The following is a 71699-nucleotide window of genomic DNA, read 5'->3' as shown; positions in this document are numbered from 1 at the left end:
ACTAAGAGAGGATTCAGGGTCACCTGGTCCAGCCCTAACTATATGCTTTAGCAAAAAGGAAAGTTTGAAGCCTAATCTTGAAAGTAGAGATAGTGTCTGTCTCCTGAATCCAAACTGGAAGCTGGTTCCACAGAAGAGGGGCCTGAAAACTGAAGGCTCTGCCTCCCATTCTACTTTTAAATACTCTAGGAACAACAAGTAGGCCTGCAGAGCGAGAGCGAAGTGCTCTAATAGGGTGATATGGTACTACAAGGTCATCAAGATAAGATGGGGCCTGATTATTTAAGACCTTGTATGTGAGGAGCAGGATTTTGAATTCAATTGTGGATTTAACAGGAAGCCAAAACAGGAGAAATCTGCTCTCTTTCTAGTCCCTGTCAGGACTCTTGCTGCAGCATTTTGGATCAGCTGAAGGCTTTTCAGGGAGTTTTTAGGACATCCTGATAATAATGAATTACAGTCGTCCAGCCTGGAAGTAATAAATGCATGAACTAGTTTTTCAGCGTCACTCTGAGACAGGATATTTCTAACTTTAGAGATGTTGCGCAAATGGAAGAAAGCAGTCTGACATATTTGTTTAATATGTGCGTTGAAGGACATGTCCTGGTCAAAAATGACTCCAAGGTTCCTCACAGCGTTACTGGAGGCCAAGGTAATGCCATCCAGAGTAAGAATCTGGTTAGAGACCATATTTCTAAGATTTTCAGGGCTCAGAAAATATTCTGTTTTGTCAGAATTTAGCAGCAGTAGGTAGAGTGTTCGCCCCATGATCAGAGGGTCGGGGTTCAAATCCACCAAACGGCTACCCCTGAGCAAGGTACCATCTCTACACACTGCTCCCCGGGCGCTGGACTGGTGGCTGCCCACTGCTCTACTCAGTGAATGTTTTAAATGCAGAGGAGTAATTTCCTACGGGATAATAAAGTATACAAAGTATACATTATTAAAAGGAGGAACAGAAAAAATAATATGAAGATTAAATTAAAAAATAAATATTTCTCCCTCCAGTTATTTTATTGTTCAACCTTGCCTGTCGTGTCTTTCTACTAGACAAAAACTTGGCCCCACTAGTAGCAAATGTAAAAAGTGCTTGTGGCCAGAGGGCCCCCACAGGGCCCCCAAATACTTCATCTTTTTTTCCATAAGAAGGAGAGAATATTGTAAAGTTTCTTTCCATTAGCTTCTTTTAAATGGATTGTATGGTTTGAAGAGATCCCTTTGAGATATTCAGAGGAATTTCCTTAAAGGCTCTGAAGCATTCACACTTATCTGCAGTGATGTGACACAAATAAAAGTGTAGACTTTGACCTGCTTACATTATGAAGCACACTGACCAATCGCCAACAAAGAAGGAAGCTGCGTTGATAATGGTTTTCTGTGAACTATAGCACATTAGAATGGGCTTAAATGTGTTGCTGTTAAAGTGGGTGGTCAGTAAAACAATATCCTCCAAAAAGTGCTTCATGTTATTCACTTTGTGAAAATAGATCATTAACTCTTCAAAATATTTAAACGCATTTCTAACCAATTTCATTTCCCTGCTGTTCTTTACCAGAGGGCAGAGGGGTGCTTGGTACTCGATGTTCAAGTCATGTCTGAATCCTTGGAACAGGCAACTTGCCATCTGTACAATCAGGTATAATCTAAGGCCTGTAGGAAAAAAACTGAGGTGAAAATCATGTTTGGAAACGGATCTCTACATTCCCTCCACATTTGGATATCTAGGTCTGGTTTAAAATTCGCTCTTAATTTAAAAAAGGGCACGAGTGAGAAAGTCTTCAGCCTACGTTGGACCACCGTTTGTGACTATCGGTCTAACTATTGATGTTTTGAGAAAAACCTGCTTGTGACGGCACTACTGAGTTTTTTGCTATTATTTAACAGGTCTTGCAGTTTCATGAACAGTCAAATAAATAAATAAATAAACTGATATGTCATTACCAATTCTAAGAGTTGATACGAAGCACTATAGAAATATCAGGCGAAAATGGAGGCAGCGAGTTCCAGTAATAGTGCAACAGACATCTGGAAATTTGCCAGCGAGCTATTAAAATAAATACGGTATTTATCTCTGCCTTTGTTTTGATTTGTTCTTAATGTAAGTGTGACGGAAAGCGATGAGCGCATACAAACAGTTTAAACTCAGCATGGCACAGACCAGTGTCCCGGTTTACTTGACACAATGTGTTCCGCGACAAAGACGGCTTTATATAGGCTGAGCGTGTTGGGCAGCAGCGTGCTCACCTCTGCAGACACCGCCAGCGCCAGTAACAGACAACACGGGACAAATCCGGACACAGCTTTCCTCTGCTCCATCGTGCTGAGGAAACCATATTCTCTACACTGCCAGCGCACACATTCACCAAGTCTTCACGGCCTCTGACAATCCTTCCTCGATACGAAACACACAGGATACTGTCCGCTTTTAACCGAGGTACCGACGTCCAAGTCGCTCCAGAGCTAAAAATGACGCGCTGTTGGAGAGGAAAGGGCACACCAATATCGCTACCCACCCTCTCTCTCTCTCACTGACTCATTCACGCACTCTCTCTCTCTCTCACCTTCACCTTAAAATCGTATGACGCGTTTTTGTCTATGGTCCGCCTCCCTATTCACGGAATTACACCCTCAATATGTGACATCAGAACTTTCGTAAATAATTGACGCTTCTTAAGGGGAAATATTTATCATTTGACAAAGATTATATGACAGGGCGTGTCAGTACAGTGAAACTGTTGTTGTGAATTGATCACTGACGGTGGTTTTAAGAAGCGTCCCTAGTCATTAAGAACAACTACTGCAGCACATGTAGACTCGCCAGAGAGAGAGAAAGGGTTCTCTGCTAGGGAAGTTTAAACGAAGCCTCCTCAAACTCAGCAGCTGAGCTTTTAACTGATCCTTTAACTTTGCCCAACATGTTTCTGGACCAACCCATATAAAAGGCCATACCTTGGACCTTGTCTTTTCTTTGGGCCTCGATATCGAGGCTGTACATTTGAGTGATGATAACGGTGTCTTTTTTTAGCTCAATTCTAGTTCTAAACAAACACTCATAGATCATAACAGCTGAGAGGTTCTCTGTCATGACTGACAGTTCTCTACTTTCTCATGAAATAAAGAACCTGATTAAAACAGGTTCTATCTCACAGGAAAAGGCATGCCCTTGGATCAATCAGTCCATTTTAAATTTGAGGAGAATATGCTGCAAAGCTGAACGACTATGGAAGAAAACTGAACTTGGCTCTATCTCAGAGATCTCGTGTTCTCTTGAAATGAAATCAGAATATTTTTCTAGACTCATATCAAAAAACGAGAAATCCCGAGATTCTGTTTGACAAAATCAGATCTATCGTGTCCCCAGATGTGGTACCTGTGCACTCTCAAGCAGACAGTAACAAACTTCTTTGATGTTTTGTTGAGTAGATCAAGTCCTGACTCCTGGTCAACTTTTACAACTGTGACATATGATGTAATAGCAGCCCCGGTGGACAAAATGAAGCCGTCTTCAGGTCCCTCAGATTTTCTCCCCCACTAAACTTTTTTAATGTTTCATGTTTTCTAATCGTTTCCCAGCTTTTTTTAAACGTGCCATTGTAAACCCCAGCCTGGATTCAACACTACATCAACATGATAGACCTACTTTCAAACTCCCTTTATGTCAAAACTTTCTGAGAAGGCAGTTACTGTCCACCTTATAGCGCACTTGGATAAACAGTTAATCCTACCATCCCGATAAACACACTGAGAGATCTGGTTGGGTTGTCTGGCTCTGTCCTTGAGTGGTTTTCATCCGACATATCTGACAGGAGTCTAAGGCTGCGTTCACACTGCAGGCAAAAGCGCATCAAATCCGATTTTTTTGACCCTCTGCGACCCATCTATCCGATCATGGTGTGACAGTGTGAACGGCACAAATCCGATATTTTCAAATCCGATCTGGGTCACTTTCGTATGTGGTACTGAATCTGATACATATCTGATGTTTCAGAAAGCGACTGCTGTTTGATGGTCATGTTGCATTAAATCCGTCTTTTACGTCACTGACACAAGACAGACGCCAACTATCAGCGCCGGAGAAGACATCGTGAACGCTTCCTGGCCATCCGGTGAAACTGCTGGGAAGACAACGTTGGAGAAACGTGAACATTTTATATGTTCTGTATAATCTGCAGATTCTGACAGAAATCTGCAGCTATCCTTGGAAGCACAGCTCCTCTAAAACAGCAACAAGGATCATTATTAGGTTATCTACATTATTATGTAAATAACAAAATAACTTAAAGCAAAAACTGGGAAACATGAAGTCCGAAGTCTTTATATTAAGGCCATCAGTCAAACATACTGTTGCTCTGGGTCTAAACAGAGCGCGTTGTGTGTGACGTCTTCTTTTGCACATGCGAGCGCTTTGAGCGTTCACACTAGAGCGCGTTTGCTGTCGCATTTTATTTGTAGTGTGAACAAGCAGACAAAAAAATCAGATTTGATCAAAAAATCGGAATTGAGCATCAAGACCTGCAGAGTGAACGTAGCCTCAGTCTGTCTGCAAACCAGATTATGTCTGAATCTACAGAGTTATGTGGAGTTCCTCAGGGCTCCGTGCTGAGACCTACTCTGTTTTTAAAATACATTCTTCCTTTAGGCCAGATAATATCTGCTGATGCTGTCTACCTATCACCTTCCTTACCACTTGCATTACACTTCCTCACAGGGACCAGCTCCCAGTTTGGATTCAGGAGACAGACCCCCTCTGTACTTTTAAGTTTAGGCTTAAAACGTTCCTTTTTGGGAAACATATAGGTAGGACTGGATCAGATGACCCTCAGACCTCCCTTGGTCACGTTGCAATAGGTCTGTTGAGGGCTTCTCATGATGCATCCATGAACACATGAACACATGCGTGTTTAGTCTCTGGCTCTGTTCTACAGCATGTATTTGTCCTGTCTTCTTCCCTCACCCCCAAGGTGGCCACCCCTCCCTGACCCTGGTTCTGCTGGATGTTTCTTCCTGTTTAAAGGGAGTTTTTCCTTCCCACTCTTTTCAAAGCACTTGCTCATATGGGGTCCAATAATTGGTCAGGTGTTTCCCTATAATTGTAGCATCTTTATGTTACAATATAAACAACTCTGAGATGAATGTTGTTGTGATTCAGGACTATATAAATGACTGAATTTAAAAAAAAAATCAGCAGGTCAACAAGTACTGAGTGGTACATCGCTACTATTAAACTTGTTTTGTAAATAGTGTTTCCTAAATTTGTACAGTAAGTGTGTCGTGGAGAACCCTACAGTATACTGGGGAATATGGAAGAAACTGTTCCTTTTGTGAAGGTCTATGTACAGGCAGGAGTCGAATGCAGGACTCAGCAGTTAAAGAACAACACATTTATTCACAATTTCCAAAAGACCAAAGACTTGTGACGGTTCGAGGCAAGGAGCTGGGCAGCACTGACTGTTAGCAGACAGCAGTCCAGCAAAGACTGAAGCCACTACTTATGAAACGGCTCCAGCTAAGTCATCAACAGCAGGTCTGTGATCAGGCTGAACCAGTCACATCAGGCCATTTTATTGTACTTTTAAATTACACAGACAAGCAGGAGCAGGAGCAGGCAGGTCTTCTACACCCACATTTCCTACACTCTACCCGGTGATAGGTGACCTGTTGACTGCCTCCCTGGATCATTGCTGGCTCAGTGTGGTACTAGGCCTGAGTCTGGGGCTTGCTGGGCCTTGGTCCCTCTGGGAGATTGTTATTAAGGTTGGGGATTCCCCTTACTGCCGCTCCCCCCTTGTCGCTTCCTAGGTGTTGTGTATCATTTGAGTATGCTTTGCTACAGATGCAGCGGTTGGAGACCCAGCCTGTGTGTTTGCTTTATCCTCAACATCTCCCCTCCCTCCCTCAGACCATTATTCTGCTTGCTACAACTTCTGAACAGGACTGGATCAGACAGATAAGCAGAGCCCGATAAGCTGCGTTTTACTTGGCACTGATTGTGAAAGTTTGCCAGAAAAAACAAAACAAAACGAGGATGATTACGACCCTGATCTTAATCATCTCCGTCTTTGGGCTGAGGCTTCAGATGCCTCTAACACCGCGTGTTCCTGTGTCGCGCATCTGACAATGAAAAGGTAAAAAGAAATACCTCCAAGTGTAACCGGTGTGATTCTGCGTTGTGTCTGATAAAAAAAGGTAAAAGAAAGAAAGACCTCCAAGTAAATAATTTGCCCACTCCAGCTCCTACGACCAAATACAGACAGTGGGGAAGAGGATTAGCTCAACCCACCACAGCTCCCAAGCTAGCAAGGAATACATATTCATGCTATCATTTATGGCGCCTAAAACACATTTATAACACACACATACTACACACTTATAACATCTTACAAAAACAGGCTCAATAATGACAATAACTGAATTAAAATCGCAATCATAAACATCAGGGTGGTTAAATATGAATTATGTGTGCTTTAAGGTGCTGGAAAGAAATGACACCCACCTCTCCCACAGGGGAATTGTAGAAAAAGGGGAGAGGCAAAAGGGGTACACTGTATTTATAGTATTGCACCAAAGAAGAAGAAAAGAATGAGGAGGGGCTCTAACTGATAATGAACACAACTACAGGCTTGGAGGTCCTAAAAGTCAGGTATAAAAGGAGAAGTTTGGGGGTTTAGAACACATTTTGTGTAATTATAACAATGTTATTTATGACTCTGTTACACAAGTAAACAATTTGCCCACTCCAGCTCCCACAGGGGATTTGTGGAAAAGGGGAGTGTATTTATTTTTCTTTAAACCCACTACAACTTCCAAGCTAGCAGTACTTGTCTGTTAATGCTAGCATTACCAGCTCCTACACACATACACAACACACACGTACCACATATTCATAGCAGTAGAGACAGGCCTAATGATTACAATAATAAACTGGATCACCAGAAATATCAGGATTGATAAAGATGTAAGTAGTGTTGGGGACAAAATGAGCCCACAGGGGAACTAAAGGGAGAATGGCCAAAGCAGTACCGCAAATTTATTGCAGTGCACCACAGAAGAATGTGCAGGAGCTCTAACTGATAATGAAGGCAACTACAGGCGTGGAGGTGCTAAGAAACGGTATATCAGCAACAGTTTGGGGGTTTGGAACAGATTGTGTAACTAAAACAATACGTAGAGATAGGTGACAAAGATAAGAAGCAACAGATTCGGAGATCCCACAGAAACACCCTAAAAAGACTCTGAGAAGCGAACATCCTCAGGACCACTCAGTGCTAACAGCCATCGACGTGGGCTGAACCACAAAACCACGCCGAGGCTCCTTTGTTTGTTTGTTTTTTCCAAAAGCAGTCACTGAATAGATATACTTGGAACGTTTGTCACAAACTTATTCTGAGCAACATTAGTGCAATACCAGTGAACAGCAGCTAAGAGTAATGTTGACTCAGTAACTCGTAGCTCCCGTGTTTTTTAATACGATAAGCCTCACATTTAAAAGTGTTGGACACAACAGGGAATATACTAAAACTGGCTGTACTTGGGGTTTGTGTATATTTAATCTATAATTCAGTTATTTTTTAGATAATTAGGTAAATAAATAATATATGTGGTGTAATTGAATGTGTAAGAAGCCCTAAGGTGTGTATGAAACAGTAATTACTGTGGACTGTAAGAAAGTTCCTGTTGAGTGTGGATATTTGGGAGGAAGTGATAAGCAGGGAGGAAATGGTTTGTACAATGATGTGCAGATAAACAGGGATGCAACAGAAAAATGTTCTCACAGCGGCGGGTGCAAATGCTTCCTGTGCCTTAGACAAAACATGAAACAAATCCACACTTTCAACATGGTTTGCTAAATGTCAATAGAAACAAAGCGTCATATTAACCATGTTTTAAAAATCAATCTAGCTTAAAATAGTGTTGTCAGTGAAGTAAAAGCAGTGACAGAATTTTAAATCTAATGCATAACTGTAAAGCTTTATTATTCAGTTTTAGTTCTGATTGTGTTTGTCATGACAAATCATTTACAATAACTTATCCAGTAAATAAGATCAAAGTAACGAATTTATATAGATTTGTTTAGACTTACTAAATGCCCACAAGCCACCAACTACAGTAACTGAATAAATAAGGTAATACAAAAAAATTAAAGGTGTTACATGAAGAGGATGTGGGACCTATGGAATCTCTGATACCCAACATCTAGTATCTCAGTGTACAACACAAATACTACACAGTGGGACGTGAGGATGTCAGGGGGGAGCAATCATGATCTCCACCTGAGACTGGGCACCGAGCCCCACGTACAGCTGTTGCATTGAAGGTGTTTCAGTGCGAAAGCAGCTCATGGCTAAGCTGGGAACCTGGACCCTCCATGGCTGAAGTCCAGCCCCAGAGATTGTTGTAAAATTCCAATAGATCAGCAGATACTGAAATATACAAATATTATCACAATAATAATATTTTGTAATGAGTTACAATATATTGCTAGTTCAAATCTTTTAACACAAAGCCAGTGTTACAAAACGGATTCCAAAGCAATACTCTGATGTGAAGAGTGCATGAAATGCAGCCTTCACATAAACACTCTTCAAAAAGTTACATTTGAACACACACTTAAGTGTTTGATAAAATATCAGTTTCAGACTGTGGCGCAGTGCAAGGGCGTCGATGGAAGCGAGATACGCACACCCAACCAACATAACCGAGCTTTACGAGGAGGAGGAGGAGGAGGAATGTGTGAACTGGTAGTAACTTGTCCACTAATGGTAGAACCCAGCTAATAGAGCCTGTAAGGTTGAAGCAGCAGTAGTCACACTCACGTGATCAGCTTCGTTAGGTTTACACTGTTGTTAAAATACTGTAAGTACAGGTTAAGCCACAGACAGGGTCAGAGACAGTTACTTGTGAATGTTTGTTTTAAGTGTTCAAATCCAATCAGATATCTGCATCAAACACACTAACCTTGTTTACTGGTACTTAATGCAAGTCTCTCTGGCTGATTGAATTTTGACATTGCTGACCACCAATATCAGCTTCCACAGGAACGATGGGTTCAGTGTTCAGCGATAGCAGTAACCTTCCGGCCAGAGCCGTGCAACCCAAGAAGAATAATTCCATCACATCCACTTAGGATCTTTGCACTGAATAAAACCACTTTGCAAATTAGATTAAGAAAAAACAGACATCTAGCCACACAAGAGACACTATGAAAGTGGCATTAAATCTACCAAAATATTGGCGTGGAAATTGAAAAAAAAAGACAGCGGAAAATACAATTTATAAAATTAGGGACCCAAGTACAAAAGTGATAAAAAATAAATTAAATGAAATACAGGAAGCCTTTGAAAGATTCTATAAAACCCTATACTCTGAAGCCCCTGGCGGGACTGAAGCTCAGATTGATAGCTTCCTGAACCCTCTAGACTTACCCACTTTAGATGAAGAACAAAATCAAGCAATGATAATGAACATAACTGAAGAAGAATTAAAAGCTGCAATTAATAGGCTTAAATTAAGTAAATCACCAGGACCAGATGGTTACACGGCAGAGTGGTATAAAGAATTTAAAAAGGAACTGATACCTGTTTTACTGCCTACATTGAATTGGGTCTTGAAAAAGGCACAAATGCCCCCCAGTTGGAAGGAGGCAATTATCTCAGTTATACCAAAAGAAGGCAAAGATAAAATGGAATGTGGATCTTTCAGGCCAATCTCCGTTCTTAACGTGGACTATAAACTTTTCACATCTATCATGGCCAAACGGCTAGAAGAGTTCCTACCAACACTGATATGTAACGACCAAACGGGTTTCATACATCAACGCCAAACACAGGACAATATACGAAAGACACTACATATTATGGACCATATACAAAAACATAAAATCAAAGCAATTGTGATGAGTGTAGACGCTGAAAAAGCCTTTGATTCCGTCAACTGGAAGTTCCTTTACAGGGTATTATATAAATTTGGCTTTCATGATACGATTATTAAAACTATACAAGCTCTATACGACAATCCTACAGCCAGGATTAAAATTAATGGATGCCTATCCAACAGTTTTACCCTAAAAAGGGGCACTAGACAGGGCTGTGCATGGTCACCGTTACTTTTCGCACTGACGTCACATCTTATGAAGACTCTAGAGCGGCTCTTCCTCAACCTCCTCCGACCACAGGTACAACATGCCCAGGACCCACTACAGTTTGCATACAAGGCGGGTGTCGGAGTGGAGGATGCCATCCTGTACCTCCTACACAGAGCCCACTCACACCTGGATGGGGGAAAAGGCACGGTCAGGATCCTGTTTCTTGACTTTTCCAGTGCCTTTAATACCATCCGGCCCTGTATGCTTCAGGAAAAACTGAACAGGATGGAGGTGGACCCCTGCCTGGTGGCTTGGATCTCCGACTACCTCACCGACAGACCACAGTACGTCAGGCTGAAGGACATCACGTCTGACACTGTGGTCAGCAGCACAGGAGCACCACAGGGAACTGTGCTGTCCCCTCTTCTCTTCACCCTGTACACCTCTGACTTCTGCTACAACTCTGAATTATGCCACATTCAGAAGTTTGCAGATGACACGGCCATCATGGGGTGTATCTGGGATGATCAGGAAGAGGAGTACAGAAGTCTGGTGAGGAACTTTGTCGCATGGAGTCACACAAACCACCTGCAACTCAACACCTCAAAGACTAAGGAACTGGTTGTGGACTTCGGGAGGTCTAGAGCAGGTCCACTGCCGGTTCAGATAGAGGGGGAGGAGGTGGAGGTGGTCAACAAGTACAAGTACCTCGGGCTGTGGGTGGACAATAAACTGGACTGGTCATGCAACACAGAGCACCTGTATAAAAAAGCCCAAAGCCGACTGTACTTCCTCAGGAGGCTGAGGTCTTTTAACATCTGCAGGAAGCTCCTGAGGATGTTTTACCAGTCGGTGGTTGCTGGAGTACTTTTCTATGCTGTGGTGTGCTGGGGGAGCAGCACAGCAAAGAGGGACTCATCCAGGCTGGAGAAACTGATCAGGAAGGCTAGTTCTGTGGTCGGCATGAAGCTGGACACTCTGGTGACAGTGGCAGAGAAAAGGACATTAAAGAAACTGATGGACATTATGGACAATGCTGGGCATCCTCTGCACACGGCCATTAACAACCAGAAGAGTCTGTTCAGTGACAGGTTGCTTCTCCCCAAGACAAGAACTAACAGACTTAAAAACTCCTTTGTCCCACACGCCATCAAACTGTTTAACTCCTCTCTGGAGGGGAGAGGGAGGGGAAACAGGAGGACAAAGGAGGGGGGAACAACTAAGCTGTAGTGCCTCTGCACCTCACTGTGCAATACCTTGTGCAATACTTTTTGTAAATAGTCAACAGTGCAATAGACTCAATACTTGAAATGTGCAATTCACTTGTATTTTTATTTTTTATTCCTATTTATTCTATTTATCCCCTTCGTATATTTTATTTATATTGTCTCTGTATTTATATATATATATATATATATATGTGTGTGTGTGTATTATATATATATATATAATATTCTGTAACTCTGTAACTTCTGTCGGTGCTGTGCTTTTTTGGAAATCGAATTTCCCAGAGGAACCCACCCGAGGGATTAATAAAGTTCTATCTAATCTCTAATCTAATCTAATCATTATACTTGGAACCACTAGCTCAATTCATTAGGCAAAACGAAGAGATTAAGGGAATTTCTATCAAAGGGACGCAATATAAACTGGCTTGTTATGCGGATGACATTTTGGTCTACCTTGGACACCCAACATATTCTTTACCCAAACTGATGCAATCATTTGAACAATACGGCCAATTATCAGGCTATAAAATTAATATAGGTAAAACCCAGCTACTCTCATATAATTATAGCCCACCAGAAGAAATAAAATGTAGTTATCCCCTGGTATGGCAAACGGAGTGTTTTAAATATTTAGGCATAAATTTACCGAAAGATCTTACAAAACTATTTGAACAGAACTACCTACCTTTATACAAAAAAATAAAGGAAGATATAGTAAGATGGAACTTAATTCCTTTCTTTAGCTTTAATTCAAGAATTGATTCTATTAAAATGAATGTATTGCCAAGATTTTTGTATCTATTTCAAACCCTACCAATAGAGATTAACCAAAGTCAATTTAATGAGTGGGACAAAATGTTATCTAGATATATATGGCAAGGTAAAAGACCAAGGGTTCGCCTTAAAACACTACAGCTGGCTAAGCAAAAGGGAGGATGGGGCCTCCCTGACCTCAGATACTACTACTTTGCAGCGCAGATGAGAGCAATAATATGCTGGTGTAACCCATCATACACTGCCCAATGGAAAACCACTGAGGAACAGATGCTGTCTATTCCTATTCAGGCAACTCTAGCTGACAATAATCTACAAAACCTATATAAAAAACATTGATGACCTGTGGGTGAAAAGAACCCTTAAAACATGGAGAACTATTATAAAGGAATATAAACTCGAGACCAATATTACAGTTCTTAAATGGTGTGCTTACGACTCAGAGTTCAAGCCTAATGAATTGGATTCTAGATTCAAGGACTGGACAGGTAAGGGCATAACAGCCCTGTGCAGTATAATGAAGGATGGAAAATTGTTCAGCTTTGACACGCTTAGAAAGACATTTTCATTAGAAAAACAAGACTTCTATCGATATCTGCAGTTAAGGCACTATGCTGACACGAAGATGAGAAACGTAACAATGATAAACACACGCTTGATGGAACTGTTTATAAAAAGCTATAACTTTATATATAACATGTCTCTATAAGGGTCTAATGGATTTGAAACCACATTCGACTTCATATATTAGAACAAAATGGGAGAAGGAAGGAGGGATAAAAATATTAGAGGAAGAATGGACGGCAATATGGAGGTATCAGTGGATGTGTACCAGCTCACGAAAGTGGAGGGAATTCGGCTGGAAGTGCCTAATTAGATACTTTATAACACCTTCTCAGAAGTCTCATTATGATGATAATTCCCCTGCTTGTTGGAGGAACTGTGGAAATCAAAGTGCAAATCACTACCACATTTTCTGGGACTGCTCTATCTTGAGGGATTATTGGAGAGAAATACATAATGCCTTACAGGATATCTTTAAATGTGAAATACCCCTCGAGAGTAAGACTATGTTCTTTGGATATATACCTCAGGAATGGCCTAAATATGATAAACATTTAGTAAATATTCCACTGGTGGCCTGTAAAAAGAGTATCACCAGAAAATGGTTATCCCCGGAGAGCCCAAACATACAGTGGGGCAAAAAAGTATTTAGTCAGCCACCGATTGTGCAAGTTCCCCCACCTAAAATGATGACAGAGGTCAGTAATTTGCACCAGAGGTACACTTCAACTGTGAGAGACAGAATGTGAAAAAAAAATCCATGAATCCACATGGTCGACGCTTCGACGCCGCAGCAATTAAAACAACAAACGGCTGCGCGCGCTCGGAGTGCACCAGTGAAGAAAATGCATTCGTCATCACAGAGCATGCCGTGAGGAACACCTTCAGGAGGGTGAACACCAGGAAGGCAGCAGGACCAGATGCAATCCCTGGCCGGGTCCTTAGAGCCTGCGCTGATCAACTAGCACCGGTGTTCACGGAGATCTTCAACCTCTCCCTGGCCCAAGCTGTGGTTCCCACGTGCTTCAAACGGTCCATTATTGTCCCTGTTCCAAAGAAACAACAGCCCGCTTGCCACAATGACTACCGTCCAGTAGCACTGACTTCAATTGTGATGAAGTGTTTTGAAAGACTGATGAGAGATCACATCACTTCTTCACTTCCTCCCACCATTGACTCACTTCAGTTTGCTTACCGGACTAATCGTTCCACAGACGATGCCATATCTCACCTGCTCCACACATCCCTGAGTCACCTGGACACTGGCAGAGGGAATTATGTTAGGATGCTGTTCGTGGACTACAGTTCAGCATTCAACACAATAATCCCCTCTAAGCTTTTCACCAAGTTGACGGATCTAGGACTCAGCTCATCACTGTGTCAGTGGATCCTCAACTTCCTCACAGACAGACCCCAATCAGTGAGGGTAGGAAAACAAGTCTCCCCCTCCATCTCACTCAGCACTGGAGTGCCTCAGGGCTGTGTTTTAAGCCCCCTGCTGTACTCACTGTACACTTATGACTGTGTAGCCACATCCGACACCACCTCCATTGTCAAGTTTGCTGACGACACTGCTGTTGTGGGCCTACCTGGAGGAGATTAGGAACCTGGAGACCTGGTGCCAGGAGAATAACCTCCTCCTAAACATCAGCAAGACTAAGGAGCTGATCGTGGACTTCACTACAAAGCAGGCGAGGAATTACAAACCCCTCATCATCAGTGGCACGCCAGTGGAGAGACTGGACAGTTTCCGATACCTGGGTGTCCACATCACTCAGGACCTGTCATGGTCCTGTCACATCAACACCCTGGTTAAGAAAGCCCGTCAGCGTCTCTTCTTCCTCAGAAGACTTAGAGACTTCCATCTGCCACTGAAGGTGCTCAAGAACTTCTACTCCTGCACCATCGAGAGCGTCCTGACGTCAAACATCTGCACCTGGTTTGGGAACAGCACCAAGCAGGACAGACGAGATCTGCAAAGGGTGGTGCGCTCGGCAGAACGCATCATTCAATCAGAGCTCCCTGACCTGCTGTCCATCTACACCAAGCGGTGCAAGTCCAAAGCTAGGAAGATTATGATGGACCTCTCCCATCCCAACAATGGACTCTTCTCACTGTTGAGGTCTGGGAAGCGCTTCCGCTCCCTTAAGGCCAAAACAGAGAGAATGAGGAGGAGCTTCTTCCCCCAGGCTATTCGGGGCCTGAACCAGGTGTAGGACTGGACTCTCCCACACATCACCACACGCACCACCACACATTTCCTATAATCCTATAATTCCTATAATTTATAATCCTTATCTTTATAATCTCTTCTGCTATTTGCACATTCTTTACTGTAAATTCCTAAGTTAATTTGTAAACTTTTGTAGTAAATTGTAAATATTGTAAAACTTTTCTTCTGTCATTTAATGGTCGGGCATTGTACAGCTACAAGCATTTCACCCCCATGTCATACTGTGTATGGTTGTGTGTGTGTGACAAATAAAATTTGAATTTGAATTTGGTAGGATTTGTAAAGAATTTATTGGTAAATCAGGGTGGAAAATAAGTATTTGGTCAATAACAAAAATACAACTCAATACTTTGTAACATAACCTTTGTTGGCAATAACAGAGGTCAAACGTTTACTATAGGTCTTTACCAGGTTTGCACACACAGTAGCTGGTATTTTAGCCCATTCCTCCATGCAGATCTTCTCGAGAGCAGTGATGTTTTGGGGCTGTCGCCGAGCAACACGGACTTTCAACTCCCACCACAGATTTTCTATGGGGTTGAGGTCTGGAGACTGGCTAGGCCACTCCAGGACTTTCAAATGCTTCTTACGGAGCCACTCCTTTGTTGCCCGGGCGGTGTGTTTTGGATCATTGTCATGTTGGAAGACCCAGCCTCGTTTCATCTTCAAAGTTCTCACTGATGGAAGGAGGTTTTGGCTCAAAATCTCACGATACATGGCCCCATTCATTCTGTCCTTAACACGGATCAGTCGTCCTGTCCCCTTGGCAGAAAAACAGCCCCATAGCATGATGTTTCCACCCCCATGCTTCACAGTAGGTATGGTGTTCTTGGGATGCAACTCAGTATTCTTCTTCCTCCAAACACGACGAGTTGAGTTTATACCAAAAAGTTCTACTTTGGTTTCATCTGACCACATGACATTCTCCCAATCCTCTGCTGTATCATCCATGTGCTCTCTGGCAAACTTCAGACGGGCCTGGACATGCACTGGCTTCAGCCAGCGGAACACGTCTGGCACTGCGGGATTTGATTCCCTGCCGTTGTAGTGTGTTACTGATGGTGACCTTTGTTACTTTGGTCCCAGCTCTCTGCAGGTCATTCACCAGGTCCCCCCGTGTGCTTCTGGGATCTTTGCTCACCGTTCTCATGATCATTTTGACCCCACGGGATGAGATCTTGCGTGGAGCCCCAGATCGAGGGAGATTATCAGTGGTCTTGTATGTCTTCCATTTTCTGATGATTGCTCCCACAGTTGATTTTTTCACACCAAGCTGCTTGCCTATTGTAGATTCACTCTTCGCAGTCTGGTGCAGGTCTACAATACTTTTCCTGGTGTCCTTCGAAAGCTCTTTGGTCTTGGCCATGGCGGAGTTTGGAGTCTGACTGTTTGAGGCTGTGGACAGGTGTCTTTTATACAGATGATGAGTTCAAACAGGTGCCATTCATACAGGTAACGAGTGGGGGACAGAAAAGCTTCTTACAGAAGACGTTACAGGTCTGTGAGAGCCAGAGATTTTCCTTGTTTGAGGTGACCAAATACTTATTTTCCACCCTGATTTACGAATAAATTCTTTACAAATCCTACCATGTGGATTCATGGATTTTTTTTCACATTCTGTCTCTCACAGTTGAAGTGTACCTCTGGTGCAAATTACTGACCTCTGTCATCATTTTAAGTGGGGGAACTTGCACAATCGGTGGCTGACTAAATACTTTTTTGCCCCACTGTAAGTACATGGATGGAAATCACAATGGAAATCTATAACATGGAAAAGATAACAGCTTCTGTTAACCACAAGCTGGAGAAATTTACATCATACTGGGAAAACTGGGTCAAATATATCACGCCTCACAGGCCAGATTTTATTTTTACAAACCAATAACTGTGATGTATGAGAGCATATATTTATAGGATCACCCCCTACCAACACATCCGTTTTTGTTTTGTTTTTTTTGTTTTGTTTGTTTTCTTATTTCGGATTATGTGATTGTTTCAATTGCTTCTATAGTTGTAAATATTCTCTCTTTATGACTTGGATGTAAATTAAAATACTATTTTGGTATCTAAGGCAGATAACCTAAGCAAGAAGTATGCTTACATGATGTACAGACTGTGAATGCCTGCTTTTGAAACCTTAATAAAAAAAAAAAAAAAAAAAAAAAAAAAAAAAAAAGAGTTTCAATTCAGGACATGAAACAGTTCCTTTATATTTTAAAACTTGTTTTAAAATAAGACAAGAACACAAGTGCACATTACAAACTACCAGTCAGAGGTATGAAGGAACCTTACAGTAATGGGTAAAAGCAACAATCACCCTTTTCAATATTCCACTCATTTGTTTTATTTCATTATTTGTTTGGCAACTGGCAGCTCGACACACCAGGACATAATCCAAATTAATCTCCGAGAGCGTCCTAGTCCAAAGCTGTACAAGAAGAGCATTAAAATGTTTGTGTATCAGATCTCTTTGCACAGGTTGGGATATCTCTTCAGAAGCGCCGTGGCTTGCTTTGGTGGCAGACGTCCTCCCTGGATGTTGCTCTGTCCAGCTTTATTCTTCGCATCAGCCTACGAAGGAAGAAGAAGATTTATTACAGATGTGTTTATGAGAGTAATGTTTCTAAACTACAACAAGGACACTTCTGCCCACTTTCAGCCCAACATTTTGCAGGAGTTCAGAGTTTAGAAAGAATAATGAGGAAGAAGCACAGGTGTGTGCTTCTAGTCTCCCAGGGCTGCTGCTGAGCTGGCCGGTTCACTGAAATGTAACTGTACCTTCTATAAAGTAACCGAACTCTCAGCTCAATGTCAAAACACAGAAAACTGATGTAAACCACCAGTCAAAGGTCGAATGTTTTTTCTTTATTTTCATAACTATTTACATTGTAGATTCTCACTGAAGGCATCAGAAGTATGAATGGACACATTTGGAATTATGTAGTAAACACAAAAATGTGAAATAATTCAACTTTTTTTATACTGTAGATTCTTCCAAATCCCCCCTTTGCTTCGATTAATGCTTTGCACACTCTTGGCCTTCTCTCCGTGGGTTTCACGAGGTCGTCACCTGGAATGGTTTTCCAACAGTCTTGAAGGAGTTCCCAGAGATGCTGAGCACTTGTCGGCCTGTTTGCCTTCATCCCAAACCATCGCCACTGGGTTTAGGTCAGCTGACTGTGGAGGCCAGGGCACCTGGTGCAGCACTCCATCACTCTCCTTCTTGGACCAATAGCCCTCACACAGCCTGGAGGTGTGTTTGGGGTCATTGTGCTGTTGAAAAATAAATGATGGTCCAACTAAGTGCAAACTGGATGGGATGTGTCTGCAGGATGCTGTGAGCCACGCTGGTTCAGAATTCTGAATAAATCCCCAACAGTGTCACCAGCAAAGTACCCCCACACCATCACACCTCCTCCTCCATGGTCACGGTGGGAACCATGCATGCAGACCGCAGTGGACCATCAGACCAAAGCACAGATGTCCACTGGTCTAATGTCCGTTGCTTGTGTTTCTTGGCCCAAACAAATCTCTTCTGCTTGTTGCTTCTCCTTAGTCGTGGTTTCTCTGCAGCTATTTGACCATAAAGGCCTGATTCACACCGTCTCTGAACAGTTGATGGTGAGATGTGTCTGCTACTGGAGCTCTGTGTGGCATCTATCTGGGCTCTAACCTGAGGAGCTGTTAACTTGTGATTTCTGAGGCTGGTGACTCGGATGAATGTATCCTCAGCAGCAGAGGGGACTCTGGGACGGTCCTCATGTGAGCCTGTTTTGTTGTAGTGTTTGATGGTATTGTGACTGCACTGCACACAGTCAGTTTTAGCCATTTTTAGGACTGACTGACCTTCAGTTCTTAAAGTCATGATGGGCTGTTGTTTCTCTTTATTAGCTGATTGGATCTGTCAAATAGGGCTGTCAACTATTTACCAACCTGCCCTGCACAACACAACTGATGGTCCCAACAGCAATAAGAAGGCAAGAAACTCCACAAATGAACGCTGACAGGCTCACCTGTGAGGTGACCATGTCAGGTGACAACATCATGACGCTCACTGAGAGAAGGCCGAGGGTTTGCAGCCCTGTCAACAAAGCAAAGTGTGGCTGCTTTGAGGAATCTAAAATATGAAACATATTTCTATCCATTTATTTAGTTATCTTTTTTTTTCTTTGCTACATAATCCTGTGTATCTTGCTTCATATATTTGATGCCTTCAGTTTGTATCTACAATGTAGAAATGAGGAAAAATAAAGAAAAACCATTACATGAGAAGGTGGTTCCAAACGTTTGACTGGTAGTGTATATCTGTTAGGAATGGTTGTTTTCTGCCACTTGGTTAAGGTAAGTTGTACATCAAGATCACACGAGGATACATAATTTGCATATGATGCATAATTTATTTTCCATTTGTGTTACTCTAAAATAACAGTAACACTCTTCTCCATCCCCATTCTTAGTTTTTCTGTACTGCTAGAGTCACAGTTAATGCATGGGCATGTTTCACTGAATTCTGCAGAGCATGGACATACCTGAGCCTTTTCCACACACATATAAAAGCTGTTAATCTCATTAGAGCACAGAGTGTCCACAAAGTTGTTCTGCTTCCAACAGGCCATCAGGACTGACATTTCAGTGATACAAGAGGCCTCTGTGGAGAAAGACATTCGTGTTTACACATTAATCCAACTTGAGTCATTCATAATAAATCATTTAACTGGACTTCTACAGGCAACTACAAGTGTAAAGTAAATCCAGATACTTGTGTATAAACACAGAAACGTAACTCTGTTGTAGTTCTTTGAGAAAAACGTTTAATAAATGAATAAAATGTCTATTTGTGATTGATCTGAAACATCCTGCAGATCAAACTGACGTTTTAAATCATCTAAAGGCGGAGACATCTGTCAATTAATATTGCTCTTCTATTCTTCTACCACATCAGTATCCGGTCACTTTTGCAGCATTTAGTTCAATTTGAGTGGAGCACAGCCCCAAGCTCCACCCTGCTGCTACCATCAGCACTGAACTACGCTGCATGTAGTCAGCCTGTGGTGGGCCTTCTGCAGTCAGCCCTCTCGGTCCGTTAATCCTGCCGCGCTGATGTATTCATGTCTTTATGTTCTTACCCCCTTTCTTGGGTTTTCGGTTCGCTACAGCGTCTTTCAGAACCAGAGCCCTGTTGGGTTTGAGCACTGGTTTTCCGTTCTGTCCGCGGAGCAGTCTGCTGACCTTCTCCTGGAACACGATGCCTCCCTGCGTGGCCATCGTAGTGTGAAAGTCCTCCCCTCACTGTGCCTCAGCTCCACGGGGAGCTGCTGCCTCGCCGAGGAAATATTTTGAAACTTTGAGAATGAAAAAGCAGAAGAAAAGCTCTCAGTGTTTGTCTCGGTGCTTCATTACCTCACCAAGCTTAGCTGCGCGGCGCCATGTTTTACCGTAGAAAGAAATTAATTGTCGTAAAGGTCTTCTTCTGCTTTATATTATTATTGGCATATATTAGCATTGCAGCAAAACGCTGCATTACCGCCACCAACTGGCGTGGAGTGTGGACCGAAATGTCAAAAAATAAAGATAAAAAATCAAATCCTCCCAAACAAACGAGTCTGCCTTAAAAACAAACTATGGCCTGATAACTCTCACTTCTCCAGTTCTTACGAAATAAATCAACCAAGTCCAGCTTCACGTTCACATCACCAAGCTTTTGGATCATTGTCTTTTTTACAGCATCATATTTCTGACGATGCACTAAAACATGTTCTGTTGTTTCTTCTTCTCTATTGCAGAGTCGGTGTCGTAATGTGTACGTGTGGCGTGACATCATTTGCAAACGTTTTTTTAAATAATTGAAGGAAAACAAGTTACAAGAACACAAAAACGTTTAAAAGACAAGCCAGGGACTCACAGCAATAGCATTAAGAGTCAGAGAATATAATGAAATAAGACAGTAATAATGTTTTCATAAATAAGTAAATACACAGCAGGAGATTTTAAATAAAAACTGCAGTTTCTTACACAATTCAAGTTGTTTTCACAGCTTTCTGGTTGATGCAGCCAGCAATAGAGCTTCATTAATGTAAAAAATAGGACAGGGTTCTTGTTGCTAAATTTACAGTTATGAATGAACAGACTGATGGCATTATAATGGCATGGTCCAAAGCCAACAATAAAAGGATACTCAGTGGTAGCATCGGCTTGATACAAATCTTTATAAAAATCAAAAAATAACACAAATATTACTTTCAATGAGATGAGAATAATTATACTCGATAATAATCAATAATATAAAATATACAAGTTTTCTATTACTGGAGATATGTTGAGTTAGTTTTCCAGAAAATAGCTTCACCATTCCAGGAAGATACATCAGGGTCTAACTCCTCTAATACTGAAACCAATGAAGAAGTGAAATGATAAAATTCTAGCATCAAGCAAAAATGTAATTATATGCAACACTCTCTGACTGGAAGAAATTAGTTTAACATTTAAACCTATTTTCTGCACATTCCAGCACATAAAATAAAATATTTTTTGTGTTTACACTCAGTCTTTCAAATAGATGCAAGTAAAACACAGCAGAAAATAAATAAAGTCAAAGACTCAGCGGTCCTGTTGCTCTATTTTCACCTGTAAAGCAGGAGTGGGGTAGGCGGAGGTTTACCCTGGTGCAGGTGTGCCGCGGTCAGTGGAAGAATCCGCGAGTTTCTCTGTGAGTTTCCCATTACGTCGTAGCTACTCGGTGCTTGTTGGAAGTTTAGGGGTTTTTTCGCTGTAAAAAGAAGTTTTCTTCCCACGCACAGCGGACACTAATGTTTTTGTCACTTTTTATGGAATCAAACTCAAAGTAAGGTCAGTACTTCCACGCTTTAAACGCTGCACGCTCATACTCTCTCCCACACTTGATATATGATCCATTGTTGATCTGCACACAGCTGTTGTCACGAACGTTGCACTCGCTTACGTCACTGTCATGAGACGTTCTCGCAAAATAAATCATGGTTTTAGTAACGCAGTAACGCAGCGTTCCTATGGGAAAGTAACGGTAATCTAATTACCGTTTTTGCAGTAATCCCTTACTTTACTTGTTACTTGAAAAAAGTAATCGGATTACAGTAACGCCATTCTCGTCCTTTTAGATCTGAGCTCAGCCTTTGACACCATTTCTCACTCTGTCCTTCTAAGCAGACTTTCCTCTCTCGGCATCTCTGACACACCCCTCGCCTGGTTTCAATCATATCTCCTCGACCGCTCCCAGTTTATTCAACTAAGATCATTCCGCTCTCGTCTATTCCCCGTCACCTCTGGTGTACCCCAAGGCTCAGTTTTAGGCCCTCTTCTCTTTATAATATACATCCTCCCTCTAGGTACCATCTTCCGCAAATTTGATCTTCAGTTTCACTGTTTTGCTGATGACACCCAGTTATATCTCTCTTGCAAACCTGATTCCTCCCTCCCACCTTCTTCCCTTACAGAATGTCTATCCGAGTTAAAATCCTGGTTTTTTAATTTTCTAAAGCTCAATGAGGATAAAACTGAGATCCTCCTTATTGGCACCAAATCCAGCCTTTTGAAGGCGAACCATTTCTCACTCACCATCACTCCACAGTTTTCCCTTCTCCTCAGGTTAAGAGCCTTGGTGTCATCCTAGACAGTTCGCTTTCCTATAAATCTCCCATCAGTAATCTCACCCGTTCTGCCTACTTCCATCTACGTAACATTAACAGATTGCTTCCTTCTCTTTCCACCCAGTCTACGTCCATTCTTGTACACAGTCTTGTTACCTCCCGTATTGACTACTGCAATTCTCTTCTGCATGGTCTCCCCCAAAAATCCCTCCATCAGCTTCAACTGGTTCAGAACTCTGCTGCTCGCATTATCACCAGAACCCCTCCTACCAGCACATCACCTGTTCTTCAGGAACTTCACTGGCTCCCTGTGAAATTCCGGATAATTTTCAGACTTCTTCTGCTCACCTTCAAGGCCATTCATAACCTCGCTCCTCCTTACCTTTCTGACCTGTTAACCACCACCTGTTCTGCCCGTTCACTTCGTTCTTCTTCTTCTATCCAGCTTGCTGTACCTTCCTTCCGCCTCACCACCGTGGGAAGCAGAGCTTACAGCTGCTCTGCTCCCAGGCTGTGGAATTCTCTGCCCCCTGAAATAAGAAACACTGGTTCTCTCCCAGTTTAAATCCCAACTCAAAGCTCATCTGTTCAAATCTGCATATTCACTGTGAATCCACTGTTTGTTCATTTTATCTTGTGCTTTTGTTTTATTGTTCTTATTCTGCCATTGTTTTACTAAGTGTTTTATCCTATTGTAAAGTGTCCTTGGGTGACTTGAAAGGCGCTCATAAATAAAATCTATTATTATTATTATTATTATTATTACTGCCCATCTCTGAACCCTAGTAAATACAAAATGCAGACTCTTTTTGATGATGGTTTCATTTATTGAAGGAAAAACGCTATCCATCTACCCGCCCATGTGACAAAGTGCCTAACCTTGTTAAATTCTGAATTTCTTTAAATAACAATATATTTTGGAAAGCTCAGATCAGTTTCAGGTGTGAGTACTGCCACACCTGCTGAATCAAGAAATCCCTTAAGCAGAACCTGTCTGACAAACTGAAGCAGGCTAAAAGATTTAATTTTGTTTGATTGTCAGTTGTTGGGATAGGATATCTTTCTAAGCCATGCTATAGCTATTAGGAATGGTTCTTGGTCAAAGTAGACATTCATTTTACCCGAATCTTTCCACTCATAATTGTTTCCCTCCATTTATTTTTCACAACATTAATTTCACCTTCCTCTGTATCCTCCTCACACTTTTGTTGGGACCATGGGTGCTTCTGCACAGCTGGTGCTAGTAACAGCAGCCTCCTGTGAGCCTTGTTGTTGCTGCTACAGTTGATGGTGCAGCTGCTGCTGCAGCCCTGACTTCTAACACGTCGGTTCATCTGACACACTTTGCTGCATTTATTCTCAATTTTACAGCTCCACCATTTCCCCATTTCTTCCACACTATACTCTGTTGGAGCGCGAGCTCACCGCAAAGGCCAGGAATGAGTCAGCTGCGTTAAGAGATTTAACTGGGTAATCTAATGAAAATCAAGGAATGGTCAGCTGTCAGTGTTTGTAAGGCCAACCAAGCAATTTGCAATCACGTTTACCTTCTGGTGCTTTCAATAGTGAGACATACCCTTCCCCCCAAAGTCCTTAGAGAAGAAGTATAAATACAAATATGTGGTGCTAATTATGAGATATTAGCCTTAAAGATAAAAGTGATTCCCAACAGTTACTCAGTCCAGCTCTGTCCACAAATGGAGAAAACCTGGAACAGAAGAGAACCTTCCCAAACCAAATTACTCCAAGATTGCACTGATGATTCATCCAGGAGGTCACAAAACCCAGGCGTCCATGGGAGCTTTCCAAGGAGAAAACTCACATTTAGTCATATTACTACCACACACCTGTATTTGTTTAGGATATCATGATAAACCAACACAAAGTACTGTGGAATTGTGAAGTGGAAGGAAAATACTACAGGGAGTTTAAAATGTTTTACAAATAAAAGTTTGACAGATGTGATGTGATTATTTATTAAGCTTCCTTTGATACCCAGTATGAATCCAGCTGATCTGTGAAGGCCTCAGATGTTTGTGAGAGAACATTAGTAAACAAACAGCACCACCACCAAGACTGAGGAACACATCTAAGGGGGTCAGGGATGAAAGTGTGGAGAAGTTATAAAAACAAAAGCAAACATCTCAAAGAGCACTGTTCAATCTATCATCCAAAAAAAGAGTAAAGTGGACCTAGTTTGGAAAGAAGAATGGGTGAAAATTACAATCTGTGGATGTGCAAAGCTGGTAGAGACTTGCAGCTTAATTTCAGTTAAAACTGTTCAACAAAGTTCAAAGAAAGTTTGATAAGACTGTTTTATTCCTTTGCCCTATGGGTCACTAATTTTCTCTGCCAGTTTGACACCTGTGAAGATAAGAAAAATAAGGATTTTAGCCATACTTTATTCGACTTCAGCACTCTGGAGGACTGCAAACAAGACCTGGACAGTCTACGGTATTTTATTGATGTTCCGAGCACGCTCCGTAAGTCTGTGGAGTTCAGCCCAGAACATCACGCCACTCAATCAGGTGATCTGCATCCACACTAGAGGCTTTCTGTGCTTCTCTATTTTCTTGTCTACACAGAACAATTAATGCAGGTTTAATCAGCATATCACTTTCCTGTTTTTCTTGTTATTATTATTGTTGGTTTTGGGTCAATCAGACTAAATCTTGGGTGGCTGTACGGTCTTATTCCACTTGCCCTGAAATTGAATTAAATATTTGTGTTGTAAGTGAAAATGTTCTGATGTCAAATCTTAATGTTCAACCGATATGCGTTGCTGAAATTAACATGCTGTCATCTACTTGCCCTTTACAGAATAGAAACACAGATTTTGCCTAATGGAGTACTCAAGACCCCTCGCGTTGAAAAAAAACTAAAGGAATGTCAGATTATAAGTGGAGTGCACATCACTAAGATACATTAATTTAATCTGAAGAACATTTTTAAGGTGGCGAAGTAGATGTCCATCACTACAGTCATTTGGTCTCATTCTGCCTCGCCTTCCTCGATCCTCAGTATGTGCTCGGCTTCTCTTCTACTTGGTCTATGTCTACATGGTGTTCAGAGAGAATGCAGGACAAGTCTTAACATCTGCTGTTGTCTGAGGGAGGCGGCATCGGCACAAATAACACTGGTACGGTGCGTGGTATCATGTGCCAGCTTTGTAACAACAGCTTTCAGAGTAAATAACACACCCATACAGTCATACTGTAAAAATATATGAGGAAATCATGAGACATAATCTGAAATGTCACCTTAGCTGCAGGACTGGCTGTACTCAGACTCCACTCTTCAGCCTTTTGAAGCTCTCTGTCTGAAAATAGCTGCGAGCGGAACGTGTGAACGAGAGGGCAGGAGGAATATCTCAGAACAACAAAGAGACAGCTAAATAATTCTTTGTTCATCACTATCAGAGATGAACCCTGACTCGTTAAAGGAAAGTGTGCGTTCAAACTGCTTTCTGTATTTTAGATAATCTTTTAAAACTTTCACAAAAACTACAATTTCATTTTGAAAACACACACACTTTACTCATTAGTTAAAAAACTGGTAAATCCACTCTTTAAACCCCTGGTGAAACTCTTTCCTGTTAACTCCCCGTCGGCTCACACACTTCAGAACATGTTTCAACACATTCTGTCAGTGTAATTTCCCCCCAAAGGGCTGGAGCATGTATTCACTTCAGTTTGGTTGTCTGTCTGTCTGTTAGCAGACCACTTTTTTTTTTCAAGATACCAATACCAGCTGGAGCTGATTTAACTTTGGTGAAAATCGGGTCAAGATCACACCACAATGTGACAATTATTCGAACTTTATATTATTCACAATTTTTCCAGGATCATTTTCCAACTTCACAACAATATACTAAACCTTGGGAGTACCTAGGTTATAGTCATGACCTGTTTGAAGCTGAGGCTGAGCTTCAGAAGCATTGTGTCAAGGCTTGGTTCAGCTGACTTGTGAATCATTGTCACGATCTGATGTGTGTTTAGGTGGTGATTTGGTGAAAGAGATAGCGAACCAGTATGCGACATAATGGGACATGGAAGCAGTGATGACCTTCCACCTGTTCATAAGTAAACGTAATCTTTTATCTGTTTTGGTATCTATCTATCTATCTATCTATCTATCTATCTATCTATCTATCTATCTATCTATCTATCTATCTATCTATCTATCTATCTATCTCTCTCTCTCTCTCTCTCTCTCTCTCTATATATATATATATATATATATATATATATATTTTCAGCAGGGGCGTGCTGGGTGTTTTTATATATATATATAAAACACCCAGCACGCCCCTGCGGGCGGTTTATCCTTCAAGCTCGGGTCCTCTACCAGAGGCCTGGGAGCTTGAGGGTCCTGCGCAGTATCTTAGCTGTTCCCAGGACTGCGCTCTTCTGGACAGAGATCTCCGATGTTATTCCCGGGATCTGCTGGAGCCACTCGCCTAGCTTTGGAGTCACCGCACCTAGTGCTCCGATTACCACGGGGACCACCGTTACCTTCACCCTCCACATCCTCTCGAGCTCTTCTCTGAGCCCTTGGTATTTCTCCAGCTTCTCGTGTTCCTTCTTCCTGATGTTGCTGTCATTCGGGACCGCTACATCGGTCTTGCCTGGTGTGATAGACCCCAGCCTCTATGGATCTTGTACTCAGAGCTTGTTCTTGTGCTGCCATGATTAGTGCCTCTGTGCTGTCTTTCAGTCCAGCTTTGTCCAGCCACTGGTAGGATTTCTGGATGTCAGCCACCTCCTCTATCTGCCGGTGGTACATACCGTGCAGGGGCCTGTCCTTCCATGATGGTTCCTCGTCTCCCTCCTCTTTCTTGGGTTTCTGCTGCCTGAGGTATTCACTGAGCACTCGGTCAGTTGGGGCCATCTTCCCAATGTATTCTTGGATGTTCGTTGTCTCATCCTGGACTGTGGTGCTGACACTCACCAGTCCCCGGCCCCCTTCCTTCCGCTTAGCGTACAGCCTCAGGGTGCTGGACTTGGGGTGAAACCCTCCATGCATGGTAAGGAGCTTTCTTGTCTTTATGTCAGTGGCTTCTATCTCCTCCTTTGGCCAGCCTATTACCCCAGCAGGGTACCTGATCATGGGCAGGGCGTACGTGTTCATGGCCCGGATCTTGTTCTTACCATTCAGCTGACTCCTCAGGACTTGCCTGACCCTCTGCAGGTACTTGGTGGTTGCAGCTTTTCTAGCGGCCTCTTCATGGTTCCCATTTGCCTGCGGGATCCCCAGGTACTTGTAACTGTCCTCTATGTCTGCAATGTTGCCTTCTGGTAGTTCAATCCCCTCAGTTCTGACTACCTTCCCTCTCTTTGTTACCATCCGACTACACTTCTCCAGTCCGAACGACATTCCAATGTCATTGCTGTATAGCCTGGTAGTGTGGATCAGTGAATCGATGTCTCGTTCACTCTTGGCATACAGCTTGATGTCATCCATGTACAGGAGGTGGCTGACAACTGCTCCGTTCTGTAGTCGGTATCCGTAGCCAGTCTTGTTAATGATCTCACTGAGGGGGTTCAGGCCTATGCAGAACAGCAGTGGGGACAGAGCATCTCCTTGGTAGATCCCGCACTTGATGGTGACTTGTGCTATGGGCTTGGAGTTGGCCTCTAGTGTTGTACGCCACATCCCCATTGAGTTCCTGATGAAGGCTCTTAGGGTCCCATTGATCTTGTACAATTCTAGGCATTCCAGTATCCAGCTGTGGGGCATTGAGTCATAGGCCTTCTTGTAATCAATCCAGGCAGTGCACAGGTTGGTCAGTCTGGTCTTGCAGTCTCGGCTGATTGTTCTGTCTACCAGTAGCTGGTGTTTTGCGCCTCTGGTATTCTTGCCAATTCCTTTCTGTGTCCCGCTCATGTATTGACCCATGTGCCTGTTCATCTTAGCCGATATGATGCCTGACAGGAGCTTCCATGTAGTACTGAGGCAGGTTATTGGTCGGTAGTTGGAGGGGACCGGTCCCTTCTTGGGGTCCTTGGGGATCAGGACCGTCCGGCCTTCGGTTAGCCATTCCGGGTGTCTCTCGTTAACTAGCAGCTGGTTCATTTGTGCTGCCAGACGCTCGTGGAGTGCAGTCAGCTTCTTCAGCCAGTAGGCGTGAACCATGTCGGGCCCTGGTGCTGTCCAACTCTTCATACTGGAGACCCTTTCTTGGATATCTGCCACTGTGATGGTTACTGGACCCTGTTCAGGGAGGTCGCTGTGGTCAGCCCTCAGATCCCCTAGCCACCGAGCATTGCCGTTATGGGTTGCATCCTTCTCCCATATGCTCTTCCAGTATTGCTCCGTCTCCAGCCTTGGTGGTGCTGTTCTCTTATTGTTCCCTTGCCACTGAGAGTACACCTTTGCTGGTTCTGTGGAGAACAGCTGGTTTATTCTCCTGCCTTCTATCTCTCTGGTGTACCTCCTCAAGCGGCTGGCCAAGGCTGTGAGTCTTTGCTTGGCAGTTTCCAAGGCCTCAGGTATGGACAGCTTGCTGTATTTCTTATGCACCTTCTTTGTCGCACCTTTCTGCAACTCCGTTAGTTGGCTAACCTCCCTCCGTGCTACTTTGATCTTGCCCTCTAGCCTCCTTCTCCATGGAGGGTACTGCCCCTTGTCGCTGTTCAACTTGTAGCCAAGCATCTCACTGATCACTGCTGCCGTATTGTAGATCAGCTTGTTAGTGTCGGTAATCGTGGTTGTAGGTATCGTCCGTAGTGACTGAGATTACCGAAAAGCACCACTGAACGACACAGGAAATCATTCCTGCCTGTGGCCATCTCCCTGTACAACGCATCCACTTAACACACTGTTTGCTGCTACAACTACACGTTTCTTTTCCAGCTATTTATTTATGAGTGACTTATGTATGTATGTATGTATATATATGTATATATTGTACTATTCTTAGTTAGTGTATTGTCTGTCTTGTCTTAATGTTGGTTTAAAATGGAGCAATTTCTAAAAAAAAATGTATAAAAAGAAAGGTGTATCCTCTCTTAGTCATGTTGCAGTAGGCTTTGGCTGCCAGGGCTTTCAGTGATACACTCACATTCAAACTGCTCTTCATATTTGTGGCCACCAGATGTTACCAAAGAGGACTGTGTTGCAAAGCTCCTCTGCCCTTCTGTCTCTTCTCCTCTTGCTCTCTCCCTCTCTGTCTGTGTGAGAGTGTGCAGCGAACCACGCCCTTGTCTTGCAGAGGTGATCCTTTCTTTTTTGCTTCCCATCCTTTGTTCCTGCTCACCTGAGTTTAATTAACTGTCTCACCACTAGGAGAGATCCTTACCTGAGTACAGAACTGACCGTGTTTGTGAAACTCAAACGTGTAGAGTTACAGCTGCAGTTAGCGCCTGCCTAATGCGTCCCTTAATTCTGGCAAAGCATTGGCCAGGGTTTAATCACCTGTTGGGGCAGTGTGTTTTGATGCATTCCCGACCTATAGGAGTGTGTAGCAACTTTGCTGCACTCAGCTGCATGTGACGCTGAAACAGCTGCAGTAATTCACTCCTTCACTTTCACTTTTCCTCTAGAGCAGTCTCGTGATGACATATTACACTCAGCCTTTGACCAAGTGATGAAAATTGATGGTGATACTCTCACGCAAGAGGAAAATACCCAGTTGTTGGTGCTAACAATCTACCAGGAAATAACTTTCCAGGCGGATTTTCCGATGGTGCACGCCCTGCCCTGAGTGTGAGAACCAAATGGAAAGTCCTAAAGTGCCCATGGGCCCACTGCTTTTAATGGAGGTGCCTTCTGAGCGCGTCAGCTTGAACCGATTTCTCCAGAGATGTGCGGATCAATATCGATAGTATCGATACCAACACTAGTATTGGTATCGGATCGATACATTGCTTTTATCCTTCAGTGTGTAGCCCGCTGAACTGTGTTAATTATGTCTTTGGGAAAAATAAACCTCCAACATGCACTATGAAAAATGTCCAAAGCTTTTTGTGTGCTGAAAGACACAAAAACATTCCAGGTCTCCAAAAACCCAGTTTCTGTTTAAAATGTTTCACAATTTGCTAGTTGAGAATTCGTCTCATTAATCGTGGCACACTACTCTCCCCCATTTAGCTGCCTGAGTCACATCGACAGTACTGGCCCTGTATTTACTTGGTACTGGATCGATACCAAAATGTGTAGTGTGGCACAGCACTGCTGTGAACGAGGGAAAGTGTGAATGTTGAAGGTTTTTGTTGAAGCGTCCAGGTAAGTATCTACATGTTAAATGACAACATATGTGTGTTCAAATAGCATCGACACACAGCTTCAGGTTCTTTATTTCTATATGATAATTCTTCATAATTAAACAATAAGAACAAGCAGTCTGATGTCCTGCAATCATTACGAAGCTATAATCTGAAATACAATAACACATTAAGTTTTTGCACAAAGTATCGGTATCGGATCAGTGTCATCGATACCATCCTGAATTTTACTCGGTATCGGATCAGAAAGGAGATCAGTGGTATGGCACATCACTAATCACCAGCGTGCATGGAGATATGGCTTTGTATTAGTTGTGGCGAATGATTCAACTCACTGTACCACAGAACTGAGAAAAAAGGAAGAAGTGGTACACACGGGTCTTTATTTGTTAGAGTGTGACGCCGTGTGTGCAAAAGAGGGTATTACAGCTAAAAGGAAAAAAAGTGGTAGGACTGAGCTAAAGTACTCTCTGGCGCCATCCGGTGGAAGGAGCGTGAAACTGCAGGTCACTCCCCAGCCCTGGTGGACACGGGTAGAATTCATTAGAAGAGTAATAAATGCATAAATAATAAATAAATATTCTTGTTGCGTTCCCATATGTCTCCACTTCGTTAGTGACTCTAGTCACATGTATATAATGTTTCCTCTGTGAGAGCGTCTGTTCCTCTATCCCTGTGTCGCTCAGGATCTGTGTTCCCAGAGTTTCCCAGCCTCTACAGTTTTTTCAGTTCAGGTTTTCTCTTTAGTTTCTCATTTTTGATTGGTTTTCTTATCTTTGTACTGTTTTAGAATCATTAAATGGTTCACTTTTCGTTAAGTTCATTTCCTGCCCTCACTCTGCACTCTACATGATCTGCTGCCCGCAGTCTTGACAGGTCCTTTACTTCTGATACATGATTATTATCATCATTATTTATTTTCATTGTTATTAGCAGCAGTGGTATTTGACAATAGTAACTCATTCAATTAATCAGAGTTGTAAATCATTAGTATAGTATATTTTATGAAACTGATAAAACTAATAAGTGCTGCTGACCATTAGTCAGGATTACAGATGCCCACTCAACAGGTAGCAGAGGACATTACCTTATACGCACAATCCTTTGTACCAGCTTTGAACCAAACTAAGCTTTATAGACAGGAACAGGCAATCCTCACAGCCATGCCTCTTAGGCTACGTTCACACTGCAGGTCTTTATGCTCAATTCCAATTTTTGATCAAATCCGATTTTTTTTGTCATGTTGCTCACACTACAAATAAAATGTGACAGCAAACGCGCTCTAGTGTGAACGGTTCACGGTCCTCAAAGCGGCCCGCATGCGCAAAAGAAGACGTCACACACAACGTGCTCTGTTTACGGAAGTAAAAATGGCGGCTACAGAGCTGGTAGGTGTTGTTGCAGGAATCTATCAATTTGTGCACAGTCGTAACCGACAGAATTTTGACAAATTCATTAGAGAAAGAAGGACACTGAGAAAACAGAGAGCCCGTGCTTTAACAGTGGCCTTGTTTGGAGCAGTGGCTGCTACCTCGGTGCAGAGGTATATATGGACATGGAGTCAGAACCAGTGAGTGGCCCTTGACTCGCTCCGTCTCCAGTTTCCGCCACCATGCTTTCTCGTTTGTCTTCTCCGGCGCTGATAATTGGCGTCTGTCTTGTGTCAGTGACGTAAAAGACGGATTTAATGTGACTTAATAATGTAAATAACCTAATAATGATCCTTATTGCTGTTTTAGAGAGGAGCGGTGCTTCAAAGGATAGCTGCAGATTTCTGTCAGACTCTGCAGATTATACAGAACAAATAAAATGTTCACGTTTCTCCAACGTTGTCTTCCCAACAGTTTCACTGACATCTACACCGGATGGCCAGGAAGCGTTCACGATGTCTTCTCCGGCGCTGATAGTTGGCGTCTGTCTTGTGTCGGTGACGTAAAAGACGGATTTAATGCGACATGACCATCAAACAGCAGTTGCTTTCTGAAACATCAGATATGTATCGGATTCAGCACCACATATGAAAGTGACCCAGATCGGATTTGAAAATATCGGATTTGTGCCGTTCACACTGTCACACCATGATCGGATAGATGGGTCGCATAGGGTCAAAAAATCTGATTTGATGCGCTTTCGCCTGCAGTGTGAACAGAGCCTAAGTCTTCCCTGTTTTAGTTCCTGCAGCAGCACAGATTCCAGTACAGTTCCTGAAGCTGAAGCATTCGAAATGTAAACTCTCCCCCAGAGAGTGAGAGTGGGGGAGAGATATAGGAGAAGAGGATAATGAACTTAACCTGGGTGTCTATTGTCTTGGGTAGTCTGGGAGATGAGTGGATGATGGGGTGGGTACAGTTTTCTCTGTGGTGGGGTCGGGTGGGCTGCTCCAGATTCTGTGGGGCTGGGCGGTGCTTCTGTGGACCCCGGTCCAGATGAGCCTGGGCCCCCTGGTCTTGGTGGGTTCCAGAGAGCGGGGGTGCCTACTGGGGTCAGTAGGGGGAGCTGGCCCCAGGGAGGGGCCACTTGCCTAACCCCCACCTGTCTCCCTCTTCCCGCTCCACCACAATCACCCACACATGCAGGGCCTTGGGGTGCAGGTGTGTCACCAGGGTGCAGGGGAGGCATGTCTGTGTCTATATGGTCTGGTCTCCCCACTCTCCCTGCCGGTGGCTGACGCCCTCAGACATCGGTGCTTTGGTGGTTCTTGGTGTCCGCGCCTGGGTACTCAGGTATGCACCGGCTCCCGGTGGCTGCTTGTCGGGGCCTGGCGCCTTTGGCTCGGTCGGGCCCCTTTGGGGGGTGGGGTGCCCTCGGCCTCTGGGCCTGCGGCTCAGTCCCCTCTGGCACAGCTGGCTGCCGGTGGAGCTCAGGGGCACGTCACTGCAACCCCCTCTGGCTTCTGCTCCGTGGGTGCTGGGTGACCCCTCGCCCGGGCCTCTCCTCAGCTCTTTCCAGGAGAGTGGCGTGGTTGCCCCTCCGTTGGTCTTCCTTGGACTTTCATGCTCTGGGGGCCTCTGGATGTCTGGAGCCTGGATCTCCTCCATACCTGCTTCATGCCCTGGGGGACGGGGCTATGGCCTCTGTATAGGAATTTCTTTTACTTATGTATTAATCACATTATTTTATTGTATGATACCTTGGTGCCACTGGATTTTAACATGTCTCACACTCATACAGTAAGACAAATGGTGGGGGGTCCAGTAAGGAAGTTGGGGGAAGCAGACGACTCCACAGGAAGAGTCTTTTGTGTCTTCGAGGACTCTGGGAGGCAGCAAGGGAGTGTGAACCTTAAGGTGTGAAACAGCTGTGTCCTGCCTTTTGTTCCTGGAGAAGGTATTTAACTGAGAGCCATGCTGGGCTCAGACTCTGCTGACCGTCTGCCCCGCGGTCATGCAGGGACTTCATCAAGCTTGGTTGTCTGTTCTTTGTGTGTTTGATTAAAGAATGTTAGCTACCGCTCGTCTGCAGGCTTTATTTAATGGAAAACTTCCACAACACCCCCCACACCCTCTAGCAGATCGTTACATGAAGGAACCTTTTGAATACAAGCGTGCTCATGCTCACAGGTGTACACACGGGTGCTCACAGACACAAACTACACCTTTCTTGGCTGCTACCTCAAAGCACACTATGCGCTGTCGCTCTTACGTGCTGCACAATGCTATCGGGCGATCGTGGCTCAAGAGTTGGGTGTTCGCCTTGTAATCGGAGGTTGCCGGTTCGAGCCTTGGCTCCGACAGTCTCGGTCGTTGTGTCCTTGGGCGAGATACTTCACCCGTTGCCTACTGGTGGTGGTCAGAGGACCCGGTGGCGCCAGTGTCCGGCAGCCTCGCCTCTGTCAGTGCGCCCCAGGGTGGCTAATGTAGCTGCCATCACCAGTGTGTGGATGACTGGATGTGTAAAGCGCTATACAAATACAGGCCATTTACCACATAGATATATATATACACATAGATTATCGCGATGGTTTTTATGCTTGTTTTCTCTTTTTTTTCTCAACTGGTGATCCAGGTGATACATATATATTCAATTCAATTCAATTCAATTCAATTTTATTTATATAGCGCCAAATCACAACAAAAGTCGCCTCAAGGCGCTTCATAGATACAGAGAAAAACCCAACAATCATATGACCCCCTATGAGCAAGCACTTTGGCGACAGTGGGAAGGAAAAACTCCCTTTTAACAGGAAGAAACCTCCGGCAGAACCAGGCTCAGGGAGGGGCGGCCATCTGCTGCGACCGGTTGGGGTGAGAGAAGGAAGACAGGATAAAGACATGCTGTGGAAGAGAGACAGAGGTTAATAACAGATATGATTCAATGCAGAGAGGTCTGTTAATACATAGTGAGTGAGAAAGGTGACTGGAAAGGAAAAACTCAATGCATCATGGGAATCCCCCGGCAGCCTACATCTATTGCAGCATAACAAAGGGAGGATTATATATGTATATGCATGTGTATTTTTTGCCCCCCCCCCCTTTTTGTTGTATTTAGTATAATCCTTTATGATTATTTCTATTGTTTTTAAATCATTTATTGTATTTATCTATTGTATAAGTGTTTTTTCTCCTCTTGGGTATTTGTTACAGACAGCAAAGGAAGAATTTGGGGGGAAACATGTTTCTTTAGTGTGCATATGACAATGAATCTTTAACACACTGGGCTATTCAGCGTGATCGATCTGAAACACAGCAGCAAGTCCACCTCTGAATGGCTCAAAAAGAGGATTTGGGATGGCGTAGTCAAAGTCTGGACACAAATCAGACTGAAGCATGATTTAACCAGGCAAACCTTCCAGAGTGGGTGAACTAAAACACGTCTGTAAAGAACAGTGGGCCAAAAATTCCTGTACAGTGATGAAAAAGTCTCATTGCCAGTTATTACAAATTTCTTTTTTGCCATGAAGAGTGACAAACACATTTATTCGAGGGCAATCAGCTTTTGTTTTTGTTTTACACACGAGGTCAGGAAGGTTTGGATAACCTTTTTATCACACGCTGCATTTTGTGTTTACAAGAGTTCTTTATGTCAAATATTAAAAGTTGACCATCTGAAATATGCAAAAAGAGAAAAAATCAGAAAGGGCAATGCACACAGACACGCACTTAAGTTATAGCCTGTTTTCCCAAAACATTTAAAGAGAAATATTTGTATTTCATTTGTAAAAACTCCGCAGATATTGTCAGTCTTTTCTATGTGATATCATGTTTACACCATCAGTCTCTAAACTAGTCCCTTGTTTTATATGATAAAAATATACATACAATAATATATAGCAGTGAAATATATTTTTAAAAACATCAAATATGTAAATATCACCGTGATTTGCTTGTTATATTGTTCGTTTGTAGCTTTTCTTTCACCACCTGTACTTTGAATTTGTCAGGCAGAAAGAATGAACACACGACGCACGCGCAGTGGGAGCAGAGAAGGGCAGCGTGAAGCGAGGCAAACGAAAAGGAGAGTTAGGTAATAGGATTAGTGGAGGAAGAGCAAGGACAGGGAAGCAGGCAGAGTGAGAGGCGGGACACACCTGACTGAATCAGGGAGGGCGGCCTCTCTGCACACAGACGCGCACTCAGTGCTAGCAAGCAGGCGAAGGCAGTTAGCCAGCAGCCATGACAGACACTGGTGAGTAGCTACAGCCTCTGTGTGTGTGATGCTTCTATCCTTTCTTGCTCTGTATAAAAGGTCAAACGATTTGCAGCCGGCGTGGTGCACTGTGCTGTTGCGCCACTCTGCAGACCAGCAACAGTGAGTTGTTTGTGCCACCGGCCAGTAAGATTGCAGCACTGTGCAGTTCAGGGGTGGATGGACATAAACTTACCAGCTGAGCCACACAATCAAACAACCAGCCTCGTCTGTGCAGCGGCTTCTCCGGTCTGTGGCGTTGCTGACTGCTGCTCTGAGGCATGAACCATTTCTTTGCGTCCTCATTGCTCATAGATACCATCATAATACCAGTACTATCCAAAATGTACCGCGGAGTCTAACAGTGGAATAAACACAACGAGCATCACAGTGACAGGATTTAGTGGCGGACGGACTGATGGGATTGGATTTCCCAGTTGTTGCTGTTATTGTGTCCATGCATGCAGTCACGTTTGTATATAGGCACCCTGGGGACTTCTTGGCATTACATTGTGAGACTGACTAGGAAATTGTTGGCCTGTGCTTTAACACAGACGCATGCACACAGTGCCGCCCTGACTGCTCAGCTGGTTGTCCACCAATCCAAAGGTTGATGGATCGATTCCCTGGCTACTGCAGTCTGCATGTCAAAATATCCTTGGGCAAGATGCCGAGTTGCCTGCGCTTCATTCGTCTGAGTGTGTGTGGATGAACGCTATAGAAGAAAGTGGTTGTATGAATGTGTGTGCGACTGGCTGAATGGGGCTTGTAGTAACAAGTGCTCAGCACAGAAGAGTCTATAAGTGTCTTTACACATGCAGAAGGACACGAGGGCTAGATCGTGACATACAAGTGTGTGTATCCGTTTCCTAGCCCCCTCCACCCGGGCTATTTTCAATCGACTTTATAGGGATTAGCCGAGGTGATTACCATCTGCACTCTGTGTGTGCGTCTGACTGAAATGGACTGTATGTGTTTAAGAAGCTCTTTAGCTTTGTTATTGAGTTATGCTCCGTGCCTCTGGTTGAAGAAATGTGCAAGCGTGCACAGCCCTTTGCTGGCACGTGTAAACTGTTCAGACTTTATCCAACCACATCAGAAACATCAGTGTTGGACGGCTCCTGAAAAATCTGCTGTTTCCTTTATACTTATTTAAAGGTTTAAGTTTAACCAAGACTTTGTTTATTGGTGGGTAAAAGAGGAAAAAAAGTATCATGTAAGTCGTATTATATATTGTACAAGATCAGGATTAGGAGAAATATAATTTTGTTGTGGGAGTTCAGCTGAATTTGGCAAATAGTAGATAAGATAAGATAAGATAAGATAAGATAAGCTTTATTAGTCCCACACGTGGGAAATTTGTTTTGTCACAGCAGGAGTGGACAGTGCAAAAGTTATGACGCAAAAATTAGAATACAATAAGAATAAATACAGTACACAACTGTACAGAATAGAATAAAATAAAATACTATATACAGTAGAATAAAATAAAATAAATATACAATAAGATAAAAATAGAATACAAATACTATATACAACTGAGTAAAAATACAACGATGACAGAAAAGATTATTGCACATGTATGGATGTGTGTGCTTGATCAGTTAAAGTCTTTATTATGGAGTCTGACAGCAGTGAGGAGGAAAGACCTGCGAAATCTCTCCGTCCCACACCGTGGGTGCCGCAGTCTCCCACTGAAGGAGCTGCTCAGTGCTGTCACAGTCTGCTGCATGGGGTGGGAGATGTTGTCCAACAGGGATGACAGCTTAGCCGCCGTTCTCCTGTCACTCACCACCTCCACTGGGTCCAGAGGGCATCCTAGAACAGAGCTGGCCCTTCGGATCACCCTGTTCAGTCTCTTCCTGTCCCCAGCAGAGATGCTGCCGCCCCAGCAGACCACGCCATAAAAGATAGCAGAAGCCACAACAGAGTCATAGAAGGTCTTCAGGAGTGGGCCCTCCACTCCAAACGACCTGAGTCTCCGCAGCAGGTACAACCTGCTCTGCCCTTTCCTGTAGAGGGCGTCTGAGTTATGAGTCCAGTCCAGTCTATTGTTCAGATGAACACCAAGGTACCTGTAGCTGTCCACAGCCTCAATGTCCATACCTTGGATGTTCAGTGGTTGCAGTGGAGAATGCTTGTGCCTGCGGAAGTCTACCACCAGTTCCTTGGTTTTACTGGCGTTGATCTGGAGGTAGTTCAGCTGGCACCAGTCCACAAAGCTCTATAAAACACTCTAAAAATAAGGAGGATTTTCACTCCTGATATTTGATGTAATTAAACATTTGTCCCCAGTTCTTGTTAACCTTTCAGCTGATGTCTGCGAAGGTTCTCAGTCATCCAGGTCATCGTAGTCTAAGGAGCTTGGAAAGTTTCTGGACTTCTTTAAGTTGCTTGAAGACGTTTCACCTCTCATCCAAGAAGCTTCTTCAGTTCTAAGAGTCAATTGGTGGAGAGTCCCAGTCCCGTCTTCATGCAGCTGAAAGAAGTCCAGACGCTTTTCTTTCTGACCTCGTTAGACTTTCAGCTGATGATTTCTTGAAGAAGTTGTGTTGTTGGCAGGACTCTAGTGTGGTTTTTAGTGGTAGTAGCTCTGGTCTCCAGCAGCTTCTTCATATACGTTCTGCATGTGGTGGAGCATCATATCAGCTACAATACCCGTAAGAGCGCTGCCAAGACTTGTAGAAGAAAATAGGAAAAACATTTTTAATTGTCGGATAATGACGTCGGCAATCTCGCAGGCTAAAGCTCTAATGCCAGTTTGTCACTTTTTTCTCAGTTGCTGCTTTGTTGATTGTTCTGCTTTTCATCGTGTCTTTTCTGCTTATAATGAAGCTTTATTAATTAGGGTAGCTTGAATGTTTATAGTCCTTATCTTTCCAGACTGTTTTCTCACTATTTTTGAATTTTATTATATATTTATATTTTAAGCCGTCAGCAGTGCAACAAGGAGCAGGATGAGCACTGCCAGAGTCCTACAAAATGACCTCCAGCAGGCCATTGGATGTAGGGCTGCTCAATTAATCGAAACCGGAGGAGTTGTACTTACATCTGATGCCATCAGCTTGTCCTCGGTCACGGTTTCCTTCCACATATAGCTTTGCAAAAATTGCATAAAAAGCGCTTGCAGGAACAAAAACATAATATTCCAGAAACACGCTTTGCCGATCCATCAGCTGTTCGTAACACTTCCCACAGTGAAATGATGCACCTGCTGTTTTCTTTGCAAATTTGCATCATAGGATTGTTTTTTGTTTTTCCTGCAGTATATAAAAATTGCTGTATCTCCAAAATAAAACTATGAAGACACTCAAAATAAATTTCCTGTGGTGGGAAACTATTTTTTGCAACTTTATTGTATTTAAAGTTTTGAGGGATAAACCTCTTAAACTTCTCCAAGTAGAAATATATGTAAACAAAACAAAAACGATATAAATTTTTTTTGTAGTTTATTGCACTTTTTTGCAATTTATGTAATTACTATGGACTTAATGCATACATATTATTAAAATATGGGCTATAACAGTTGTATTGATGTATAGCAACTTGAAATGCTCCCACAAATGGCACTACAGCATGTAAAAAAAATAATATAAGCTCTGGTGGACTTGGTTCTATAGTAGGTCTTAAAGGGTTAAATAAATATCGTCAAATAATCGTGATCTCAATTTCAGTGAAAATAATCGTGATTATCATTTTTGCCATAATCGAGCAGCCCTAATTGGATGTGAATGTCTCTGACCAAACAATCAGAAACAGACTTCATAAGTGTGGCCTAAGAGCCTGACGTCCTGTAGCGGACCCTCTGCTCACTGTGGAGCTGTATAATCTACTGTATATCATTCTGGGTTGTGAAGGATCAGTCCTTCATCCCCAACCAGGTGCAGCAGATGGCAGCCCCTCCCTGATCCCCGCTCTGTCGGAGGTTTCTTCCTGTTAAAGGAGGGGTTTTAAAACATGTCTTTCCTCACTGCCGTGCAACAGCTGGGCTTTCTGATTGTTGCATTCTTTGTATTGTTGTCATATAAAGCGTGTTGAGGTAACTGTTGTTGTGGCGCTATATAAATGAAATTAAATTCCATGCTTTCACTTTGGTTTTTGTTGTCTTTAAATTCAGCTCTCTGTAAGTGGACCATTTTCATTTCAGTCTAACATTTCTCCAACAAAACAAGTTTTCAGTCAAACTTCATTCTTAAGGTTCCAGAAGCCATTCGTTGGTATGTTTTTTTTATTTTTCATGTCAGGTAACACGATCACTATTTATTATGTGTGTGTATGAACACCTTGCTGTGTTGTGGGTTATAAAACCAAATGTAACAAATTGTAAGCTTAGCCTGTCAACAGATACGAACAAATGTCCTGTTATAAACGGGTCGCAGCAGATGGCCCCGCCCCTCCCTGAGCCTGGTTCTGCTGGAGGTTTCTTCCTGTTAAAAGGGAGTTTTTCCTTCCCACTGTCGCCAAAGTGCTGCTCATAGGGGTCATATGATTGTTGGGTTGGGTTTTTTTTTATATTATAGTAGGGTTTACCTTACAATATAAAGCACATTGCGGTGACTGTTATTGGGATTTGGCGCTGTATAAATAAAATTTAATTAAACTGAATTGAATTATAGGATCACTTAAACCTGAATGCCAAGTTAGGCATACAGGACTTAGTGCTTGGTAGCCACTAACCAGTATCTGTCTACGATTTTGTGTTGGTAACAAGGTAACCCAGCTCCTTATTTTGTCAGTGCTACAGATTTTCCAGATCTTGTTGGCAAATTTTTAGTTGCTTCGTTGTCAGAATCATAATCTTATTCAAGTTGTGTGCTATCTATAAAATGGCATGGCTCACCTTGACTTCCGTGTTACTAAAGCTAACAGCTAACTCTTGTTGTGTGTGGCAGACTCTCTGTGTGAGGCGTTAAAAGCTATTAGTGTGAGTACAGAGCTGATTGAAGAAGAGCTCAAGCCTCATTTGGATACAGTGCTGGCTGCGCTGCTAGAAAAGAGTAAGTCATATAACACACACATCCCAGGAAGTTGACTCTGTTCATCTGGACGTTTTCAGTGGGAAACATTTCTTCAGTCTCAGCTGACTCCAGGTTTCTCCAACCTTATCAACAGTACCTTTGGATAATGGCTGAAACTAGCACCACTAGGCCATGTTTAATGATCATTAACATGCAAATTGTCATAAACATTGATCAGTGGCCATGAGTACCATTCACAGAGAGTGGAGAAATGTTCATGCATGAAGACATTTTAACCCACTTTGACAAGGACTGCCTAAAGCTAGTACGTGAGTACGAGCAAACAGCACGAGAGATGGCTGACTACAGCTGCCACCAAAACAGGATTACTCCTAAAAGTCTGCGCAACAAAAGTCCTCCAGAAGGCAAAGATCCAGCTGTTCGGTGAGCATATGAGACAAACTCATTTTACTCTGGTATCCTACCCTGCACACCGCCCAGTCATTGGTTCGGGTATGTGGATGACACCTGGGGGGAAATCAAATTTCAGGACGTGCTGAGTTCACTGATCACATTAACTCGGTCGATAAATGGCAGGCTAGCCTTAAGTTATACTGTGAGATTTCCATCAGTAATGGGAGACATTTAAACGTTAATGAGTACCGTAAACCTACACATACGGATCAGTATTTAAGGTTTGACTCTCATCATCCATTGGAGCACAAACTGGGTGTCATCAGAGAGGAATACCATCCCCACAGACAAAGCAGCCAGGGAAGCAGAAGAACATCATACCAAGAATGTGCTAAGTGAATGTGGTTATCCCAGTTTTGACAAATATCCAACTGGGAAGGCACTTGAAGAAAGCTCCAGACGACCGAGGAGAGATGGAAGCGAAAACCTTTAGTGACCCTTTATGTGTCAGGACTATTGGAACAGCTGAGACGCATTTTCACAAAACACCGGTCCACCCTGAAGATCGGGTCCTCTCGGCACAAACAGTAACATGGTGTACGCTGTTAAGCGCCAGGAGGATTTCCAGGATTTATACATCAGGGAAACCAAACGACCTCTGGCAAAGCAGATGGCACAGCACAGAAGAGCCACCTCGTCAGGCCAAGGGTACATCTGTCACCATCTTACAATGCTGTGATTGCAGCCTTTCCCCAACTCTCTGTGAATGGTACTCATGGCCACTGATCAATGTTTATTGAGTTGTGACAATTTGCATATTAAAGATCATCAAACTGACCTCACGGCTCATTGTTAGTCAGTGGTGCTAGCTTCAGTCATTATGCAAATGCACCGTTTCTAAGGCTACGTGCACACTGCATCGTTTTCTCTCTGCTTTGGTCTCCCGTCCACACTGAGACGGCGTTTTCCTCAAGGAAAACCACAGCGTTTTCAAAACGTTCTCGAAAACGCGGACTTTCTAAAATGATGACACATTTTAGTCATCTGATGCAGTCAAGTGACCAATTAAAGCTAGCGGAGGGCATTATACAGCAGTTGTTTTGATTGCTCTCAATTTTGACAGCCCTGTTTAAGATTAATATCAGTTTGCATGCTCCAGATAGCTTTTCTTCAAATTCTCACTCGCTTTTGTGCATGCGCAGGACTGGAACATAAGCGTTTTGGGCCGTTTCAGTGTGGACGCACAACTCTGTGAAAACGACTGAAAACACTAGTGTGGACGCGGAGCGTTTTCAAATCTATCTGGGCTAGTGTGGACGTAGCCTACGGTTGGAAACCTGCAGTCAGCTGAGACTGAAGAAGTCCCCCAGCTGAGTGCCGAAACATTTGTCCCACTGAAAACGCTTCGTCCAGATGAACAGAATCAACTTTTTGAGTCACTTTTCAACTAACATCACATATTGCACAGTGAATTTTATCATTCTAAATGAACGGACTTTTGCATTCACAGAGAAAGATGCTGCTATCGACGTTGCCAAAAGTGGTATTCTACCCATACTGGCTCAGGCCTTACAGAGAAAAAGCAGTCTGAGCTGCCAGGTGGCTTTGGTGGTGGCAGAGATGGCCCGAGAAGGTAGAACACTTGAATACTATAAAACTGGGTGTGCTTCATAAAACAGTTTGTACAGTATAAGCTTCCTTATTTTGTCTTGTCTCATGTTCTCTTTGAAGAGCTTTAGGATTCTACAAGGTCCTTAAAACCAGTTTAACTCATGTTAAGGACCTTGTACTATGTTTATTTTTAATTACAATAATTATTAAATATCAAATAAAAATATATTGCAGTGTATAAGGAAACATTTTTATCCCTTTTAAGTAACCTAAAGCCAGTATGTGTAGGATTATACAGATGAAGCCACTTTAGAAAACGTCCAAACTGGTTTAGTTTAGTGCCACTTTCAACTTACTGGGTTGACGTTTTATCTGTACGAGGTTGTTGTGTTTTTTTTAATATTATTTCTGATATGAAAAAATGCACTTAAATTCCACACAGAGTGGCTGAAAATGTGATGCTTTTAAAAAATGCTTATGCTCCAGTGATGCGTCATGAGACTAAAACACCAGGTTGCTTCATAGCTGTTGAGTAACATATGCAACATAGCATTTAAAATATACCAGCGTTTACAAGGTTTAATGTCCTTGCATGTGTTGTAGCTGCAGTGAGGGAGCCATGCATCGAGGCAGGCCTGGTGAAGGTGTTGGTTCCCCATCTGAACAGCGATGACCAAGAAATGCTGCTGAACTCTGGCAGGGCCATCGGGCGCATCTGCTTTGACAACTGTGAGTTGGTGGGACACTGCTGGCTCCGTCAGCAGGGCGTTCTCAGTGTGCTGATGAGTCTGATTTCTTTTGAAGGCTACAGAGAGTGACAGATCTTAATTCCAAACTACATGATATTCTTGTCATGGTAACTACATCATGTTAGGCAACTACAGATCAGTCATGCGAGCTGCTTTCAGAACATGTGTCAGGTTTCCTAGATGCAGCGTTGCTTTGCATCCATTATTGCACTATGCAAGATAAAATAACTGCATGATGCCTATTTTTGTTCCTGACTGCCAAAACTGTCCAGATCCTGCCATAATCGGACTGATATAGCGTGAAATGTTATATAGGAGCTAACTTATGCTTTGAAATATGTGAGACTGTCGCCATAAAAGCAGGCACACAGTCAACAACATTACACAGGGTGCGCTGGAGCATTCAAAGCATGGTTAACTGGTGTAGAGTAAGCCTGCCAGTACACTGTCTTAGTGTACTAGTTTCTATGGAAGCCCATTTCCGCCACTAAAAAAAAAAAAAAAAAGGATCCATAACTCAAAATTTCAAGTTATTAACTCAAAATTTTGAGAAAAGCCACTCGAAGTTTCGAGTTAGCGCTGCCAATCAGTAATGACGTAATGAAGCGTCAGCTACAAATGCTACAGCTAAGCTAGGTATTACATCCAGTTGCACAGATTGCTGAGTGTTTTCAGCCTGGCTTCACAAATGATGAAATCCCTGTTATTAGCTGAATCACACGGTGTTACTATCAGCAAACGTACTCGCCAAAGCGCCAATTTGTTGGGATCCGTTTTTGAGTGCGCGCTCCTCTGCGCCATATGCTTCCGGGTAACAAGAAAGCGACCTCATTCACGTATATTTTTGATTGGCAGAGCTAACTCGACATTTTGAGAAAAGTAACTCGAAATTTTGAGAAAATAACTCGACATTTCGAGTTCTGGATGCTAGCTGTTTTGTTTTTATTTAGTGGCGGGCTTCCATAAGCTGCTGTGTCAAAACAAAAAAGAGTCTTGTAGCAGGTTGCATGTTTCCAGTCTTCAGCGTGCCATGCTTCTGTTCGTGGCTGGGAGGAGCTGATATGATCTGCTGCTGTAGTCTTCTCATTCTCCTCCAGCTTTTCACAGCAAGACATTTGCATCCATATTGTAATGTTGTATAAAGCACTTTGAATACTAAGGTAGAGTGGAAAAGAGCTCGATAAGAACCAGTCCGTGTACCACAGAACTGCCTCTCGTTAAACGCTTAGAACTTGTCAGCATCCTGAGAAAAAGCTCTGAGATCCATCCACAAAATGATAAAAATGGATATCTAGAGGTCTCCCACTTTATTCCTTAACACTTATCTCTGTCTCCTACCTTTTTTACCTAGCATACCAGCAGGACCAGTTGGTCCAGAGTGGTGTAATCCCCAGACTCGTTTCCATAATGAGGGCGTATCCTGACAACGATCCACTGGTCAACGTCTGTCTGCTGGCCTTGTGTAACCTGGCAGACATGGGTGATTATTTACTATTTGTATTAAGTGCTGTTAGATGTAGTTTGATCGTCAGTGCTTTAGTGATTACACATGTTCTTTACAGCTACAGCATTGCCTTTAATTAATGTGCCTGCAACCAGTGTTGGGTAAGTTACTTTAAAAAAGTAATTCATTACTAATTACTTAGTCAATATTGTATTTTAAATACTTATCTAATTACTGTGTCAGAAAAGTAACTTAATTACTAAATAAGTAATTTAACCAAATACTTCTTAGAATCCCTCTAAACCTCGAGTGGCAGACGATAGAAATTAAACTCTTTAAATAATGAATAAAGACGGAGACTCTGCAGTACGCAGCGGCAGCATCTCTTCCACAGTGTAGCCTGCAGTCGTTTTTAAGCTCACCTTCAGACGCTTTCTGCGCTGCTGAAGTAAAATCAGGTTTTGCTGCCTAGCGGGAGTTGCCGCGGTGTTATCCATGGATGATGAACAAGGATCGCTCAGAAGTGTTCGTCTATGCTCCGTGTCAGGCGCTTCAGTAGATGACTCGTGCTATGAACAGCAGCCCATAGTTTTTACATATTACTGTAATGTTCTTGTCTGCTCGTTTCAGAAAAGTGAAGAGACGGGAATATGTCCACCTCAAAAAACAGCCACTCGCTTCAGTCCGACAGCTTCCGCTGTAGAAAACGACTGTGCAGCAAACCGGTGTGAAATGACGCGCAACTGCACTACAGCCATGTTAAAGCGGCAGAGTTTACTTCTACGTTTAGAAGACAAATGATTGAAATGAAATATTCAGCCAGTTTAATTATTTTACCATGTAACGCAAGTACATTGTAAGTAACTGTAATTGAAATACCTAAAAATGAACAGTAATCAGTTACTCTACTCTTTCAGTGGAAAAGTAACTTAATTACAGTAACGCGTTACACCCAACACTGCCTGCAACCCTAAACATGAAGCAGGGAGGGTTTTCTTTTGTGAGCAACATGCCAGAGATAAATGGCTGACACAGTAAATACTTTGTCACTCACTGTGGTAACCACATCAGGCCAGAGTAATCTTTTTAAGCCTTTTAACAGAAGAAAGCATTTAGCATTTGAGTTTAGCCATGCTTTAGCACTCGAACTACTCAACAAACTGTACGTTACAAATGTATTGGTATTAATATGGCATGCACCTGGAGAGATTTAGGGTTCAGTATCTTGCTCAGAGCACTGACCTGTTGAACTGCTCTACCTCCTTAGCCACAGTTCTTTTTAGCTACTGTGATCTAATGGGGTGACTAATTACAGCTTACACAGTTAACATATCCAGGTGTCCCAGAGGGAGGTGGGCTAATACTTCAGAAATGAAAAAAGAACGATTCACTGTGCAGCTGTTCTGCTGTGATTATGATATGTCACTAACTCTGTAGCTGATTACACACCACATGTGTTTGCAGACTCTGCAAGGGAGGCGCTGGCACAGCTGGATGTTGCAGATGTACTGATATTTCAGCTGAAACAGGCCCCTGATGCTGAACGCCGACATGTCATTTTGGAAATACTGGGCTCTCTGGGAGAGAGCGGTAAGGGCATGTTTTTAATCGATCGGTGAAACGTTCTTTTTAGTACCGTGTACTTTTCGAACCTTTTGTTGCTCCACTTCCAACTTATTTGAAACATGCTGCTTTCATCCAATTCACAATGAGCTAATACGTTTCATGAGCTACTAAAATATTAAATCAGTGTTCTGTGTTTTAATGTCAGTTTAAATGCGTCTACGACATTTGCAGATCCGTTGTATTTGGTTTTCCTCTACTTTTTACGCAGAGCCCCAGCTTTTCTGGAGTTTGGGTTGTAGGAAGCTTGAGGGAGATGGAGAGCAGCCTTGGCATGTGCTTATTGTTTTCAATTTATTGTGAAATACATTGCCTTGACTTGAACTAAGAAAATGTGTCTCCTATTATGAAAGCACTCAAAGACTTTTACCACATGTGCTGCTCAGTAACAAAATAAAGTCCAAACATTAGTTTTCTTCATGCATATGTTCATGATTAATGGAGACAGTAGTAAAACTTGTTGGGTTGTCGTCCTGAGGCAACTGTTGTTGTGATCCGGTGCTCTATGAGTAAATTGAAATGAATTGTTCTGTGCCACCAGATACTCTGAAACTACAGTTTGCAGAGTCAGGAGTCCCAGAAGCTTTATCCGAGATGATTCGGAGTCTGCAGGGAGGGTCTGACCCACATGACCTCTGCAGCATCAAGATTGCCTCCAACCTAATGGTGTCCCTGCTTTTAGGGGGTACGTAATGCATAGCAACAACATTGTCTTAGTGTAGGTTTGAAAGGAAGAAGTGGTCAGATGACAAACAGGAAGACAAAGTGCTGAAATTGCACTGCGCTGGGATCCACTCACCAAGACGCTCGCATAATGCAGAGCTCCTGAGCAAAACCTCTGTTCCCCCTGGCTTTGCCTCTCATTGGGCATCTACTGTCTGTAAGTAGTTTCCCTTAGTGTTGAGAGGTTTCTTTTTATTTCAATGACATCTAAGAGTGGCATTGCTAAACAGGGCAGAAGCTATGCAAGCATGGTGACAGAGACCACGCTGAAAGTTCTAACAGCCTGGAGTATTGCATCGAATGCTTTTGTTGAACTTTGTCCCAACTCAGTAGTGTGCTTAAACAACTGCAGGAGGACGTCTGTGCTGTGAAAACGTCACAAGTTCAGTTAACACAGATATTGCCGACAGAAATGAGAGACTGGAAGAGGCAGATCGTCGCATTATGAACAGCTGGCTAGAAGCTGAAGACATCAAAGAGGCCTGACCAGCTAGAAAGAGCAGCAGTGTCTTAATCTGTGATTGTTAGAGTGAAGTAACGTGTAGAAGGTGCAAAACTGTACAGACCATATCAAACCTCTGATAGCACAGGTGGTGTACATACAGGTCCACAAGTATTTGGACGGAGACAACGTTTTTCTCAATGTTGTTCTGCACGTTATCACAGTGAAACGAAACGACTCAGATGTAGCTGAAGTGCAGAATTTCAGCTTTAATTCAGTTGAACAAAAAGCATTTTTGACACAATCCCTTTATTTCGGGGGCTCAAAAGTAATTGGACAAATTAAATAGCTGAAAATAAAAAAAATCGTTTCTAACGCTTGATTAAAACCCGTTTGCTGGCAGTGGCAGCCTGCAGCCTTGAACTCATGGACATCACCGGCTTTCCTCCTTTTGAATGCGCCTCCAGGACTTTACTGCAGCGACGTTCAGTTGCTGTTTCTTTGTGGAATCGTCACCATGGACAATGATTCTGCGATCATCCACCACTGTTGTCTTCTTTGGACCTGCAGGTGTTTTTGCGTCGTTGTGTTCACCTGTGATTTCTTTCTACCAAACTGTAGGTTTTGCCAATATTGTACCAATTTCTCAGGTGTTTGTTTTCTGTTTTCGCAGTTTAAGGAGGCTTGTGTCACCTGCATGGAGAGCTCCTCTAACTGCATGTTGTCTGTTCGTAGCAAAATCTTCCAAATGCAAGCACCACCTCAAGTCAACTCCAAACCTGCTTAGTTGATAATGAAACAACAAAGGAAATGTCCACACATGGCATTGAAATAGGCTTTGACTCAAGTGTCCCATTGTTTTTGGTCATTTGCCAGAGTGGCAAATGTTAAAGAGCTGAAATTCTAAAGAGTTCATCCAATTTAAAGGCTGATACCTTCAAATAAAAGCTGAGAGTCTTCACAACATGAATATGTTTAGGTACACAGGGAAAAAACAAACTTGTGTCAGTGTCCAAATATATATATATAGACCTAACTCTGCCTATTCTGGATAATGATCATCAGCTGAGACCTCTCTGTAAATGATCCAGACACTTTTCTTTCGTTTGGCACCGACGTCTTTGCAGCTGACTCCTCACTGCTGTCTCAGGTCACTAAAAAGGGAAGGAGACCTCACTAGAACCACATCTCCACCTGCTCCATCACCCTCCCTGCCGCTGCCCCTTGAGCCAAAGACCACACCACTGCCACACTATCGTTGGAATATTCCAGACATTCCTGGAATGTGAGCGAGTGATGATGCAGTGAAGGAGAAACATAAAACAGAAGTGCAGGGCATGGAAAAAGAATGTGAGATTATTAAAGCACGTAGAAAGTTGCAGACAAAGAATATTTGGCTCACGCTGACCTTCCCTGCCATGCTGTGACTCCGTTCTTGTAGATGAGGTTTGATGACCACATAGCACTGGATTTCATCACAGTGAGGGGTGTGTTGTTTGTTGGTGGGTTTGACAGGTTGTTTACTCAAGGGGAGGGGTATTTTGGTATTTTGTGGTTACTTCTGAAAACGTTTGTTCCTGGGCAAAAGTCAGAGGTATGTTAAAGAGTGGAAGCACAAAAGAAAGGATACCATATGAACATATATTATCCTGTATTAATAATATAGGGACAGAGTAATTTCATGGCATAGCAGGGGTGCTAATAATTCCATTAAGCTTAAGAGATGTTTGCTTTATCTCAAATCACATTGGGCAGATGCAGCATTTATACAAGAAACATCTATGATTGGTTCAGAAACAGCTACATTTAGCAAGTATTTAGTGGCTCATTTAATAGTAAAAAACGGGGAGTGCCAAAATTGGATTTTGTTTCACTCAAAGAGCACGGAGGTAGAACATATGTCTGATCATCTGGCTAAAACTGATTACAGGCACACTTGAATCACTGGTGACGAGGACTAATAACCGTCAGGGAAAGATGCATTTTTCTCTCTGAGTGTCCAGTAAATACGTTCATTGTGTCGAGTTACAAAACAAAAATTAGTAAATAAAAGAAACGCACTGCACTTGTCACTGAATGTGTTGTGACCAATCGAATATGTAATCTCTGGTGTTGGTGCACTAGTGTATTGATTTACCTAATGTCACTGCTGCATGTGAATCTAAATCATGTGATTTTGTCACGTTGCTTTTTCAGTTATTTTCAAAAGACTGTTTGTGTGTCAGATGAGTCCATGCAGAAGTGTTTTGGTGAAGGATCAGGTCTGGTGTACCAGGATGTTCTGTCATGGCTCCAGAGCTCCAACACCCAACTGCAGCTATCGGGAGCGCTGGCCATCGCCAACTTCGCCAGGAATGGTGAGATGTTTGTCAAAAGGACACACTACATGGTCTTTTTGACTGTTTTTGACTGAGTCTGGAGAGACAGTTCCACTCTTTACAGCTCTCTAAACTTTTTTTAAGATAACTTAAGATTTCTTTTTCTTGGTTTTCACCCATTTTTTTCCGGGTGAAACATCTCAAAAACCCACTTTCTTCTACTTCCTCAGCAGAAAGGTTCCATCAGACTATCTGTCCAGACAGTTTACAGTTTATACATTAAATTCGAAATGGACGTTTTTTTAAATCTGATGTTTTAAACGGATCAAAACACGATATAGTCATTCTCATTCATTAACAGTTTCTTTAACATACTGTTTTTTGTGTTCAGTGGTATTTAGTGTTATCACGTGATGTTTTTCTGGGGTGAAATGCTCGTACAGCAGCGGTCCCCAACCTTTTGTGCGCCACAGACCGGTTTATGTCCGACAATATTTTCACAAACCAGCTTTTAAGGTGTCACAAATAAATGCAACAAAATAAAACCAGTACCGGTACCAAAAGAAAGAAAATGTATTTATAACACACGGGAAAAGACCCAGGGAAACCACCAATCTCACACCTGAGCCCCAGCTCTCGCGGCCCAGAACCACACAGCTCCAGTCTCTGTCCCGGGAGTTGGGGACCGCTGTTGTAGAGCACACATCTCTAATCACCCCAAAAACAACAATTGGCTGCACAAGTTGGAATTTACTTTGAATTTTTTCTAATCCACGTGGAGTCAAAGTATACTAAAATACTCAATTATACCCTAATATTTGGTTTTATATCCCTTTACATATTGTACCTCGGCCAGATGCTTTTGGTAGCCATCGACAAGCTTCTGGCATAATGCTGGATGGATATTTGACCAATCGTCTTGGCAGAATTGATAGTTTACTCAAATTGGTTGGTTTCCTTGGATGAATCCAGATTTGAAATGTATTCCACAAATTTTCAACAAGTCTGAGTTTGGGGCTGTTAGCCTGCTTTATCTTTTCCTAATCCAGTCGTGTTATGTGTTTGGGATCATTGTCCCTTTGGAACACCCGGCTGTGTCCAACTTTCTGTCTTGCTGCTGATCTGAGATGAAGTTACAGAATTGGAGGTAGTCCTCTTTCTTCATTATTCCATCCAGCTTGTACCACTACCACTGGCAGCAAAACAGCCCAAGACCATAACGCTGCCAGCACCATGGTGGATTGCTGGTACGGTGTTCTTAGGTTTTGTTGATCTGTGGAACCAGCACCCCACTACAGGAAGTCTGGATCAGCGCTCTGTTTAAAAAGTCCAGTCTCTGATCCTATGAGCATTACCCAGCAGGCAGTGCAGAGCTTGGATGGAGCCGGTGAGTGAGGACGCTGTTCTAACTGCCTCTAGCCTCCAGGGAAAAAAAGCGAGACCCGAGTAGCTTTGCAGAGCCACTCCTACCAGCCATACCTGCTGCGGCAGCGCTTTTGGAAGAGGACGAGGTTTAAATCAGTGGCTTGGAAAGCTGCCCAAAGATCTGTTTCTTTAAAATGGGCAAAACACTACGTGTATAAAGGCTAATTTACACTACTGCTGTGCAGAAATGATAAGAGTTATGTGTGGAGGAGTAAAGCTGAGCTTTCCAAACCGTGAAGAAAGGTGGGATTGAAGTGACCCCAGCTTACCTCTCATTACATCTGAGAGTGGGTGAAAGGTTTTATGTTTACAGTGATGCAAAGTGCTGTAACAGAGTTTCTTTATGCGCGTTTGCAAAAAGTAAATCATATTAATTTTGTGCATCCTCTTTTTAACCCTTTGTGAAACCATAAAGGTAAAAATCTGAGTATTAAATCCACATTAATACAAATAGTTCTTACTTTTTTACCCACTCTCAGATGTGATGAGAGATAAGGTAGACTTCAGTCTTTTTCAGGCCCACATCCAGTTTGAAAGGCTCGCCGTTACTCCTCCAAGCATGCCTCTTAACATTTTAGCTCAATCTTTGTGTCTTCTGACCATAAACCTTTTCTCCAGAAGGCATTTGGCTCATCCATGAGGGCAGCAGCAACTTTCAGTCACGGTTGAAGGTGTCGGTTGTGGAGCAAGGTTGGGTTTCTTTCTTTGTCAGCCCCCCCCCCCCAGACAATGTAAAAATTGCATCATTGTGGACAGTGTGGGTCTCAGACATGGACAAAGTGGGGACATATCAGAATAAATTGTTTGAAGTGGTGATTCAGAAATCTGTAGTTGTACAGAAATGGCCCCAGGAGAACTTCCCAGGTTGTGTAAATCTGCAGTTCTTCATAGATCTTCACTCTGGTCCAGTAGCTTGTGTATTGGTCTGTCCAGTGAGTACTGTCACACAAGTTGTCAGAGTTTTACCCCTCATACTGCTGGATAAACAGCTCACTCAGGGACGAGGTCACACAGAGCTCAGGTTTTCACTCGCGAGGGGGAAGCAGTTGTCTCCAACCCACTTCAACTTGCTTTCCCCCTGCAGGTTGTTTTTATTGCTTACACACATGAACATTCATAAAGCATGTTGCTGTATTACCTATGAGAAATTACTATAACTGGTTACAAAGTGTGATTGTGCTGTGCAAGCATGGTTATACAATGTGTGGTTATATGATGGGAGTGCAGCTCTGCCAGGTTGTTGTTGGTAGAATCTGTTCTTCTCAAGGCTGCTTGTTGCCCTTATCAATGTCGTGCACGTAGTCATGTGCGTGGGTTACCTCGATAGCAAACAGAAGCATTCTAGCTTTCTAAATGGCAACCTACAGCACATACATTAAACCTAACACAAGTCCTGCTGGCACAGACAAACTAGCAGTTAGTCAGTTATTCTACTGCACGAGTCATGTATTTGAGACTGTGTGTATAATTAATAAAAAATAATAACAAAATTAAAACTTGTGCACCAATTCTTGCTTTACACAGTAGAGAGAAAAGCCCCAAATGACCTTCATGTTAATGTTTGTTTGTTTTTAAGTAGTTGGGTTTTGAGGACTGTTGTTTTTCTGTCAGACAGTAACTGTGTGAAGATGCTGGACCTCGGAGTGGTTCCTCACATCCTGACATTGTTGGAGCAGCACGTAGATGAAGGAGACGTATCTGTTCAACATGCTGGACTAAGCGCACTCAGAAACCTTGCCATTCCGGGTACAGGCTTCCACTGCCTAAGCAATCAAAAGAAACAAGTTCAAGTACATTTCATAACCTAAAATGATCCTGAATGTGTTTTGTCCTTAAAATCAATGTGAATTGATAAAGTAAAAGTGAAACGCTGAGAAAGTCGATAATATGACGTGTGTGTTCCCAGCCACCAACAAAGTGCGAATGCTGGAGGACGGGGTGACTGACAGAATAAAGACGCTGCTGCGCTCGGACATGCCCCCAGTTCAGTTCAAACTGCTGGGCACTCTGCGTATGATGGTGGACGGACACGGTGAGCAAAATGCTTAAAATGCTTCAGTTTGGAAGCAACAATTGTTTAGTTTTGATGACATGTGATAACTTTGATTCTTCCCTTTGGTAGAAGACCTCTTATTGACCGTTGGGCACCAAACCGCATACAAACACACTGCTTTCCTGCAAAAATAAACTATGGGGCTAATGTATCAGCAGATCCAGTGAAACACCTGTCCATGTGGTGTAAGGTCTGAAGGGGATTGGGATAATGAGTGCTCTGGGTTTCTGTATGGGACACATTCTGTAGTCGTTACCAGATTTTCACACGTCTGAAACAGAAAGCCCGTTTAAAGAAATTAAATGAAAATATGAAATGAAAGTATGGAAACTTCCATCCAGGCCGAAAATTTGAAGGTATCAACGAGGCCATCGTCAACACAACGCTGAACAACAAAGGAAAAGCACCTCGCCAAGTCAAACACCTGACGTTAATTCAACAGAAATGTTGTGCGAGGATCAAAATTACATTTCACATGAGGAGACCCACCAAAAGTTCATGCTTCACTCCGATTAATGTAATACACAGTACATCTTTTCCCCCATGTACAGCTGGCAGTCTTTATTAACCGTTGTCAAAACAAACGTCTTCTACCCTGTGCTGCACTGTGTGTCAGAGGAAGCTGCGTTAGTGCTGGGGAGAGATGCTGACCTACTCGATCGGATCATGGAGTGGTGCGAAGCCAAGGATCATGCAGGAGTCAGAGGAGAAGCCAGTCGCCTGCTGGCTGCTCTCATCAGACATAGTCAGAACTCTGTGAGTCAGATTCTTCTACTGGGAATGTTTCTCTGCTTAAGTTCTAATTTGTTTGTGTTGGTTATCGAACTCGCTTTGTCGGATGTTCACTTATTATCTTATGATCGGCTGATTCTCTCTCTTTAACAGGAAGTTGTCCGTGAGGTAGCCAGAGCCAATGGAATTCGGCATCTTATTTCTATGGCATCAAGTGAACATGTCATCATGCAGAATGAAGCCCTGGTTGCCCTGGCAATTGCAAGTGCCATTGACATTGGTAAAGCAATTTCAAGTTCTTCGGCTGAATTTATCAGACATGTCAGAGTGTAGTTCTAGTGAGATCTCTCAAGTTGGGCCTGAGATTTCTGATGGCCCAAGAAGCTCTGCAGCGCTTCTAAATCCTAGAAGGATCCAAAGTGTTACTACGAAGGGTTCTCCAGGTAGGAATGAGCAATTACTCTGGAATATATTTGGGAACGTTCCAACACTGGCTTTGGTTAAAAAGTACAAACTATCAGACACTAGTTTGGTCTCGTCTGGAAGTGACTTTGAATTATTTGGTGTATCAAAGGAAGAGCCTGGCACTCCATTAGCAGTGTTGGGAAGGTTACTTTTAAAATGTATTCCACTACAGATTACAGATTACATGCCCCAAAATGTATTTTGTAACGTATTCCGTTACGTTACTCAATGACAGTAACGTATTCTGAATACTTTGGATTACTTAATATATTATCATGCTGTTTACAACTGCATGAATGTACGATTGCTGTGATTTATTACTGTTACTGAAGGTCCGCGGCTCCGAACCTGTAGTAAAGGCTAATGGCTGGCTAATACGTCGGGTTCGTAGCTGAAAACTAGCTTTACTTTGTTGTCTGGGTCAAGTTTGAGACAGAGAGAGGCGTTGAAAGGCTGCTTATTGTTTCAGAGGAAAACAGGAACACGGCGTACAGTCGAGTCTTAACAGCTTACTCACAGCTGGGCTCGTCAGGCTCTCTTCTTGGCTGCAGTGGTTGTTATTATATTTACATGCTTCCAGCTCCCGTTTCTGCTCGGTGACAGCTCGTACCTTTTTCTCCCTCCCTCGCTCACAGACACATAACGGTATGGTGGTCCATTCTGCCTGCAGCACGGACTACACGGCCCATCAGGCTGCATGCTTTAGGGCGATGCCTGTAGCATTCGGCCTATTAGCTTAGCACCACAACAACAACAAAAAGGCGCTCTCTCACCCAGGAAACACACAGACGCAGAGAGCGCGCGTGTCACTGTAACCATGGCAACCATAACGCTGCCGCCTGGAACAACAGAACAAACAAAACCCAAACAGTCCTGAAACGGGAAAGTACCGCCGTGGAATCCATTTATTTCAACAAAGTAACTGTATTCTAAATACCACCTTTTAAACAGTAACTGTAACAGTAATATTTTGTATTTTAAATACTTAACATGTATTCTGTTACTCCCCAACACTGTCTGTTAGTGTTCACAACACGTTGTAATTTGGTGTCTGTGGAAGTGAGTGACGTGTAGAGTATCACAGTAGTTTGGGCTCACGTAAATATGTTGTACATAGAATGACCTCATGATTGAAACGTCAAAACACTACCAGCCCATGCACACCCACCCGGGATTTAAAAATATTTTACCATAACCAGCAGGTTGTATGTTACACGCACACAGGTCCTCCACCAGATTCCCAGGACTGAGGATTCCTCTGGACAGGGTCTCGGAACTCATTCTTGGGATTTGTTGGAGCCACTCACCCAGTTTGTCCGTCTGTACCTGGACATCCCACAGTATCTTAGCTTGGTATTCAAAACCAGGGGGCGTCTCCCAGTGTGACCTGAGGATCTCCAGGCCATATTCAGCACAGATGTTTCTGTACACGATGGTTATGGCGTTCCATGTATGCCCTGCCTGCTAGCATCTTGCACCCTGCTGTTATGTGCTGGATTGTCGCAGGGGCACCTTTACACTGGGGTCTTGCCTGGTGTGATAGACCCCAGCCTCTGTGGATCTAGTGCTCAGGGCTTGTTCCTGTGCTGCTATGATTAGTGCCTCTGTGCTGTTTTTCAAACCATATTTTGCTGGCTTCTAAAGTTTTTTGCTGTTGAAACTGTAATTTCTGCTTGACATCCTTTACAAGGTTAACGGTGCAACCACTGCTAATCAACACACCATGAAGGCTCCCGACTTGGTTTGTCTTCTACCAAGGCTGACTTTGTTTTTAGCCTGTCTGTCAGTTTTTTCTGTCCTCAAGCCTCGGCTGTCTGTGGTCTCCCACCATACTCAGTCTTCTGTGGGGCCGTCTGCTCCAGAGCAGGATGATGCTTTAGCGTCCGTGGCTACTGGATGCCCCTCGCTCAGCCCAACGATAATGGGGACCGTTTGGACAATGAAGATGGGATGGCTGCCCAACAGGGATGCTGGTCCAATTTCATTCCTCAACATACTCCTCCTTCTCATGGCCTGCTCAGCACTGGATTGGCTGTCGCAGCTGTGTCACCCCCGGACTTTCTCGCCACTTCAACACTCCTCCAGGCTGCCTGGCTCCAGCACAGACGCCCTAGCCTTCTCTCTCCTCCAGGCTGTAGCAGACGCATGGCGGACCTGACCACTACACTTTTAAACACTGTTCTTTATTCTCAGTTGTTGTTTCTTTTGCACTCGGCTGCAGCTTTTCAGCTGCCAGCCACACATACACAACAACAACTACCCAGTACAGACTTGAATGCAGAGGAGGCGTGACGAGCTGCTGCAGCTCCAGTGTGTCAGCCTCCCTGCAGTGGCGCCACAGACCTGCCACGCAGGCCGTTTTCCTCTGCCAGGTACTACTACTATTGTCGCTGCTGCCACAGCTGCATCTTGGCGCTCACATGCGGTCATGCCCCTGCTCATCATCGACCACCTCCTCAAGGCCGAGTCTACCCACGTCTATGGCTCAACACTTGGCGATGCTCGTACCGTTTGCTCTCCTGGGGCCTGTGTGAAGGATATTACTCTGACTGCTCTTCAGCTGTTGACCACCTGCACATTTGGTTCAAGGGTGCTGCAGGAATGAAAACATTGCCTATGTGGACAATTTCACATCATTCCTCAAACGCCCGGAACTATTTAAACAGCTTGTTGTATATTGTAATCTATCAACTCCCAAATCCTGCAATAATTTCTTAAATGAATTCTTTTATCTGTTATTGTTCATTTTGGTAAAAGCATCTTGGTAGCTGACTTTACATATTCATGGTGCCTCTAACTGCACTACCACAGAATTTCTTAACATTGCAAAGGCGTTTAATTTAGTGCAACATGTGGTGGCCACACACTGGACACAGGTTTTACTTTTGGCTTCTCTATAAGCACTTTGTACACGTCTGATCACAAATGCATAATGTTTGACACCGTTGTGCGTCCAGTGTTGTCTTCCCAGAGAAAAACGATTACACCTTGCATCTTTAATGAGCACTCAGCAGCTCAGTTTTCTGCTCTCTGACCTTACTGCATCAACAACTACCTTTTCAGATATCAGTGACTTAATGAATTGGTTGAATCATGTATGCTCACCAATTCTGCATCATGTTAAAATTCAGATTAGTCCAAGTTACAAATTCTTCCCGCTGGATCAGTGATCATATCCGCCACCAAAGAGAAAATCTGAATGTAAGTGGAAAAAGACTCCTCTCCATGTTAACTATCTCCTTATGATGCAGTTATTAGTCACGCTCAACCAACTCAGCTTAGGCCACGTACACGGGGGTATTTCTGAAAATGGAGATTTTCAGTTTTAAATTTTTTTAAATCCTGTCCACACGTGCAGTTTTGAAAAAACATCTCCATCCACGTGTAAACGCTAAAACCAAAGTCAAACGCTCATGCCAGATCCTGACTGTGTGAAATGTTGGCCAATCAGAAGTCTAGAAGCCCGGGAGGGATCCTGGCTCCCCCTTAGAGAGAGAGGTGCCACTGAGCGCTGGTTCCACAGATCAGCACACAATACAACACAATAATGACCTGTTGCAATTTAGCAAAACACAAGATGTTTGATGTCAATACTGAACAGAGATGATGTCCATCAAAGAATATATGTTTACCTATTTTTGCATGTCTGTAAACAATGCAGAGTCTATGAAGGATCCATTTGGGGAGGCAGACCTGTTACCCATGCTGAAGAAGATGTTGGAGGATCCTGTGGGAGCGGTCGAGGTCAAGTTCAGTGCTTTAGGTCTCATTTGCAGCCTGGCTAACTCCAGTATGTGTCTGATTTTAAAGCAACACATAGAAATTGCAGTAATTCTGTCCAGTGGATGTAGAATGATAAAGCTGTGATGTCAGTGTCAAAGGAGCCACAAAAATGCAGCAAGCAAACCTCGTGTGCACCTTTTAGCTTACAGCTCAGTGTCACAGAGATTAAATCCCCACAGGCAGGTTACAGGAAGTATGAAATATGGAGGCCCGAAGAAAACAATAAAATCCAAGATTCAGCAGCACTGAGTCCTGTTGCTCTTAAATCTACGTTCAGCTGTTTAGCAGGAGCGCGGCGGGTGCTGCTCGCTCAGATTTGAAGTTTAATTTTTCACGCAGAGTGAACGGCGGACGCTGATGTTTTTGTCACATTTTACAGAATCAAAATTATGTCAGTACGTCCACGCTGTAAACGCTGCACGGTCGTACTCTCTCCATCACTCCATGTTATCCATTGTTGATCTGCACACGTCTGTTGCTGCCACAGACGCCGCACGCTCGCCACTGTCATGAGACGCTCTCACAAACACAATCACGGTTTAGTAACGCAGCGTGCTTACGAGAAAGTAACAGGAATATAATTACTTTTTTACAATACTGATTCTTTACTTCACTCATTACGTGAAAAAAGTAATTGGATTACAGTAACACGTTACTTGTGTTACTGCTCAACCGCTGCTCAGGAGACACTGAGCAGCATTCACCCAGGAAGCACAGGAAACCAGAGCTAGGAGATATAAAGCTATGTGGGACAACAATGGACACTGAGACAGTGTAACCAGAGAGGAAATGTAGTTGAAGACAAAGAGAAAGTAATTATAAACACAAAGTCGTGATTAATTTAACAGAAGACTTAAATAACAAGACTAGAAAATAGACCATGAAGTCCTAATGAAGACGACACCCTTCAACCCCGGGGACCATGACAACGTCACAAGTGTCACTCAGCTCTGTGTTTCAGATCGCGATGTTAATAGTAACAGGACACGAAGGCCATTCAAAATGGTTATTAGATATTCGGTTTTCTGAATTTCCAGTAGTAGTAGTGTGTTTACATTGGTGCCAATTTGGTGCAAAGTTGTTTTGGTTGCACAGCCTAAATGTGTTTCTCAGCCCTGAATGTTTGTGTAGCTACCTCGTGTACTTAAATGGTGGAAAAAATAAAGAGAATTTAAAAAGCAGAATTTTCATGCATCCTCAGCTATTTCAAAGACTTTTTCATAGAACGGCAGCATTATTGTAGAAAAATGGCTGATTCTTAGGGAGCCAGGTTTGAGCGTGTCACAGGTGACTCAGGTGTGTAATGTATTCAAACCAAGCTCTAAAGAACACAAAGTCTACTGTACACCCAATGATGATCAGAGAATATGCTACAGTGCATCTGCATAATTTGATCTGTTTCAATCAACCTCTTACTTTTCTCTTTTCTTTCTGTTCTTGTGTGCTCTAGGTGTCATGAAGGAGGCGTTGAACTCTGTGAATATGAAGGAAAGCATCAGTAAACTCACAGATCATAGCAGCAGTAAACTTGCCTCACAGGCCAGCTCCATACTGACCCTCCTGGGTGACACCAGCTAAACCAGCATCCTGCAGCAACAGGGACCCATCAGCTGTATGGATTTATCGAGCTTATTCAGTGGCATACTTAAACGACAGATATTTTACTGCACAAATATTGCAAAGTATTGAACTGGCTTCTTGTCACCTGTTCTGTAAAAATGAAGGGCCCTTTTTAGTCCCGGTGTGTGCATGTGTGGCAGGCAACAGATTATAGGAGTATTTGAGTTACGTGTTTGATTTGCTCAACATTATCTTTACACTGCACAATTCAGACATCATCTAAGCTCATTTATTTAGGTTTTCCTGTGAGTAGTAATGAGACATTTATGAATCAGATGGTCTGCAATGAGTATGTATGTGGGGCTCAAAGGTAACGACTGAATGAATAGCCACAGAAAAAGTATCCAGTCTCAGGCAGTCATGTACCATGACTAGCAACATCGTAGACATTTCACAAAGATAGCAAAAAGAAAGGGTAAGAGGGCAGGTGAAGTTAACTGGAGAACACATGTTAGGTGCACCGAGTTCTACAGTATTCTGGACCAAAGGGGATGGATGGAGAAATTTACTAAGAGCCACCTGATGGAGGCGCATGTGCACAGGTGTGGAGGGCACACAAAAGTTACGAATAAAACCTCAGTGCTAATATCTGTAACTCCAGTACCCGGTCATTGGCAAAGATTTTATTATAATATATGTTCATGTTATATAAAGTGTTATTGAATATCACTGAATGTGAGCACCACAGTGGTGCAGTGGAAGCTCTTTCTGCGTTGCGATTCCAGGCTTGTAATCTAATCCAAGTGCTGCACAGGAAGTAGGATGTCAGTAAACGGTACCAATAATTTAAGAACAATTGAAATACTCGGGGGGGCACTCTGGACAGGACCCCAGCCTGACGCAGAGATAAGTAATAATGTAGAAATGATCATATTAAATGCACTGGGGAAAATGGGACAAACTGGAACTAGTCTGAAGCCGAGAAAGCTGATGAGAAGAGGAATGTGTTTGGGTGAACACAAACCAAGCATTTATAATTCTCAAAATTAATGTTCTAATTACAAGAAAAAGATGAAGAGCTGCCAACAGTGCTGGTTAGGGCGGGAACATGCTCAGACTGAGGAAATGCACCAGTGAGTATTTGTGCTATTGAGGCCTTGACAGCCTCCTGATATTTGTTAAAATTTCATAAGACACTGCAAGCTCTCCTGCACTGAGTGCCCTTCATTTAAGGCGGTATGACCTCAAAGGACAGCAGTGCAGACAGCGTTAAACCGATGTAGAGATAGAGCCTCACACTTCAGCACATATTCTGCAAATGGGCCAAGCCAGCTGATCACAAGCGAGAGTGCAGCATGGTCACGACTCTTACTTCAGCAACCTTGATTTTAAAAGGCTGGCACGTGGTGAGAGAAAGTAGCATCCTCAGCGTTGCATGTACACACAGATTTGACAAGTAAAAGAACCAAATGAAGCGTCTCAGCTCGTATGACCGACGCACGTGCTGGTGAGCCGATACTAACGGGGAACAATCATAAAATCACCAAGAATGAAAATATTAGTCAGGTAAACGTTTCAGTGAGAAAGCCAAGAAAACCTTTGCTGGGCTCTAGCAGCTTGTGAACAGGGAATGGTAATTCCTCAACAGGTTGACCAGCCAGCTTTGCAAAGTATGGAGAGAGAACCCTGCTGTTAGATAACTGCCACTTCTAATGTGGCCATCGGTCATGTGCGTAGTTGTCTGTCTCTGTGTGACTGGTGACCTGTTCAGGGTGTACCCCGCTTCTCAACATATGTGGGATAAGCTCACACCCACCACGGCCCTAAATCGGATGTTATTGAATATGCAGCCAGAATAGTTCACCAAACAAACGGACCTTTTTCTCAATATCCCGAAGGTGAAGAAGTGACGTGTTTGCATCACTGATTAAAAGAAACTTTGACGATATCAAGGAACTTGTTTTGTCATGCCGGTGATATGAAGAGTGATGATTCTGAAGCAATATTGTTTGACCTAAAGTAGTTTTATTTTAATTACTCCAGTAACAAAACGACCTACTGGATAAGATTGTGATGTACAAGTGAATGTGCAATGCTCTGGTTTGTCTGTATTGTGGCAGCTGAGGTGATGTTTCTATTTATTTTCTGATAGGTTGAACCTGTTGAAGATGACACAGTCTACGTTTTATAATAAGCCTGTCAGCTACTATCAAACCAGGCTGTCTGTAAATCACCAGTGATATTCTGATGAGTGGACTCAAACATTAAAACTTGCTTTATGGCATATACTCTTCCAATAAGAACTGCAACAGATGTGAAGGATGAACATACAAATAACAGCAACAAAGGAAGAGCCTGAGAACAGCCTCTGGCTATGAGGTGTGTGTTTCTGAAAGATCACATTTATCTTCTCAATAGTTTTATTTATATAGCACCAACTGAGAGTTGCCTCAAGGCGCTTTACATCTTAAGTTAAAGACCCAGATGAACATGTCTTGATGCATGCGCAATCATCGAAGTAAGGATAGTTGACTGTGTTCCTCTGGACGTAGCACTTTTTGTTAGTCGGAGAAACTCATCCAGGTGACGTCTTCAGTCTCGGCTGACTGCAGGTTTCCCCGATAAAAAGAAACAGTAACATTTGTGTAATGACTGAAACCAGCACCACTGATGAACAATGGCTGTGAGGTCAGTTTCTCGATCATTGATCAACAACCACTCATCGACGACCACCATTCACAGAGAGTTGGGGAATGTCTGCAATCACAGCATTGTAAGATGGTGACAGATGTCTGTGAAGGTTCTCAGGTCATCCAGGCTATCGTAGTCTAGGGCGCTTGGGAAGAAAAACGTCTGGACTTCTTTAAGTTTCTTGAAGATGAAGTCCAGATGCTTTTCTTTCCAAGCTCCTTATAGGGACACATGTACCCTTGATGGTCTTTCCCTTTTCACATAAATGTCCTCCTTGATTCCTCGCTCAAACCAGCGCTCCTCCCTGTCCACGGTCCTCGTGGTCTTTGATGACCATGGCAAAACTATACCAGGACATTTGATGTTGGTTTTTCTTTGAATTTTGTTTGTGTTATGTCACAGTGCTGGCTGAAGCACTTAACATATTTAGGATTGCAGTCATGTTGTCTGACTTATAGAAAAGCTCTACGATTGAAGACTTCCTAGTGGTCATGTCATGTTTTTGTAACTAGAAAAATTAGAATAGAAAAAGGTAGCATAAAGACTTTCCCAGAGCACGATGGGAACGTCCGATCAGCAACACAGCTCATGCTAATACCGCTCAGTGTTACAGAAACATTTATATATAGTTAAATAAAAGATCCAAATCATTTTATTTCAAATGGATGCATTTGTAGAATAAAAAAAATACACAACAAATGAACTGCCTGTTGGACAAAGTCACTGTTCTGCATTCTTGTAGGGTCTACCTTACAATATAAAGTACCTTGAGGCGACTGTTGTTGTGATTTGGCGCTGTCTAAATGAATTTACTCTCATCCATGTTTTGAATTTTACAGATTACTCAACAGACTAATGGGGCTCGAGCATAGCAGCAATATCCATACCTACAATCCATTTTAAAGGAAGCACAATGTGAAGAAGATATTCAATACACTGCACTTTTTAACATTTGTATATAAACTAAACATTCTTATGTAGTAGCAACACTTTTTCAGTGTGCATCTGTAGCTGGGTCATTTTGGGGAGTGGCTAGCATGTGTGTTCTGTACAACATAAAGTGAATAATGTGCTGATGGGCGTGAAGCACACTTTTGCTGTGATGTTTAATGTAATATTTGTGTGAAAGTATGTTCTGGATGTAACTACAAATCACTCAACATGCGTGAACAGATCTGTATTTATAGGGAGGGCATTTTTTTGGCCTTTTAGAAGCTTTGTTCTAGAGTGAAAACAATAAAGTTATACAGTGTCTTCCTCTATTTTGTTTCTACGGTGTCATTTTTTTCAGTCATGTTATGGGTTTTAGGCAAAACAACAACAACACACAACAAAATCTAAGAAAATATCAGAAACTGAACAGAAACAACTCTTTGGCTGGTGTGAAATGACCTGTGTTTCTGAAGAGGCCAGAGCATGATACACACTGAACATACAGCTGAAGCTCTGCTGACGGATCTATACATACGCTGCTTTCATCTATGGCTAAGCACGTTTTCTGACATTCCAACATTCAATTCAATTTTATTTATAAAGCACCAAGTCACAGCAACAGCTGACTCAAGGCGCTTCACATTCCAATGGTTGCATCCTGAGAAACTGAGGGTTCATTATCTAACCCACAGGCGTCAAACTGCAGGCCGCGAGGGCCGGTGTCCTGCAGGTTTTAGATGTGTCCTTGATCCAACACAGCTGATTTAAATGGCTAAATGACCTCCTCAACATGTCTTGAAGTTCTCCAGAGGCTGGTAATGAACTAATCATTTGATTCAGGTGTGGGGACCCAGGGTGAGATCTAAAACCTGCAGGACACCGGCCCTCGAGGCCTGCAGTTCGACAACCCTCCAACCCAAGGACACAAAATACAGACTGGAGAAGCCAGGGATCAAGCCTTCAGCTTTCCAAAAGTAAATGATATGCACTAACACTTGAGCCACAGCCAGCCTAAACTGTACTGACTTAAGGGGCTTTATATTATAACATAAAGACCCTACAATAATGCGGAAAAACCCCAACAATCAGATGACCATCTATGAGCAAGCACTTGGCAACAGTAGGAAGAAAAAACTGCCTTTTAACAGGAAGAAACCTCTGGCAGAATCAGGCTCAGGGGGAGGGAACCCTCTGCCATGACTGGTGAGGGGACGAAGACACATTGTGGAAGAGAGCCAGAGGTTAAGAACTAATGATGAAACCCAAAGTGGTGTAAATGGACAGGTTTTAATATATAGTGCTTTTCTACTCTGCCTGAGCACTCAACACTACAAACATGCCTTATTCACCCATCGATACCAACACATTTATGTGTACAAGTTCTTTCTGTCTAACATATTGGTGAGCGACTTCAGCATTCTGCCCAAGGACACTTTTGAACGCAGACTGAAGCAGCCGGGGATTGAACCACTGACCTTTCAACTAGTGATGGGCAGATGAAGCCCCATGAAGCACTGAAGCTTTTCATCCAATTGGTTCACCCCAACGCGAAGCTTCATGAAGCTTCATTTGCTCTAGCAGGACACCTACTGGACGTAAAAATAATAGCTGGCATGAATTTGAAGAGTGTGCACACAGCCTGTAAATGTCAACAACAAAAGGAGTGTGTAAAACATGTATATTGTAGTGATGGCAGTATACTGTGTATATTTATAGTGGCAGTATGGAAAATGATTATTTGGAAATGCTTGAAATGGAAATGATCATTTACTGTGAGGTGAGGTGTGGTTGGGGTGTGGACAGTGGTTGTGCTTTTCTAACGTTGAGGTATGGACAGCTACACACTGAGGCTTTGAGCCTCAGTCCTGCCTGTTCACATTTTATTCTGTAAAAACTAAATTTTCACTGCTTTTATGACCTTTTTAGTGGGGAGAACATAGCTAGGATTTAATGATTTAACAAATCTTTTGAATCCTTTGTCCTCCACAATGCTAAATGGCTGTGAGTCCTCAATCACCATGGTAACCAGGTCTTCATCTATTGGAGATTGTTCTCCTGAGGAAAGACAATAAAGACAAAGCACAAATATAAATATCACACACGTAACTTATAACAGTTGTATAATATTGTTATATCATTTAGTAACATTACTGCATGCTATATTATCATGGCATTTGATGGCTCACCTGGTCTTGCTCCACGATCGGTGTTCCCCTTATTCTCATGCAAAGCTCTGTAGTGCCTAAGCATGGATGAGGTGTTGTTATATCCCAGCTCCCTGGCACATAGCAAACACTTCACCTTGTACAAAAGTCAAGACAGCTCAACATAAATTGTATTGCACCATCAGTATCATGAAAATACATCTTCTGTAGAAATTTACATACCTTGTTGGGAGGAATAAGATCAAAATGTTCCCACACAGGGGAGGACATCCTCCTCTTCTTAGCTGGCTCCATTCTCTCCTGACTTTCTCTCCTCACTCTCATAAACCTCCAAACTGTCTCCAAACTCTCACTAACCGCAACTCTCCATCAAACACCCACATTTTGATTGAAGTCTGAGGGGTTTATATCTGTCATAGCTCGCGGCAAAGTTCGAACCGCTTCATGAACCAGTCACGTGGTACAGCCGGGCAGCGAGGCTTCGGACGTCATCATTTTCAGCTCCTCCCATAAATGCAGCAAGCCTCGATACGCGCTTCGCGGAAACGCCCCCTCCATTACTCGACACACGCTCCGAAGCCTCGATACAGAACGTCACATCACTACTTTCAACTAGCAGATATACCATGCTACCACTAGAGCCACACTCACCCCGAACAGAGCAGACGTGTTCTGTTGTGCTCTGTTTGGGTGATGGCACTATGAGGTTTTTAAGATATTGATTATTCAAGACTTTGTAACTGAGGAGAAAGATTTTAAATTCAGCTCTGGATTTAACAGCATTTTTTTAAGGGGGAAAAACTCTCTACAAAAAACTGTTGTGTAGCTTTCATTTCCGTGTATTTTTGTGGATGTTTTATGTTAAATAAATTGTATTTACATTACAATTCTCAGAAAGTACTGTTATTATTCAAATGTTATTGGATAATTTAATGTGAGAAATTGACCGTGCCTTTTGCTCTGTGACAGCCGGGATAGGCTCCAGCCCCCACCCCACCCAAGTGGAACAAAATGGACTGACTTTAACCTCAGAATTCTGCCTTCAATGTCAGAATTCTGACTCAGAGCCACCCGTTTTCACTCCTTGGCTCATGTGATTAGGTAGAGGATCATGGTAAATGGTAAATAGTCTGTATTTATATAGCGCTTTACTAGTCCCTAAGGACCCCAAAGCGCTTTACATATCCAGTCATCCACCCATTCACACACTGGGGTGGGGATACTCCCACTGGGTTTAAATCTGGGACTGTCCACCATTTGACCTTAGAACTCAAGAAGCTTCTCGGATGAGAGGTGAAACGTCTTCATGTAACTTAAAGAAGTCCAGCTCCTTAAAGCTCCTTAAACTATGATGACCTGGATGACTGAGAAACTTCACAGACACGGCACCTTGTTTGGTTTCCCCATGTGCTCGACGTGCTCGTCATTACACCACTGTAAACTGTCCGGGTCTTCTTTGCGTCCTCCAGAGTGCTGAGGTTAATTGAAATATAGCTACAATTATACATATTTTTCTTACCTTTAAAGGTGTCAAGGAGTAAACTGGTGGAGATGTTTTCAGTCATCAACATGTGTGCATAAGCAGATGATAATGAAATCAATAAAGACTAACATTATCATCAATAAGTAACTTTTTGAAAAATACCTCATTAAGGCTTATTTTTAACCTGAATATTTAAAACAGCTTAGGCTGCTGCCCCCGCGGCCTCGGATAAAGCGGATGAAGATGAATGGATATTTAAAACAAACTAAACAATATATAAATGTAAAAAGTCAGTGCTGAAAAATTCCTCTGTGGAAAAATTATTCCATTTTTTTTAATTGGCACCCGAATGCCATCATTTGGGTTTTAGCACATAAATACAGCGCTTTGCTACGTTAGTCCTGTTTTTTTTTCTTACATTTTGTGGGCATCAGCTGTGTTATTAACAAACATATCAGCTGGAACTGATATTACAGGCAGTTTGTGAGTAAAGTCGACACAGAGACTAGCTTTTCAGTCTTCTCAGTAATACTTCTTCTGTTATATACACGCCATTAATGAGCGACTGTTTACGTGTCTATATTATACTAAAAAACATAGTTTTTGCCCGCCACGTGGGCGTGCCCAGTAGCTTTGACGTCACCCATTGCGCGTCTGCGTCATCAGTAACGGAAGCAGGAAAACACGACCAGGTCCAAAGTCTAGTAATGAGTGCGTGAAGTATTCAAGGTAAGAACGCGCGGGTGTACTGCTGCTGCTCGGAGCGTGTCGTGCTGAATAACTGCTGACTGTAAAGAGAGGTTGAGCGTCATATCCTGTATACGCTAAACTGAGCAAACTTGTTGTGCCAGAACGCGATTGTCTGCCAAAAACTGATTTCCAATGTTTCCGTGTATTTTTCACGTGTAATATCATCACGTATGTTGGTAAATAGACTTCGGTGAACAGCGTTTACAAAGAGGTTACATGTAGAATTAAAAATGATCTGTTTGTCAAGTGTCTTTACAACTCTGTGTTATTGTACTTTATAACCAATCCGCTCCTTTATCCCCACTTCAAATACTTTTACAGAACTATCGTAATATTTGCTGCCAGCGCTGCTCTCACAAAAGACATTGTTAATGTTAATGAGATTTTTACTGCAGAAATAAAGGTTATATAAAAGTCACTGCTGTTACTGTTACACGAATGTTGTTGTGGCTCCAGACTTTATGTCATCCATGAGGGATGCAGTTGACATATGTTTCACATATTATAGCCCAACACGTTACTTATAGCACTTTAAATACGAACAATCCGTTTTTGGTAAATACCGGAAATCAGTTTTTTGCAGACAGTCACTTTTTGGCTCAACACCGGTTTTACTATCTGTGTTGGTGTGTATGTAAGAGACACGTGGGAATACTGTAAGCTGGTATTTTGACTCTTTTGCGCACAGTCCAGTGAGCATTAATAGGCTTCACACAGATGTTCGTAGCCTCTGTACAAACTGCTGACTCTACTGTGAGCTAGAACAAGATATATTGAGCCTGTGGGAATGTAAGAGCTGACCAAACTTATTTGAGTTAAATGTGAAGTAACATTTTAACCATTATTTTAAGCTTATGTTCTGTTCCTGTGCTCGTTCCAAGATGACTCAGGTAAGCCATCATCCATGGGGAGAGTGGCCTGGCCAGGGCACCGTGGACCTGTGGGTTGTCCAGTCTCCTCAGGTGAAGGTGGAAGTCCTAACCTTAGGTGCCATTATCAGATCAGTGAGCTACAGAGGGAACGATGGACAAATGGAGGATGTAGTCCTTGGCTATGATAACCTGGAAGGTAGGAGGGAAAGTAACTTGTGTTGTTATCTGCACATAAACCGGTTTAATTGTATAAAAAGCAATGAGATGATTAAAGTGGTTAATTTAAGCACAAACTCCTGAAAGTGATGTCTGTTGTTCAGGTTCTCTAGTGCAGGCAGACGTGATCGTGGGTTGTTTTTTGCTTCACATGAATCTGAACATCAGGCGACGGCTAAAGTGAAGCTCATGCAGTAGACTTTCTGTGTCTTTTCCCACCCCTGGAAACACCCATTATTTGTTTAGTAAAGAGATGATTGTCACTAATATATTGGATTGGTGATGCGCTCACTGATCTTAACCTCTTACAACGCCCAGCAGTGTTTTTCAGAAACGTGCACATTATATTCCTGATACTTATTGTGTCACTAGCAGTACGGCCTGCAGCTCTGTCTCACTGCCACTTTCCAGTGTGTCAAGTGTTTAGTTTTTCCTTTGTCTCTTTTAACACTAATGGTACTTGTAATAAACTGCCATGTAACAAAGATTCACAAAGAAAATAGCGGCCATTATAAGTCTTCTCTATAAATATACGAAAGCTGAAACATCATCACTTGTCTTGATTTCGAGGACTCCAGTTTTTTTTCAACATTGCATGCTGCACATCGCTGCACCTCTCATCACAGATCCAGCTAACACGTCTGCATGAAATAGGCAAGAGTGCACCAGTCTGGTCCTTATTCTGGTCCCCAGTTTTCACGGCTGAGTCCAGTACAGAATCAAGTTCTTCAGGAATTTTCAGTACTGGGTGGGAATCGAACTTGTGACTCCCGCCCCAAAAGTGTGTAGTCTTACCACTACAATATCCAGCTTCCATATATCAATAAGAAGTATTATGCTTTGTTGTCAGGTTATGTATCAGATAAGCGGTACCTGGGCGCTGTGGTGGGCCGTGTGGCAAACAGGATTGCAAAGGGACGTTTTGTCCTTGAGGGAAAGGAGTACCAGCTGGATCTTAACAATGGACCAAATGCGCTGCATGGAGGCCTGCGAGGCTTCAACAAGGTGAGGTCTGGTTAATATTAGTTTGTATCAATCACAGCTAAGTGTTTGACCATTATTTGTAATGTGTGACAATTTGTGCACACAGTGCAGAGCAGCTACCTGAACACGACTCCCACAGGCATCAATTATCCTGCTAACAATTTTAAGCTTTACTCCGTACGACTCTGGATACTGTAGCTCCTGTGAAAAAACCCTTAAATCAGAAGTACTGGACTCCGTGGTATAATTGTAAAACATGTAGCCTAAAGCAGATGACTCGTAGACTGGAGAGGAAATGGTGTGTCACAAATGTAGAAGATCATCATCATTTGGAGAAATAGTTTGCTGCTTTATAGGAAAGCCCTCCGTAAAGCCAGAACATCTTACTATTCATCACTGATTGAAGAAAATAAGAAGGTTTCTCTGCAGCTCTGTAGCCAGGCTGACAAACAGTCAGAGCTCTGTTGAGCCAATCATCCCTTTAACGTTAACTAGTAATGACTTCATGAACTTCTTCACAAATTCTCATGTCTTTTAGACCCCAATCCTACAAGACTGCTCAAAGAAGTCCTGCCATAATTCTTCAACTAGTTTTGTTTTTTAAGGGGCTTCCTTCTCTGGGTTTAGACTAAAATGACCGACACAGGCTTTTAACACTAAACTACTGTACAGAGCTCTTCTTAGGCTTTTGGCATTGCCGATTCTGTTCTTCATGTTGATGAGTTCCTTCTGGCTCCACCTGTAATTTGAACAAATGAAAGAATGGCTGAAAAGAAGACTGGACACACTGCCCTTTTTTACATGTGCAATCCACGCCACAGGAAAACCCTCACACATCAAAAACAGCAGGGTTGGTCTCACAGAGTGAAATATACACCCATCACTTCACAACACCTACTTGTTGGCAGCTGTAGATTGAATTTTACTGAGCTCTGTAAGCTGCACTTTATGT

General features: G+C 42.9%; 4 protein-coding genes across 10 annotated transcripts in view; 2 read left to right on the top strand and 2 right to left on the bottom strand.

The window, feature by feature from the left end:
* LOC146561781 (neurotrypsin) overlaps positions 1-2532 on the bottom strand; it is a 27855-nt gene extending 25323 nt beyond the window's left edge. The window contains exon 1 of the mRNA XM_085243085.1: positions 2245-2532. Coding sequence (XP_085099211.1) covers positions 2245-2316 — 72 coding nt within the window. The 5' untranslated portion in view covers positions 2317-2532. The remainder of the gene's footprint in view (positions 1-2244) is intronic.
* A 14193-nt stretch (positions 2533-16725) lies between these two features.
* chchd1 (coiled-coil-helix-coiled-coil-helix domain containing 1) lies at positions 16726-20336 on the bottom strand. The gene is made up of 3 exons (XM_085243084.1): positions 20008-20336; positions 19411-19529; positions 16726-17452 (listed from the first exon to the last, which is right to left on the bottom strand). Exons 1-3 carry the CDS (start codon positions 20144-20146, stop codon positions 17342-17344), a joined length of 369 nt encoding a protein of 122 aa, XP_085099210.1. The 5' UTR covers positions 20147-20336; the 3' UTR covers positions 16726-17341.
* A 15820-nt stretch (positions 20337-36156) lies between these two features.
* Positions 36157-64606, top strand: LOC146561779 (rap1 GTPase-GDP dissociation stimulator 1-B). Of its 5 annotated transcripts, none has more exons than XR_014888014.1 (15): positions 36157-36353; positions 41246-41350; positions 43236-43358; positions 43940-44065; positions 45437-45565; positions 46994-47119; positions 47694-47837; positions 50543-50674; positions 53672-53806; positions 53967-54092; positions 54730-54869; positions 54999-55125; positions 58972-59059; positions 60544-60705; positions 62806-64606. XR_014888014.1 is itself a non-coding variant. In XM_085243081.1 (15 exons), exons 1-14 carry the CDS (start codon positions 36341-36343, stop codon positions 60669-60671), a joined length of 1683 nt encoding a protein of 560 aa, XP_085099207.1. In that variant the 5' UTR covers positions 36159-36340; the 3' UTR covers positions 60672-60705; positions 62806-64606. The 5 variants fall into 5 exon arrangements, 2 of the variants coding, with proteins under 2 accessions (XP_085099208.1, XP_085099207.1); XM_085243081.1 differs by having other exon boundaries at positions 36159-36353; positions 58972-59100; XR_014888013.1 differs by having other exon boundaries at positions 36161-36353; positions 58972-59100; positions 60544-61255.
* A 3970-nt stretch (positions 64607-68576) lies between these two features.
* Positions 68577-71699, top strand: part of galm (galactose mutarotase) — a 13358-nt gene continuing 10235 nt past the window's right edge. The window contains exons 1-3 of one of the 3 annotated variants that reach the window (XM_085243077.1): positions 68577-68654; positions 69557-69743; positions 70614-70768. In XM_085243077.1, the coding sequence (XP_085099203.1) occupies positions 69557-69743; positions 70614-70768 (342 nt within the window). In that variant the 5' untranslated portion in view covers positions 68577-68654. The other 2 variants (XM_085243078.1, XM_085243080.1) reach the window with 2 other exon arrangements.

This window comes from Mchenga conophoros, linkage group LG13 (assembly GCF_057382185.1).
Source record: "Mchenga conophoros isolate Kocher_MC1m ecotype Shallow Benthic linkage group LG13, M_conophoros_male_GT1.1, whole genome shotgun sequence".
Lineage (NCBI taxonomy): Eukaryota > Metazoa > Chordata > Actinopteri > Cichliformes > Cichlidae > Mchenga > Mchenga conophoros.
Note: the sequence above shows the minus strand (reverse complement) of the source record. Positions and strands in the feature narration are given on the sequence as shown.

What these genes read in the sequence shown, in the direction of transcription:
- chchd1 (XM_085243084.1), bottom strand. Translation starts at nt 20,146, where the DNA reads ATGGCCACGCAGGGAGGCATCGTGTTCCAGGAGAAGGTCAGCAGACTG. An exon ending in CCGAAAACCCAAGAAAGGGG is followed by an intron (nt 19,530 to 20,007) that starts GTAAGAACATAA and finishes CTTTCTCCACAG; the next exon opens with AGGCCTCTTGTATCACTGAA. An exon ending in TGTGTGTGGAAAAGGCTCAG is followed by an intron (nt 17,453 to 19,410) that starts GTATGTCCATGC and finishes CTTCCTTCGTAG; the next exon opens with GCTGATGCGAAGAATAAAGC.
- LOC146561779 (XM_085243081.1), top strand. An exon ending in GGCTGCGCTGCTAGAAAAGA is followed by an intron (nt 41,351 to 43,235) that starts GTAAGTCATATA and finishes TTGCATTCACAG; the next exon opens with AGAAAGATGCTGCTATCGAC. An exon ending in TCAGACATAGTCAGAACTCT is followed by an intron (nt 54,870 to 54,998) that starts GTGAGTCAGATT and finishes TCTCTTTAACAG; the next exon opens with GAAGTTGTCCGTGAGGTAGC.